The sequence below is a fragment of the Eulemur rufifrons genome, chromosome 16, assembly GCF_041146395.1.
Source record: "Eulemur rufifrons isolate Redbay chromosome 16, OSU_ERuf_1, whole genome shotgun sequence".
Lineage (NCBI taxonomy): Eukaryota > Metazoa > Chordata > Mammalia > Primates > Lemuridae > Eulemur > Eulemur rufifrons.
The window spans coordinates 5,289,346-5,361,237 of NC_090998.1; the positions used below are offsets into that span (position 1 = coordinate 5,289,346).

The 71,892-nt window shown below is 45.3% G+C and overlaps 1 protein-coding gene across 1 annotated transcript; it reads left to right on the forward strand.

The window, feature by feature from the left end:
• The first annotated feature begins 390 nt into the window (after positions 1–390).
• On the forward strand, positions 391–49,116 carry GALNT8 (polypeptide N-acetylgalactosaminyltransferase 8). Its single transcript, XM_069491191.1, has 11 exons — positions 391–601; positions 4,760–5,045; positions 27,642–27,808; positions 32,153–32,336; positions 33,047–33,244; positions 33,718–33,832; positions 38,875–39,060; positions 40,497–40,634; positions 41,184–41,279; positions 42,217–42,384; positions 48,964–49,116. The coding sequence occupies exons 1-11, from the start codon at positions 391–393 to the stop codon at positions 49,114–49,116; spliced, it is 1,902 nt and encodes a 633-aa protein (XP_069347292.1).
• Positions 49,117–71,892: the final 22,776 nt, after the last annotated feature.

The window sequence follows — 71,892 nt, forward strand, 5'->3', positions numbered from 1 at the left end:
TGCCCTAGCACAGTCTCCCAGGTGATTTTGCCAGGGAGAGAGAACATTAAAAGCCAAACACAGACAGACACAGAGAGAAAGGCGTCTCACCGGGGCAGCCGGCGCTGGCCGCAGGAGCGAGCACTCACCTGATTCTGAGACAGTGTGAAGTGTGTCCAGGTGACCTACCTGCTGCTGGACGGCCGGCAGGGCACACTCCCCAAGCTGACGCTGCTCAGGGAGAAGCCAGACAGCTATGACAGCGTTTCTGGTTGGAGAACCTTTGGCTCAGCGGGCAGGGTGTTGTCCACGCAGCTGGCCAGGGACCAAGCTTGGCTGGTTCTGATCCTTTGCTTGCCTGGACTGTGACACACTTGGCCCTGCAGGGAGTGGACGTGACACAGGCAGAAGATGATATTCGGGAGGAAATTCCGCAAAGTCCTCTGCATTGGGCTGACTCTGGTCATTGCTGTCAATCTCCTTTTGGCCTTTGATGCCAAGGGGACTTTACAAAACTTAATTCTGGGTGGTGTCCACAGGGAGCTCCATTCGCCTCTGTCTGAGTGGAACGGGGCAGTGCTAGAGAGACTCTCCCGCTTGGAGGTGGAATTGCAGCATCTGGGTAAGTTCACAGCATGAATTTAGAGGGGATGATAGTGTGTGTGTGTGTGTGTGTGTGTGTGCCCTTTTTTCTAAGGGCACTTAGAAAAAAGGGGCATGGAGAGAAACATGGGTGAGAGGTCACATTCTCCTCCCTCATTTGCTCATTTAAGCATCTTACATTGAATCCTACACCTCCAAATGGGAGGTAAGTGCTGACAATTGGGTGAGCAGAAGTGGGAATCAGGGCAAGCCGTTTGGGGGAGGACAGCAAGGTGTGCACGTGAGTGGTGTGTGTGCATGTGCATGCTTGTGCATGAGCACATCCACAGACATGCAGGCAGGAACTCCCGAGAGCCTCAGGAATGTCTAGGCACTGCCCTGTCCTCAGGTCTGTGTGCGGCGGGCGCTGTTGGAGAGAGGAGGCAACCTCTGGGGCAAAGGCCTCACTTCCATTTTGCTGTGTGCTCCTATCAAGAACAAACTTTGTTAGAGGACCTAAGGTAGAATCCCGATAAGGCCGTTATGGGTGTGTGACTTTGAGCAAGAGCTTAGCTCTCTCGGCCTCAGGTTCCTGGTCTGTAAATGGAGGGATGATAACCGTAATGGCAGATATCTACCTGACCTCACAGGGTTGTGTGAAATGCGTGCAGAAAGCAATCTGTAAACTGCTATGTGCCAAATCTTAACCTCTTCACTGAAAGTTCAGGGTAAGATTTCTGCAAATGCTGGGGCTGGTTTGTGATTCTGGCTCACCACGGAACTCTAGCTCCTCGAAATTTTATGAGCCTCTGCACCTGACTTTAGTGACGAAGGCAGCGATTTTGTCCTGCTCCCTGGGTGACAGTGGTCAAAGACTGAACCCCAAAAGGGGTGTTGCATGTGTGAGCAGGGCTGTGACTACTCAGATGTTCACACAAGGGGCTGGAGTTGCAGCAAGTGTCTTTTTAAATGAGAGCTGAGTGTTTTCAGGGTTTAGGGTGAGGCAGAGGAATGGATGGAAGGAAAGACAGGAAGAGAAAAAGGAAGAGGACGGGGATGGGAGAGAGAGAGAAGGGGAGTGAGGGAGGGCATAGGAGATGGGACAGAGCAGAGGGAGCAGAAGCGAGAGTCCAGGGAGAGAGAGTCAAAGAGTTTACATGGGGATAGTAAGGGGAGAAAAGAAGAAAATGAGGAGGCAGGGGGAGAATAAAAGGAGAGAGGAGGCAGAAAGCACCCAGAGCATCTTCTGTGTCCCCTCATAAGACTCACCATGTTTTATTGTGGTACAATTTTCTGGAGAGCAAATCTCACGAGGGCTGGTTCCATGAATGTCTCATTCAGCACTCATTTCCCTTTGCACGTGAAATCACATAGATGAATAAATGCATGAGTGAGTGCAGGAAAGAGAGAGGAGAGGACAGACAGGCAGGGATGGAGGGAAGAGTGACACTGGGCAAGAGGACGGATGAAGCAGAGGGTGGATGGTTAGCTCCGGAGGCTGGTCCAGACATGCTCAGTCTAGGAGGACGCCGTGGCCCCAGGCTGCTGATCCCAGCACCACCGTCACACCTTGGCAGGACACCCAGACCACACCTGGATTCTCACCCTCCCAAGGCTCATCACACGGGCTCAGCCCTCTTGCGCCGTAACATGGCAGGAGTTGTACCCAAAGCCCAGCTACTCTTTCCTTCATCTGGGACATGACGTGCCACTGGGAGCCCCCCGGAGCCATTGGTCTACTTCCTTTTCCTTCTTTGCAATGACTAGTTTTCCCTTTTCTTTTTAGTCTTGGTGTTCCCACATTGCATTCACTCTGAATTGATGCGGCTCCTGAGACTCACGACCGCCTGAGATAAACCTCAAATGTCTTCTGGGCCCTGTTTCCAGATCACCAGTGCTCTTCTTTCTTGCGGGGCTTCCTGCAACTGAACACCTGCTCGCTTGCCTGTCATCCTGTGCTCATTGCCTCCAGGGCTCCATAAGTCAATAAGGATACGCAGATAAATTATGTAAATAATCAAGAACAAAAGCAAACATGTATTGATAATTATATCCCTACTGAGGGAGGGGTCAGTGACTCGGAACCAGTTTGCTGGGGCTGCCCTCAGGTTCCCAAAAGCCCCACCAGAATGATGTCACTGGATGTGTCTCCTTTGGGGCTACAAGTCATAAGTGTAAGTGGTGGGGATGACCTAGTGACACTGTATTCATCCTGCCAGACTCTCTGAACGTCCTCAAATTGGCTTTAGTGCGTCCAGGTCCAAACCAGTTCCCATGGACAGCAGTGAGTGAAAGACAAAATCAGATCACCCCCAAAAAAGAAGGCAGAGGAGTTTAGAGGCATAGATAATCCAGTACCACCCTGTGGCCCCTGTATGCTTAGTACAGCAGGAATAATATTCAATTCAGAACACTGTAAACATTATGCTCTCACTTTTATTTTCTGAGCACATGTGCATGATGTTCACATGAGCCTTCTTCGATAGACCTGTCACTTACTTTTCTTTCCAAGTTTGTTTGGACCATCCTCTTTTTGTCTTAAGCAGTTCCAATCAGCAGTCCCAGGGCAGGGGGTCGGGGGGAGGGACAGTTTCGGGATGATTCAAGCGCATTACATTTATTGTGCACTTTATTTCTATGATTACATTGTGATATATAATGAACTAATGATACAACTCACCATAGGTTGGGGACCCCTGCATGGCATAGTTGATTCTCCTTCTTTTCCTTCTCCTTGGGCCAGTCTTATGTCACTTTCCAGACATGTTCTCCTACCAGTTACAGGACTTCCCTCCTTCTTTTGGGGGCTGTATGTGGACCTGAAATCCAGCCCACATTCTGCTCACAAAGCCATGTGCCAGGCATGGAGCTTCATCTGCTCCATGGGACTGTCCCCTCACCAAGTTGGTGACCCTGAGTTGCAATCATCTGGAAAAAAGGGGTGCCTTCCTCTAACTTGCAGAAAGATGCTGGATGGGCTAAAAGTGGTCCTGTCAGTCTGGTGGAATTCAGTGTGGATTTAGGGAAGGATTAGTGGAAACTAAGCGGATCCTATGTCAGAGTCCCTTGATCACCACTGGGGGGGTTAATGCCAAGGAGGGTCATAATCACTGAGCACTAAATGGTTACTTTTTCTCTCTTTTTGCTGAGTTCATAGATTGAGCTTGAGGGAGTGCTTATGCTCACGCCAAGACTCTCCGGCACAATCTTACAGGGCTATTGTAAAAGTGAAGCAGACAATGTGGGGGGAAAGAGTACTGAAATTTGTAGGCCATTTTCCAAATGCAAAACATCATTATTACTATTGATATCATGGATCCCAGAAGGCCTTCTCTGCATAAAATGTCCTTTTGCCTGGGTCTGTCACTACCTGTCCACTATTTTGAGTGAAGGTGTCTCTCAAATGAATGTGACCATTGGATTTACCTGGGGCAGTTGTTAAAAATACAGATTCCCAGACTCTACTCCAGACCTACCGAGTCAGTCTCCAGTGGAGGCCTGGGATTCTGCACTTTTAACAAGCTTTCGATGACATTCTTATAACCAAACAAGTTGGAAAATGCAGGACTAAGCAGGACTAAGACAGCTCCGATTTTAAAGTTCCTGGTAAATCAACTACATGGCAAGTGAAGGGGTGGGAGGATGGTGGTGGCCATGGTTAGGACAGATGTGCCTCTGTTAGCCACTAATAGTACAATACAGTGTTTCTCAAATTTTACCATACAAAAGAATTACTCCTTTGTTTTATTAAAAAAATGTAGATTCTTGTAACTTCCCCTACTCATATTCCCACCTGACCTGAGATTCTTGTTTAGTAGATTTGGGGGTAAGTCTGGAGATCTACATTTTTTAATAATCACAACTGAAGATTCCGATGTAAGTGATTTTCAGGTCTCATTCTGAAAAACAGGAGCTTTTTGTCAACCTATTTCTCAGACAACAGTAAGTCAGTTCCTAGAGGAGCCTTGGAGGTGCGGGACAGATAAGTTTTGTTGGAGCTGTATCTAGTGCGTGCCTTTGCATGACAGCCTTGCATGGCTCTGACGAGTACCTGTGACAGCACATCCTCTGGGACAAGAGCTTGTAAATTTTAGGATTTGAAGAGTAAACCATTTCAAGGAAATTAGGATGGAAAGCTGGTAACTGGTAACTGAGGATTGGCTGAAATGTTTTCTCCCCCATGCCCCTCCTCTTGCAGAAGAAAGTATGAAATTGGCTCTGAAGCAACAAGAAAGAGTGAACAACACACTAAAGAGGGTGACAGACATCCAAAAACCAGTGAGAGCAGAGCTGAGTGAACCAAGGAAGCACACGCCCCACACGAAGCTCTTCCCAGACTCGCCGCTTTTCAAGCAGTGGGGTGAGGATCTTTCTGAGGCCCAGCAGAGAAAGGCCCAGGACCTTTTCCAGAAGTTTGGTTACAATGTGTACCTCAGCAACCAGCTGCCCCTCAATCGCACCATCCCTGACACGCGAGATTCCAGGTAGGATGGACCAGGGGAGGGCTTCCAGGGACCTCAGTTTGATTTCGGGGTGAGCTCTGGGAGGAGTGGAAGTCAGGGCTTGGCCAGAAGGTTGGGGTAGTGGGGAGGCGGTGGGGAAAGGGTTCAGGCTGACTGAGCAGAGTTCTTGTTTTCAATCCATTTTACAGTGACAGCTCAGGGAAGGTAGCTGACTGACAAATATTCACAGCCCCCTGGAGAAGGGCAAAGAGGAACAGAGATAGTAGAGGAACAGATCCTTTGAAACTTTGATCTGGAGAAACAGAGATACAAGGTCAGATGAGAACAGTGAGGCTGAGGAAGGATGTATACAAGTCACACCAAAGTTAGCAGCTCTGCTTCCTCCCTAGGATTTTCCTTGATTCTCTGCTTGGATTCCTCTTTGCTGTTAAATCTGATTTGAAGTGTCTTCTCTCTCCTTCCCCTTCTGCTACCGTTCCCCATTGTTTTTTCTCTTTCTGACTCTCCACCTTCCTTCATCATTTTATTGTTGAGATATAATTTACACACCATACAATTACCCATTTAAAGTGTACAGTTTAATGGTTTTTGCTATATTCACAGAGTTGTTCACCATCCCCACAATCAATTTGAAAACATTTTCATCACTTTAAAAAGAAACCCCATTAGAGCCTCTCCCCATTCCCACAGCTCCCCCTCCGTGGGCAACCACTCATTGACTTTCTGTCCCTCTGGTTTGCCTATTCCAGACCTTTGACATAAATGGGATCCTATAATATGGGGTCTTTTGTGACTGTTTTTTCTCACGCATCATAATATTTTAAAGTACCATCTGTGTTATAACATGTTCGATGACTTCATTCCTTTTTATTGTCAAATAATATTCTATTGTATGGATTTACCACATTTTGTTTCCCATTAATCAGTTGATGGACATTTGGTTGTTGGTCTTAAATTTAGACCTTTGGTCCATTTTAAATTGATTTTTGTATGTGGTGTTACATAGGGATCCAACTTCATTCTTCTCTGTGTGGCCATTCAGTTGTCCTAGCACCCTTTGTTGAAGAGTGAATTTCCCACTTTCCACACTGAATTGTTTTGGCTCTATTGTTGAAGTAATTTGGCTATAAATATAAGGGTTTATTTCTGGATATTAATCCTATTCCATTGATCTATAGGTCTATCCTTATGCCAGTAACACATTGTCTTAATAACTGTAGTTTTGTAGTAAGTTTTGAAATTGAACAATATGAGTCTGCCAATGGTCTTCTTTGTCAAGATTGTTTTGTCTATTCTGGGACCTTGAATTTCCATATGAGTTTTAGGATTAGTTTTCAATTTCTGTAAAGAAACCAGGAGTATTTTGATAGGGATTTTATTGAATCTGTAGATCAGTTTGTGGAGGATTGCATTTCAACAATTGTCTTTTAATGCATGAACATGAGAAATATTTCCATTTATTTAGGTCTTCTTCAATTTCTTTCAACAATGTTTTGAGTTTTCAGAGCATAAGTTGTTCCCTTCTTCTGTTAAATTTATTCCTAAGTATTTGTCTTTTTGATGCTATTAAAAGTGGAATTGTTTTCTTTTTTAACATTTTATTTTATTTAAATTGACAAATAAAATTGTATATATTTATCTTGTACAACGTGATGTTTTGAAATATATATACATTGTGGAATGGCTAAGTTTAGCTAATTAACATATACATTACCTCACACAGTTATCATTTTTGTGGCGAGCACACAAAATATACTATCTTAGCAGTTTTTAAGCATCCTACATACTGCTATTAACTATAGTCACCATGTTGTACCATAGATCTCTTGAACTTACTCCTACCTAACTGAAATTTTGAATCCTTTAACCAACATCTCCTAACCCCTCCCCACCCACCACCCCATCTCTTGGTAACCACCATTCCACTCTCTACTTCTAAAAGTGCAACTTTTTTAGATTTCACATATAAGTGAGATCATGCAGTATTAGTCTTTCTGTGCCTGGATCATTTTACTTAACATAATGTCCTCCAGGCTCATCTATGTTGCCTCAAATGACAGGATTTTATTTTTTTAATCGCAGAATAGTATTCCATCATGTATCAATACCACATTTTCTTTATCCATTCATTCCATTGATGGACACTTAGGTTAATTCCATACCTTGGCTATTATGAAAATACTGCAATGAACATGGGAGTGGGAATGCAGCTATCTCTATGACATACTGATTCATTTCCTTTGGATATATACCCTGTAGTAAGATTGCTGGATCATACAATAGTTCTAATTTTAATTTTTGAGGAAATTCTATACCGTTTTCCATAATGGCTGTACTAATTTACATTCCCACCAACAGAGTGCAAAGGTTCTTTTTTTCCCCACATCTTCATCATCATTTGTCTTTTTGATAATAACCATTCTAACAAGTGTGAGGTGATAGCTCATAGTGGGTTTAATTTTCATTTCTCTGATGATTAGTGATGTAGAACATTTTTTTCATACACCAGTTGGCCATTTGTAGTCTTCTTTTGAGAAATGTTTATTTGCTTTTCCTCATTTTTCATTTGTTTTCTTGCTATTGAATTGTTTATGTTTCTTATATATTTTGGATACCTTTTACCCTATTTTATTTTTTAAATTTTTTAAATTTCAGAATATTATGGAGGTACGAGGTACAAATGCTTTGGTTACATATATTGTCTTTGTGCCAGCCAAGTCAGAGCTACAAGTGTGCCCAACCCCCAGGCATCATGCACAATAGTCATTAGGTGTGAATTTACCCATCTTCTTCTCCCACTCCCACCTGTCCGATGCCCTATGAATGTTACTTCCATATGCACATGTAAGTGTGTTGATCAATTAGTACCAATTTAATGGTGAGCACATGTGGTGTTTGCTTTTCTATTCTTGTGATACTTCACAGAGAAGAATGGGCTCCAGCTCTATCCAGGATAATATAAGAGGTGCTAGTTCATCACTTTTTTTATGGCTGAGTAGAACTCCATGGTATACATATACCACATTTTATTAATCCATTCATGTATTGATGCACACTTGGGTTGTTTCCACATCTTTGCAACTGTGAATCATGCTGCTATGAACATCTGAATGCAGATGTCTTTTTTATAGAATGTCTTTTTTTCCCTTTGGATAAATACCCAGTAGTGGAATTGCTGGATCAAATGGTAGTTCTACTTTGAGTTTTTTGAGGTATCTCCATGCTACTTTCCATAGAGGTTGTACTAGCTTGAAGTCCCACCAGCAGTGTGCCCAGTGCTCCCATCTCTCTGCATCCACACCAACTTTGTTGTTTTGGGACTTATTGATAAAATCCATTATCACTGGAGTTAAATGATATCTCATTGTGGTTTTGATTTGCATTTCCTTGATGATTAGAGATGTTGAGCATTTTTTCATGTTTTTTGACCATTTGTCTTCTTTTGAAAAATTTCTGTTCATGTCCTTTGCCTACTTTTTAATGGGGTTGTTTGACTTTTTCTTGTTGATTTTCCTGAGTTCTCTGTAGAGTCTAATTATCAACCCTTTATTGGATGTGTAGCATGTGAATATTTTCTCCCATTCTGCAGGTTGTCTGTTTGCTCTGATGATAGTTTCATTGGCTGTGCAGATGCTTTTCAATTTGATCAGGTTCCATTTATTTATTTTTGTTGTTGCTGTGATTGCCTTTGGGATTTTCATAAATTCTTTCCCTAGGATGATGTCTATAAGAGTTTTCCCAACATTTTCTTCTAGAATTCTTAGAGTTTCATACCTTAGGTTTAAGTCTGTTATCTATCATGAGTTGATTTCTGTGAGAGGTGAGAGGTGCAGATCCTGTTTCAGTCTTCTACATATGGCTATCCAATTTTCCCAGCACCATTTATTGAATAAGGATTTCTTTCCCCAGTGTATGTTTTTGTCTGCTTTGTCAAAGATCAGATGGCTATATGAGGATAGTTTTATATCTGCATTCTCAGTTCTGTTCCATTGGTCTGTGGCTCTGTTCTTATACCAGTACCATGCTGTTTTGACCACTATAGCCTTGTAGTATAGCTTGAAGTATGGTAAATTGATGCTTCCCAATTTGTTCTTTTTGCTTAATGTTGCTTTGACTATACAGGATCTTCTCTGGTTCCACAGGAAGCATAGAATTATTTTTTCTAGATCTTCAAAAAATAATGTTGGTATTTTAGTAGGGATTGTATTGAATCTGTAGATCACTTTGGGTAGTACAGACATTTTAACAATGTTGATTCTGCCAATCCATGAGCATGGTATGGTTTTCCATCTGTTTACATCCTCTGCTGTTCCTTCCTCAGTGTTTCACAGTTCTCCCTGTAGAGGTCTTTCACCTCTGTAGTTAAATATATTCCTATTTATTTTATTTACTTTGTTGCTATTGTGAAAGGTATTGAGTCTTTGATTGGTTCTCATTTGACTGTTGGTATATATGAATGCTACTGATTATTTTACGTTGATTTTGTAACCTGAGACTTTGAGGAATTTGTTTAAAAGTAGTCTCAAGGCAGAATCTTTGGGGTTTTCTAGATATAATATCATATCATCAGCAAAGAGCAATAGTTTGACCTCTTCAGCCCCCATTTGGATGCCCTTACTTTCCTTCTGTTATCTGATTGCTCTGGCTAGGACTTACAGCATTATGTTGAATAGAAGTGGTGATAGAGGGCAACCTTGTCTGCTTCCAGTTCTAAGAAGGAATGCTGGTATACACCCATCATGATAAGTGCAATGCGCACTGTCTGGGGAATGGGCACGATTGGAGCTCTGACTCGGGGGGATAGGCAGTACATGGGCAACGTATGTAACCTGAACTTTTGTACCCCCACTATAAGCTAAAAAAAAAAAAAAAAAAAAGAAGGAATGCTTTCAGTTTTTCCCTATTCAATATGATGTTGGCTGTGAGTTTGTTGTATATGGCTTTTATTATTTTGAGGTAAATTCCATCTATGCCTATTTTGTTATGTATTCTTATCATAAAAGGGTGCTGAATTTTGTCAAACACTTTTTCTGCATCTATTGAGAGGATCATATGGTCTTTGTTTTTACTTCTATTTGGTGCTGAATTACACTATAGATTTGCATATTTTGAACCATCCCTGCATCTCTGGGATGAAGCCCACTTAGTTGTGATGGATAATTTTTTTGATAAGCACCTGAATTTGGCTTGCTAGGATTTTATTGAGAATTTTTGCATCTATATTCATAAGGGATATTGGTCTGTAGTTTTCTTTTTTTGTTGAGTCCTTTCCTGGCTTTGGTATCAGGGTGACGTTGGCTTCATAAAACATGTTGGGAAGGATTCCTTCCTTCTCAGTGTTGTGGAATAATTCCTGCAGGATAGGCACCAGTTCTTCTTTGTAGGTCTGGTAAAATTTGGGTGTGAAACCATCTGGCCCAGGATCTTTTTTTTTTTTTTTTTTTTTTAGGAAGGTTTGTTACTGCTGGTTCAATTTTGATACTTCATATTGGTTTGTTCAGGAATTCTATTTCTTCCTAGTTGAGCCTAGGGAGGCTGTGTGTTTCTAAGAATGTGTCCATTTCCTCCACATTTTTAAGTTTATATACATAGGGATTTTTATAGTATTCATAGATGATATTTTGTATTTCCATGGTATTTCTCCTTTATTTATTCCTGATTGAGCTTATTAGAATCCCTTATTTCTGCTTCTTGTTAGTCTATTAAGAGGCATGTCAATTTTGTTTATCTTTTCAAAGAACTAACTTTTTGTTTTATTAATCATCTGTATAGTTTTTTGTTATCAATTTCATTCGGTTCTACTTAGATCTTTGTTATTTCTTTTATTCTTCTGGGTTTGGGATTGGTCTGCTCATCCTTTTCCAGTTCTTTGAGACAATTCATTAGATTGTTTATTTGTGATCTTTCTGTCTTTTGGATGGAGGCATTTATGGGTTTAAATTTTCCTCTCAGGACTGCTTTAGCTATGTCCCACAGATTTTTCATAATTTGTGTCCCCTTTTTCATTTAGTTCAAAGGATATTTTGATTTCCATCTTAATTTCCTCCTTGACCTGCCAATCCTTCAGCAGTAGGTTGTTTAGTTTCCATGACTTTCTGTAGAGATGAGTGTTTCTGTTGGAACTGATTTCCAATTTTATTCCACTGTGGTCTGAGAAGATGCATGGCATAATTTCTATTTTTGTAAATTTGTTGAAACATGTTTTGTGGCCTAGGATATGGCTGATATTAGAGAATGTCCCATGAGCTGATGAGAGTATATTTAGTGGTTTTTGGGTAGAATCTTCTGTAATTGTCTGTCAGGCCCATTTGTTCTAGAGTTCTGTTTAAGTCCATTGTTTCATTGTTTATTTTCTGTTTGGAGGATCTGTCTTGTTCTGTCAGAGGAGTGATGAAGTTCCAGCTATTACAGTGCTACTGTTTATCATTTTGTTTAGATCAAGTAGGATTTGCTTCATGAATCTGGGTGCACCTGAGTTAGGTGCATAAATATTTAGAATCGTTATTTCTTCTTGTTGAATTGCTCTCTTTACCATTATATAATGACCATCTTTGTTTTTCATTGCTTTTGTTGATTTAAAGACTAAGTTATCTGAAATGAGAACTGCTACAGCAGCTTTCTTTTGATTTCCGTTTGTGTGGAATATTGTTTCCCATCCCTTCACCCTGAGTCTGAATGAATCCTCGTGGGTTAGGTGTGTTTCCTGAAGACAGCAGATACTTGGTTTGTGTATATTTATCCATTTGGCCAGCCTATGTCTATTCAGTGGGAAGTTCAAACCATTCACATTTGTTGAAAGACTTGATAAGTAGGCGGATTTCTGTTCATTCTGTTGAGTTCAACATTGTTGCTTTGTTTTCTCTCTTGAGCCATTGTGGTATCTGTCCATTGATATTTAGTGTTTGGATGATTTTACACTGGTGAGTGTCTATTGTGCTGATCCATGTGTAACACTCTTCTGAGTACTTCCTAGAGGGCAGGTCTTGTCTTGAAAAATTCCTCAGTGTTTGCTTGTCTGAGAAGGTCTTTATTTCCCCTTCATATAAGAAACTTAGGCCGGGCACGGTGGCTCATGCCTGTAATCCTAGCATTCTGGGAGGCCAAGGTGGGAGGATCGCTCAAGGTCAGGAGTTTGAGACCAGCCTGAGCAAGAGCAAGACCCCATCTCTACTAAAAATAGAAAGAAATTAGGTGGACAACTAAAAATATATATAGAAAAAAAATTAGCCAGCCATGGTAGTGCACGCCTGTAGTCCCAGCTACTCAGGAGGCTGAGGCAGAAGGATTGCTTAAGCCCAGGAGTTTGAGGTTGCTGTGAGCTAGGCTGATGCCACAGCACTCTAGCCCAGGCAACAGAGTCAGACTCTGTCAAAAAAACAAACAAACAAACAAACAAAAAAAAAACAAATAAACACCAAACACAAACCAGAAAGAAAGAAAAGAAAGAAACTTAGTTTTGCAGGATACAGAATTATAGGCTGGGAATTATTCTGTTTGAGAAGACTGAGAATGGAGTCCCAGTCCTTTCTGGCTTTTAAGGTCTCAGTTGAGAAGTCTGCAATTAGTCTGATGGATTTTCCTTTGTAGGTTATCTGCTGCTTTCACCTTAAGGCACTTAGGAGTGCCTCTCATGTTTGTTTTGGCCAGTCTGATGACTATGTGTCACTGTTTTTTCCTCTTTGTGATGAATCTTCCGGAAGTCCTTTGAGCTTCTTGTACCTGAATATCTAGATTTCTAGAGAGGCCATGGAGATTTTCTTCCATTATTCCCTCAAATAGATTATCCAACCTTTGCATATTTTCTTCTTCACCCTCAGGAATGCCTATAATTCTTATGTTAGGTTTCTTCACATAATCCCGTATTTCTTGTAGGCTTTGCTCTTTCCTCTTATTTCTCTGCTCTATCTCTGTGAATGACTTGTTTAATTGAAAGGTGTTGTCTTCAGTCTCTGAGATTCTTTCTTCTGCTTGATCTAACCTATTCTTAAGTCTTTCCACTGTGTTTTGTAATTCCTTGAATAAAGGAGAGGGAGAGGGAGAGGGAGAGGGAGGGGAAGGGGGAGGAGAGGGAGAGGGAGGAGTTGTACGATTGTCTCTGTTTACTGTTAGAACTAATAAATGAGTTCAGTAAAGTTGCAAAATCAAGAGAAAAAAAATCAGTAGCCTTGCTATACACTAACAGCAAACTACCTAAAAAAAGAAATCAAGAAAACAAGCCCACTTACAATGACTACTAAAATACCTATGAATAAATTTAATTAAGAAGGTGAAGGAAGGTTGGGCACAGTGGCTGATGCCCGTAATCCTAGCACTCTGGGAGGCCAAGGCTGGTGGATCGTTTGAGCTCAGGAGTTCGAGACCAGCCTGAGCAAGAGCGAGACCCCGTCTCTACTAAAAATAGAAAGAAATTAACTGGACAACTAAAAATATATATAGAAAAAAAATTAGCCAGCCATGGTAGTGCACGCCTGTAGTCCCAGCTACTCAGGAGGCTGAGGCAGAAGAATTGCTGGAGCCCAGGAGTTTGAGGTTGCTGTGAGCTAGGCTGATGCCATGGCACTCTAGCCTGGGAAACAGAGTAAGACTCTGTCTCAAAAAAAAAAAAAAAAAAAAAAAGAAGGTGAAAGATTCCCTACACTGAAAACTATAAAATATTGATGCAAGAAATTAAAGAAGACATAAATAAGTGAAAATATATCCCATGTTCATGGATTGGAAGTATTAATACTATTAAAATATCCATACTATCCAAAGCAATCTACAGATTCAATGCAATCTCTATCAAAATTCCAAAGACATTTTTATAGAAATAGAAAAAAACAATTCTAAAATATCTAGGAAATCACAAAAGACCCTGAATAGCCAAAGAAATCTTAAGCAAAAAGAACAAAGCTGGAGACATCATACTACATGACTTCAAAATCTACTACAAAGTGATAGTAATGAAAACATCATGATGTGGGCATAATAACAGATGTAGACTAATGGAACAGAATAGAGAGCACAGACATAAACCCATGCACTTATAACTAACTGATTTTCAACAAACATGTCAAGAACACACAATGGGGAAAGGACCATCACTTCAATAAATGGTATTGGGAAAAGTGAATATCCACATGCAAAAAAATAATTTTGAACCCTTATCTCATACCATATAAAAATCAACTCAAAATAGATTAAAGACTTAAATGTTAATATAAAACTCAAAACTGTAAAACTACTAGAAGAAAGTAAAAGGGAAAAACTCCATGGCATTGGTCTGGGCAATGATTTTTTGGATAAGACACCAAAGGTACAGACAACAAAAGCAAACATAGACAAATGAAATTATATCAAACTAAAAAGCTTCTGCACAGCAAAGGAAACAATCAAAAAAGTGAACAGACAATGTGCAGAAGGGGATAAAATATTTGCAAATTGTACATCTGATAAGGAGTTAATATACAAAATATAGGGAGGCAAGATGGTGGATGAGAGACATCACCAGCCAGAGCGTCTCTGCAAGAAGGAAAAATTTTAGATGAACGAGATAAAAAAACAACAACAACAAAAAAAATACCAGACAGACAAACATAGTTTGAATGAAGGTCAGAAGGAAGGGTGTCTGAACCTACAGGAGACTCCACAGGAAGAGGTTGTGGAGCAGAACTGGAAGGAGAAAGGCATTGGTGGGGATTAAGCCCTGAGAAGCTTGGAGACCAGTGAGAATGGTAGGTGGAGTATTTAGAGTGTTTAAAATTCCCCTCCCTTGCATCTCAGACTGTTGGTAGGCTCCTGAGCTGCTGGAAAGATCTGCCAATACCAGCCCAGAGACTGCTTAAGCAAGTGAGCAGAGACCATCTTGCAGACAGGGCACCGGGCTCCCAGCACCCCCAAGGGCACCTCTTGCCCCAAAGACCTGAGCCAGTTGGCAGGCACCATATTGGTTCTCTACCCATCAGGTGCCTTTGTCCTCCCCAAGGGGCCTTTACTCCTCAGGTTCTGTCTTGCTCGTCCCTCCACAGACATTCCCCAACTTCAGCCCAGACTGCAGGAGCCACAAGGATCCAGTGGGTCCTGGGCAATCTGCATGACTTCAGAGCCCAGTCATTCTGGGTGGACTGCCTCCCAGAGAGAGGGTTGGAGATGACCAGTCTGCAGACCTTCCTCCACCCAGAACTTTATTCTCCCTTTCCCTTCCTCCACCCATGGCTGCTGAGAGAGACAATTTAGCCACCACACAGAGATATCCACAGGGAACAGGGCTTGGACCTTTTCTTTTGGGGTCCTACAGTGGACAGAGGGGTGCTCTGATGGTGAGCTCCCTACTTGCCGGCTCTTCCCGGTGGTGCTTGCCCAGTGACTCCAGCAGGGCAGGGCAAACCCTGTGGTGGAGGGACATTGAACCAGCTTGGGCACCCTGTGGGTGACTTGGAACCGGCATTCTTTTCCCTGGCATGGACAGGGATTGCTTGGGGCCCAGGGGATGGGCCTGCAGGCCAGATTCCACACACTCAGGTCTTGATCTCACTGCCCAGGGGCACAGAGGGGATATTTGTGAGTTAGTCTCATGAGGAGGGGATGCCTGGAGGGGAAGATCAGAGGGGAGAGTGCAGGGTGGGTCCTAGTGGCAGCACCCTCGTAGGGCACCCTTCTTCTGATGGGAGGGCTGCACTCCCAGCTCAGTCCAGGATCTTGGGGAGGTAACCTCACAGCCCACATCTCAGTCGTCGGGGAGCTTGGCTGGCTTGAGGTCCTGCCTGCTGGCAGAGGCCCAGGAGAAACTGCAGAATAGGGGAAGGTGGAAAGGAGCGAGGCCTGCTCCAGGCTGTCTGATTGAGGGTCTCAGAAAGCCCTGCCTCTACACCCAAACTTTCCAGTTGAGTGGGGCTACTTCAGCTCCTCCCTGGCAGCTTTGCCCATAGGCAGAGAACAGACCTTTGACCCCTGCTAAAAGCATCTGTGGAGCTTGAGGACAGGCTAACCCAACCCAGCTCTGCCCAGACTCACTCCCCCACCAGCCCCTGTTGAGGTGGAGAATAAGGACACACCTGCAATCCCCAGGGCCCCACCCACCACCCGAGGCACTAACTAGAGTGCCTCTCCAGAGGAAGAAGAGCTGGTTACAGGACCCAAAAACAACATTGCATCTTGCTCCTCCTAGCAAGCGCCCCCTACTGACAGAGAGGACAATTTGCATGCTCTTTTATTGCATTTACTGACTCAGCATATAGGATGCGGTCGATTCACACCCACATGCACCACCTGCTGGCTCAGAGATTAAACTGGGCATGTCACTATCTAAACAAAATAAAATCCAAAGGCTAAGAAGTCACAGCTGCTCCGGATGAGAAGGAATCAGGGAAAGAACTCTGGAAGTATGAAGAATCAACGTGAAAGGACACTCCCAAAAGGAAATACCAGCTCTCTAGCAATAGATACCAACCCAAATCAGGAAATTGAAACAACAGATGAAGAATTTTGAACCAGGATTGTAAGGAAACTCAATGATAAAATGAGAAGATAAAATGGAAGATAAAATGCAAGATAAAATGGAAACCCAACACAAGGAAACCACAAAAAGAAAGCAGGAAAAGATTGAAAAATTCACTACAGAAATTTAAATACTAAAGAAAAATCAAACAGACCATGAGGTCTGGCCTGCACCCTGGATCTGCAAGGGTTTTCCTGAAGCCTCAGTCTGCAGGGCCAGCCTGGCACTAAGGTCTACTGGGGCAGCCCTGAACCACCTAGACCCCAAGCCCACTAGAGCCTAAGGCCCTGGGGCTAGCTTAGAGCCTGGGGCTATGGGGATTGTCCTGGAGCCTGGGTCCACAAGGGCCAGTCTAAAGGTTGGATGTGTGGGTACTGCCCTGGAAGCTAGGCCTACAAGGACTGGCCTGGATCCTAGGGCCTTGAAGACTGATTTGACACTGGCCAGGCCTGGAGCCTATGTCTGTGGGTGTTTACCTGGTACTGGGTCAGGCCTGAATCCTAGGGCTGTGTGGGACAACTTGGGTCTGTACTGATCTAAAACCTAGGGTGAGCCTGGGACCTGGGGCAGCAGAGGCTGCTTTGGTGCTAGGCAGTCCTGGAACTTTATCTTCAGGGGTCAGCTTGGAGCCTGTGTCCATGGGTGCTGGCCTAATGACTAGGGCTGCAAGAGCTGGACTGATGCTGGAGCAGACCTAAAGCCTGGAGCCATGGGGGTCTACCCCAGTGCTGGAGGTAGTCTGCAGCCTGGGGCCCCTGGAGCTGGCCTGGTGCTGAGGGTGGCCTGGAGTCAGGAGCTGCTAAGGTCAGTTAAGTGGTGGGGTGGACCATAGATTGAGTTCACGGCATAGGTCTGGAGCTTGGGGCTGCAGATCCCAGCATGGTCCTGGGGTGGGCCTGGTGGCTCAGTCTATGTGTACTTGCTTGGAGTCTGGGACTATGGGGGCCTGCCTGGTGCTAGGTTTTACTGTGGTGGGCCTAGTGTTAACGTCCAAGGCAAAGTTTGGTGTTCACATTCCTCTCTTTCCCTCAACTGTAGAGTATCTCTGTGCTGTGCTACCTGAGGCTGGGGGAGGGGAAACATGGGTAATATAAAAAACAGTTCTTCCTACCTTTTTTAATGCATCTTTTCTTATGGTGCTGCAACCAGGTACTATAATCTCTCACCTGGTTTTATTAGCTGTTGTGAAGGTATTTTTGCATGTGAATAGTTGTCAAATTGATGTTTTATGGGGGGATGATTAGTAGAAGGTCCTATTCTGCCATCTTGTCTTTGTCTGGAACTATTTTCTTAATTTCATTTTTAAATTGTTCAGTGCACATTGATAGAAACAGAATTGATTTTTCTAGGTTGATCTTGTATCTTGCAACCTTGCTATGCTCATTCTTTTAGTTATAATAGCTTTTCTTGAGGATTTTAAAGGATTTTTTAATGCAAGATGTCATCTGTAAATAGAGATAGTTATACTTCTTCCTTTCTAATACAATGCCTTTTATTTCTTTTTTTGTCTAATTACTTGGCTAGACTTTCTAGTGTAATGTTGAATAGGAGTAGTGAGAGATGATATCCTTGTCTTGTTCTTTATGATAGGAAGAAATTTAATGTTTCATTATTAAGTGTGATGTTAGCTGTGGGTTTTTGTAAATGCTCTTCATCAGAAATTCCATTATATTCCTAGTTTGTTTAGTGTTTCTCTCTCTCTCTCTAACAGTAAGAGGTGTCAAATTTTGTCAAATGCTTTTTCTATGTCTATCGAGATGATCATGTAGGTTTTGTTCATTATTTATTGATATGGCCTATTACATAATTGGTTTTAGGATATCAAACCAACCTCAAATTTTTAGCATAAATCCCACTTGATCATGGTGTATAATTCTTTCTGTATAGTTTGCTAGTATTTTCTTGAGGATTTTTGTGCCTCTGTTCATAAGAGATATTGGTTTTTAGTTTTCTTTTCTTGTGATATTTTTGTCTGGTTTTGGTATCCAAGTAATATCGGCCTCATAGAATGAGTTGGGAAGTGTTTCCCCCTCTTCTATGTTTTTGAAGAGTTTGTGAGGATTGGAATTAATTCCTCTTTAAATATTTGGTAGAATTCACCAGCGAAGCTATCTGGGCATGATCCTCTCTCTGTTGGGTAATTTTTTGATTACTAAGTCAATTTCTTTGCTTAATGTAGGTCTATGCAGATTTTTATTTCTTCTGCCTAATTCTCTGAGTTAGAAGGTAGTAGGTGAGCCTTAGATAGAGAGGAGAAAGTTATTTCTCTATTGAGGCTCACTCATTTCATCATGTAGATTGCTTTACCTGGATGGTCTGCCCTAAGGAATTTGGCGAAATATTTGACCTAATAAGTCTGTGCAAGGATGGTTAAAGTTTCATCTTTCATGCAAGTTCCAAATGACTGGTAGTGACTACCTGGAGTATTGTGGTGGGAAGAATTTTAAGTCCATACGGTCAAAGGCATGAGTGCCATGATCTGTTAGCAATGCCTGCCACGGACAAGGAAGGAGGGGATGGTGGCATTTGTGTCAATATTTGCCACTTGTGACCTGGGAGGCAAGTAGGACCTAGACCTAATATGTTTTCTCCTGGGTTTATTGTATAATTTAGGTCTCTAGGTATGAGGATAATATGCTGAGATCAATTGGTCATTGAAGCTGCCTTGTCCTTATTTAATTTTGGAGCATTCAGGTTTAATTCCACAGGGATTAACTCATGAAACTACTTGTCAGAAAGCATTACTGTGATGAAACACATGTGTGAATCAACTATCCCTATATACTTGGATAACATCTGAGTCATAGCTGATATTTATAAACCAAGTGAGGACCCTTCTCCTCTGCTGCCCATAAAAAATCTACGTGGCTCAGACACATATAGATTTTAGAACTAAAGCATTCTGGTAACCTCCATGGTTTGAGAACTAGAGGTAGACCACTCCATTGACTTTCTTTGAGAAGGAAATCAATTAGTGAATGAGAGCTGTCACATAGAATCTTGAATTTAACAGAGGCATCACACGCTGTTTAGTTTAGCCTCCTGCTAAGCGAGATGCCAAAGCAATTGCAGTGGCTAGATTCCCCCAGCTTTCTGGACAGCTGTCTGACACCAGAAAGATGCCAGCTCCCAACAGTTCTCATGCTGTCATGTCCTTTCTTTAACTTTCAGAGACCAGAGAAAGGCTGCTCTGGAGAGTGTCACGTGGAATTGGAGAATCAATCACTTTATTGAATTTGGGTAGATATGAAATACCAACAAACAATTAAACACATGAAAAAGCAGTGTCAATAATTAATGTCTAATAGGGAGCCCACTGAAATGCTATTGGCAGGACCAGCTACATAATTTGCAGTACCCAATGCAAAAGGAAAATGCAGGCCCTTTGCGGAAAAATAATTAAGAACTTCAAGATGGTGATAGTATAGCGTTAAACCAAGTGAGGAGACCCTCTAAACGTGGGATCCTGTGTGACTGCACAGGTTGCATGCCCACGACGCTGGCCCTGCTGCTGGCATAATTTGCCTTAGGAAATCTCAGTGTAACAATATATTGTACAATTGGTTAAAGTCTGTTTGCATGTATACAAATAAGTTTATTTGTTCTGTACAACAGTAGTTTTGGGCAAAATTGTGATAGGCATAATGTTTATCTTTCCAACTTTAATTCATAGAACTTACCTTATCTACTTCTGTCATCGTCCTTTACTGTTGCTTGGGGGGGTGGTGGTTACAACTGTGATTCTCTGCAGGGGGGAGTTGCTAGAGGTCAGTTCCTCTAGACGTCATCCAACCAACAAATATAGTTTCAATGTCTTCTGCTGCACTAACCAATATGTTAGTGACTAGTCACATATGGCTATTTAAATTTAAAAAATTAAAATTAAATTAAATTAAATTAAAAATATAGGTTTTTGTCATATTAGCCACATAAGTGCTTGATTGCCACATACGGCTAGCGGCTATCATAATGTATAGCACAGATACAGACATTTCTGTCATTGCCGAAAATTCTATCTATAAAAATGAAAAATGGCTACACTAACAAAAGTCCAGACTTGACCACTACACAATATATCCGTGTAACAAAACTGCACTTGTACCTTATTAATCTATAAAAATAAAAAATAAAGTATTTTAATAGGAACAAAAAGGAAATTCTACCGGACAGTGCGGGCCTACGCACTCCAGGTCCGGCGCTGGGGAGAGGGAGCGAGGGAGCTCGCTCTCTTTGCAAACACAGGAGCCACGTTTCCTGCCCTATATGGGGGGAAGGGAACGTGGGGTGTGGATGAGACAAGTGCTGTAAAAGCCTTTAGAATACATCCAAGAAAATATTCGGAAGGATGCGTGGGAGACGGGAGAGGAAAGAAAGTCTGAGCGTCGCTGATGTGACTACGTGGATTAGAAAGAAGAACTCGGTTTTAAAGAATTTGATGTACATCTTTATCAGGCTCCTCTGCCTCTGCTTAAAATACTGATGCTTCTCAGGTTTTGGCTCAAGGCTCCTATCTGCTTGCAGCGGAGGTGATTTTATCCACTTATGAATTCAACCACCCCTTCCATGGAGTTGACGCCCAAATCCACACGTGCCTAATCCAGGCTGCTGGGCTGAGGCCTTGGGGCCATCTATGCAGTGACCTGCTCGGGGATTCCGGGCTGTGGCTCAGAGGCACCTCAGACTCCACGTGGCCAGACCTAAATGCATGAATTTCTTTGTCTCCTCTTATTGCTTCTGTCGCAGTAAATGGTGCCATTGTCCACGTCATAATTACAACAGGAACAACAACAACCAAAGTAGTAAGAATAGCAGCTTAAATTTATTGAGCTGCGTTTATTTTGAGCACCGCTTACAAATCACTGCATTTGAATCTCATAATAATACTATGATATAAGTATTGTTATTATTACTACTACTATCATTTTACAGATAAGGCAAAGGAAGCACAAAAAGGTCACACAGAACGTGACAGAGCTGCGGCTCGAGTGAATGCAGATCTTTCTGGAGACTGCTCGCTCTTACTGTACCACACACACAGCACAGCATCGCCTGGGAGCCTGGTGGAACTGCAGGCTCCCAGAGCCCACCAGACCCGCTGAACCAGACTCTGCATTTTAACAAGATCTGATTTGTGTGCAGGTGGCTCTCAGCATTTGAGGAGCATCGTGATCTAGTATCCTCCCTCCAACTCCCCACCTGGCCACCACATTCGAGTGACAGTGGTGTGGAAATCAGACTGAAATCATCTTCCTTTCACTCCTTTTTTTCTCCAGGCCATGCATCAGGGGAGGTTTTTCACACCTTCCCATCTGTTGTCCTCATGGCAGCCAGAATAATTTTTTAAAACGTTAATTTACTTAAAGTCCTTTAGTACCTCTAGGAAAGAGTCCAATCTCGTTAGCTTTCATTGTCCAGTTCCTACGGGTCTGTCCAGCCTCATCTCTTGCTGCTGCTGCCAGGCAGGGCAGTGGTGCTAACAGAGTGTGCTCTCTGCGTCCCCGCGCACTCACCTGTACTGCGGCCTTGGCCTGAAATCTCAGGGCTGCTGCTCAGATGCCTGCCGACATCCATGATTGAGGACAGGTGTGGGAGGGGACCCTGGGGAACAGGGAGCTGTGCTGTGAGCAGTCACAGCACCCCCCGGCTCTGGGCAGAGGAGGGGCTGTGGCCTGGGAAAGTGGTTGCAGGAGACAAACGTCTGCCCTATCAGAGAGACCAGAAACCTGGGTTCATATTTTGGCAACCACTTTACATATTTTTGAAAATGTGTGGATTGAGGCTTCCTTCCACAATGGCAGAGTGTTTAGTGCACATTTTCCCTCCCTGAAAACAACTATTTGACTGGAGAAAATTACTAAAGATTATCTTTCAAAGTTTTTAGAAATTGCCCTGAGGGCATATGGCAAACTGAGAAACATTCTTTCAAGAAAATCTCCTACATCTCAGTGAGAACAATGGGAGTCTGTGGCATTTGAGCCATGACTTGCTCCCCACCCAGCTCTGTCTTAGGAAAACCGCACTCAAAGTTCCCTACTCTGGGTGGGTGTGGTCAACAAGGGGGCTCCCTGTCCCTGCAGCTTCCAGCATAGGGCTATGGTTTCACCCTGGGCAAAGCAGGCCACCTGCATGCCACACATTCCCCAGCCTAGTGACACAAAAGCGTCACTAGTGGAGGTGACTGAGAGAGCGAGCTTCCCCCACCTAACCGCTACTCATAGAGTGTGATTTCAACTCCAGATGCGTCAGGCCAAAAATACTGGGCTCTAGTTGCCTCTCCCCCAACTTTCTGTCAGAGTGGAAGTTCCACACCAGAACGGACAAGTAAGAAACCCAGGGGCTGCCACCTCCTTCCCCACCCGACCATGTCTGCCTGTACAGCAGGTGTCAGGCCAGGAGAAGTGGGCTGCTGCCTCCACCCTCAGCCCCTGTGCCGTGGTACAGAAGCTCTGTTTAGGAGGAGAGGCAGGATGAAAACCTCCCCAGCACTGTTTAAGGGACTGACCTTATTTAGAAGAGAGCATAGAGAATTCCGTGTTCAATGGTGTTGTCTGAAACAGTAGAGATCTCGGTGGAGAACAATTAAGAGTGTGCTCATAGCTCCATGATACCAGCAGCAGCAAGCAACATGGCAGAGCAACCAGGAATTTAACAGAAAGAACCAGGGAAAGAGACAGCCAAGAAGAGCCCTCCTGGGGTCACACTCCTGGGTGCTCTAGAAGGTTGGGTGCAAGCCCTAGGTTGAACCTGCTTAGGAACAAGCAGAATAGGATGAGGGGAAGACTTAAAATCATTCCCTAACAGGCATACAGATCCATCAACAGTCAGAGCCTCTGGCATGGGGGGGCTTAAGCCCAAACCTCTGAACAAACACTGTGTGAACAATAAACTACTCTGACCCAGGGCAACTGCTAGGAAGCCAGGCTTAAAAAGAAAATTGTGAACATCACAGGTAGTCTGGAAGACTATGTGCAGATCCAAGGCTGTGCTCTCCCAGGAGCAATCAGAAAAAAAAAGACCCAGCAACCAGCGTGTGGGTCAGAATGTAGACTTCCTGAACTGGGACAGCAGCCGCCACGCCACACATGCCAAAAATCTAACCAGCCAAGGGGGTTAGATTAGATTGGATACAACCTCTGATGACTAAGTGGCTTATGATAACCCAGGGGCAAGCCCTAGGTAGCCAGGCTAAAAGAGAAAAACAGAAAAAAAAGAAAAAAGCAAGATCAGGGGCATTAAAGGCTGAATACTACCAGGAGAAATGAACTTTGCATATTCGTTCAGCCAAGTCACTAAGCAAGTGAAAAAACAACCAAGCAAATGACAATGACATCAACCCCTGGGTTGATATACAGAGTTGCTAGACTACATTGTCTAACATGAAAAGTTTCCCGAAAGAAATTATGAGACATACAAAGATACAGGAAAGTTTAACTCGTGCACAAGAGAAAATAAGACAACAGAAACTGCATTAGAAGGGGCCCAGATATTGGGCTTAGCAGATACAGACTTCAAAGCCACTATTATATAAAAAATATATCCAAAGAACTAAAGGAAGCCGTGTCTAAAGGATTAAAGGAGGGTTATAATGACACTGTCTCATCAAATAGACACTATCAATAAAGAGATATAATTTATAAACAGGAGCCAAATGCTAATTCTGAAATTGAAAAGTACAAAAATAAAAATTGAGAGTTTGACTTTCATTTTCTGTTCTGGCATGTAAGGAGCTTGGAAGTTGCCTTTCTGTCCTAACAAGAAGTAAAAAGCAAACTGAAAACTTAATAGCTCTACTTAGATCTGTCTGAGAAGTGAGGTTACAGGGCAAACTGATGCTCACCGAATTGGAGAGACAGTCAGATGAATACAGAGAATACAGAGGACAGCAGCTTCCCAGAGCAGAAACCTCCATGGGAACCAGTGCTGGGATAGGAAAGCCCAAACTGTAAGTTGCTGAACTGCGGAAGCTCAGTGTGGGCAACTCTGAGAATTGTCTGCAGGGAGCCCCAGTCATAGGGGCCCCTACACTCTGGTCAGTTTTACCTCCAGGATCTCTACCACACCCTGACAGTGAATATCAGAGAAAAATCCCCTCCTGCCCCTGGTGTGGAGAAGGGGAAAGGAGCTATTTTGAAGTATTCCAGACCATTCTGTCCTTCTTAACAAGGCCTGCTTGCAAGAGAAACCATTTTATCGGAGCCTGACCTATGAGGATTTTATAATAGCCTGACTCACGTGGTTTGAATGTTTTCCTCTCCAAAACTCATGTTGAAATTTACTTGCCATTGTGATGATATTGGGAGGTGAGACCGTTAAGAGGTATTTAGATGATGGGGGCTCCACTCTCATAATGAGCTAATGCCATGATTGCGCTGTTATTGTGGGAGTGGGTTCGTTTCTGTGGGAGTGGTTTGCCTCTTCTTGCTCTCTTTCTCTCTCTCGCCCTCTCTTTGCCCCTTCTGGCCATGTGATGCCTTCTGGCATGTAATGATGCAGTAAGAAGGCCCTCGTGAGATGTCAGCACCTTGATATTGGATTTCCCAGCCTCCAGAACTAGGATCCAATAATTTCTGTTCATTATAAGTTACCCAGTCTCAGATATACTGTTATTGCAGTACAAAATGGACTAAGACACTAATCTACATGGGGGAAGAGAAATACTCAACTTCAGCTCACTCTGGCCTTTGACATGGGGGAAAAGAAATAAACACTTATATTTATGGTCAATGGATTCTTGACAAGAGTGCCAAGATAATTCAGTGAGGGAGAGAATAGTCTCTTCAACAAATGGTGCCGGGACATCCGGATATCTAGATGCAAACGAATGAAGTTGTATCCCTCATCACACCACACATAAATATTAACACACAATGGTCATATGTAAATATAAGAGATAAAACTATAAAACTAAGGCTCAGTGGCTCATCCCTGTAATCCTAGCACTTTGGGAGGCCAAGGTAGGAGGATCACTTGAGGCCAGGAGTTTGAGATCAGCCAGAGCAAGAGCAGGACCCTGTCTCCACAAAAAAATAGAAAAATTAGCTAGATGTGATGGTGCATACCTGTAGTCCCAGCTACTCAGGAGGCTGAGGCAGAAGGATCACTTGAGCCCAGGAGTTGGAGGTTGTAGTAAGCTATATGATGCCACTGCACTCCAGCCTGGGTGACAGAGTGAGATCCTGTCTCAAAAATAAACAAACAAACAAACGAACAAAAAACCCCAAACCCCTAAAAAACTCTTAGAAGGAAACATAAGAGTAAATCTTGGAGATAATGGGTTAGTAACAGTTTCTTAGATATGACACCAAAAACAGTGATAAAAGAGAAGATTGGAAAGTTGGACTTGATCAAAACTGAATTGTTTTTGTTTCAAATTATATTATCAAGAAAGTGAAAAGACTACTCACAGAATGGGAGAAAGTGTTTGCAAACCATTATATTTGATAAGGTACTTGTATCTAGAATTTAAAAAGAATTCTTACAATTCAATAATAAAAAGACAAATTGCTAAATTAAAAATAGGCAAAGGACTTAGATATTTCTCCAAAAAAGATATACAAATGGCCAAAAAGCACATGAAAGGATGCTCAACATTTTTAGTTAGTAGGGGAATGGAAACCAAAACCCCCATGAGATACCATTTCACACCCACTAGGATGGCTATTATCAAAATAGCAAATAATTACAAGTGTTGTTGAAAATGTGAAGAAATTGAAACCCTCGTTCATTGCTGGTGGTAATGTAAAATGGTGCAGTCATTTTGGAAAACAGTATGGCAGTTCATTACATTGTTAAACATAGAGTTATCATGTGACTTAACAATTAAACTCTTAGGTGTGTATATAAGAGAAATGAAAACATATACAATGCAAAAACTTGTTTGAGAATGTTCATAGCAGCATTATTCATAATACCTGAAAAATTGGAACATCCTAAATGTTCAACAACTGATGAATGGATAAACAATATATGGTATATCCATACAATGGAACATTATTTCACAATAAAAAGGAATGAAGTACTGACACATGTTATAACATTAATGAACCTCGAAAACATGCTAAGTGAAAGAAGCCAGTCCTAGAAACCATATTTTATATGTTTCTATTTACATGAAAAGTCCAGAATAAATAATTCTCTAGAAATAGAAGGTAGATTAGTGGTTGCCTGTGGCTGAGGGGGGCAGGTGTGGATTGGGTTGGGGAAGAACAGAAAGTGGCTGGCAATGGGTATGAGGTTTCTTTTTTATGTGATGAAAATGCTCTGAAAGATAGTGGTAATGGTTACTCAGCTTTGTGAGTCTCATAAAAACATATATAATATTTATCAAATGGGTGAATTTTATTGTATGTACAGCACAGTGCCCGTGGTTAACAACACAGTGTTGTGCACTTAAATATTTGTTAAGAGGGTAGATCCCATGTCAAGTGTCCCTATCTCTCACTTTCTTTCCCTCTCTCTCTCACACACACCTCTTCCAAACAAATACAAGGAAATGTTTGGAGTTGATGGATATGTTTACTACTTTGATTATGGTAATGATATCATGGGTTATGTATATGTCCAAATTTATCAAATTAATATGTGCATTAAATGTGTGCACTGTCTAGTAAATCAGTTATAGCTCAACAAAGCTGTAAAAATAAAATGGTAAACCAGTGCCTAGCATATGGTAAGCATGTAATAAATGTAGGATAGGACCTTAAAAAAATATGTCAAGCACAATTCTCTGGAGAGTTTGCCACCTGTCTCTAGTGGTGAAGTAGAGGGTTGTGCCAAGGGTGACTGAGGGTCTGAGAACTTGGGAAAAGGCAGAGGTAATGGCAGAAACCAGGCTGCTGGCAAGGAAGCTAATGTGGGGTTGGAGGAGGAATGGGAATGCCTTCTGCAGTATGTTGAGTGTTCAAGTGGAAATATCTACTGAAGATTAATAAAAAAGAAATGGTTTTATCCCCATAGCAGAAGAATTTTGTATAAACAAATATAAAATCTCCTTGCTATTGTGATAAGCCACTGAGGGTCTCCCTTTCCAATGAGTGTGGGATGTTGGTGAGTTGTTTAACATTATGCACAGTGAATGGGAAGATTGGATAGCAATGTTGAAGTAATTAAAAAATATGATTATAAAAAGTGGTCTCTTGTAGGTGTCTTCAGAAGACATATTCTTCACAACTCCCTTCCCTCAGTGTCATTCTCATATTCGTGGATGAAGCCCTGTCCATTATCCAACGGGCCATCACCAGTGTCATCACCCGGACCCCCTCTCCATTATTGAAGGAGATCATCTTGGTGGATGATTTTAGCTCAAATGGTGAGCAACCTGATCAAAGAATCATTGTAAAAATGATCACTTATCACCTGTGCTTGGCTGGCAAGAGGTTTTAGCTTAGCTTAGGCCACCTTGGTTTCTCATGTAGGGAAAAGAGAAAAATCATTTGTTGAGGGTCCCTGTCTGCTGGCCCCATGTAATCTCCACAATGTCAAGGTGGAGGATTATTATCTCGATATGAAAATGAGGAAACTAAGACACAGAGAGATCACAGAGTGTGCCCAAATCTCATGGCGAGTCAGTGGTGGAGCTGGGAGGTAGGCCCAGTCCGAGTGACTCCAAAATCCCCTGTGCCCTTCCCATGCACCACGAAGGAGACCTGAGGACCTCAGATACCGGGAAGGATTTATAGTTGCTTCTCATGAAGAAAAGACCAATCTCCCCAGCTCATTAAGCTTGGGAAAAAGAGAGCTTTGGGTGCTGGGCCCCTTCACAGTGGCAGCGTCTCTTGCTCACAGGATGCCCCTGGCCCCAGGCTAGCCTAGCCACGGAGGACACACGGGGAAGTGGGAGACAGTGGACTTACGTTCTCACTTTGAGTTTATAATCCCAGCTCCTCCCTTGTAAGTGCAACATCCTTGGGTAACTTAACTTCTCCATGCCCTGGTTTCCTTATATGCAAAACATCACTGTTGAAAATAAGAACTATCTCATGAACTATAGTAAGAATCAAATGAAACAATAAAGGCTATGGACATTATTTGTTCTAAGCACCTTATATGTGTTAACTATTTTAATCATTACACCAACCCTATGAGGAAGGAATCACTTTTTTTGCCCATTACCAGATGCACAAAACTAAGGCACAGATTGGTCAAGGAACTCACTCAACATCACCCAGCTGGTAAGTGAGAGAACTGACATTTGACCGTGAACTTCAGAGTCCGGAGCTGTGGCTCAAACCACTGTGTTCAGTGATACATCACATGGATTATACATAGGCTTTAGCACACGGTAGCCTCTCAGCAAGTGTTAGCTCTTAGTTTTATTAACTTTGTTCACCAGATAAACGAAACTAGAATGAAGTTACAAAGCATTAGCGATTCGGGCTAACAGTAAGGAAGAATTTTCTGACTGTAAGGGCTGTGAAGTGGTGGCTTGTCGGAGGCAGGATTTGTTCTTTCTCTGGGGATTGTTAAGCACCAGACAAGATATTGTAGCTTCACGTTCTCTCTGAGGAGAGAGAGACAGAAAAATGATGACTTAAGCTCTCCTTTTTGGATTTTCAGGCACTAAAGCTATTTCTCTTCATCCTTTCCGTACTCTGCTCTCTTCTCCTTCCAATGTAGCTAAAGAAAGAAGAAGGTGCAATGACGAGAGCAACATTCCACTGAAAACCAAGGAAAAGAGAATGCTCGTTTCCTTTGCTTCTGGGCTTGGAGACTGATTCCAAGTTGTACACCTGGTTTTGTGAGCAAAAAATAGGTGCTTGATTAGAAAGACCTCTGTCCTGGGCATCTGAAGATGCCCTAGCTCTGCTCCCTGGCTCTCCGAGACACCCCCGGGCAAATCTTCCTGCCTCCCTGGGACTCAGCTGCTTCCTGGGGCAAATGCAAGGGCTGAGCTGGAAGACCACTAAAGGTTTCTTTTTCTATGAAAAAAAAAAAAATCAATTAGTCTCTAACTCCATATTCCCTGGGGGGGCAGATAAGACTAAATTCAAGACTTTTCCCTCTGTAACAATGAAATAAAAAGATACAGGATACAAACGTAGGGTAGACAGATAAGGAGAAGCCGAATGAAGCTCTCTGTTGTTCTAATCTGCACTCCTGTCAGAACACATCCCTCTCGCTTGGGTCTGGAACCCTTTTTTTTTGTTTTCCGTAGAGATGATTTGTTTGGATGGGCACAGAAGAAGGAACAGTTAGCCATTCTTTGGTGTCCCACGGACAGGAATTAGCTTCTCTCCCACTAACTGTGGAAATCTCAGCCCGAATGGGCCTACACTGAGCATAAATCACAAATGCACTCTGTGTTGAAATGAGGAAGATAAGTGGACGTCTCTACAATGCATGCCGTAAGAAAAACTTACCACCCATGTGACTTTGGGGGCAAGTCACTCAACTACTTCATGCCTCAGTTTCCACATTTGTAATCTGGGGGGAAATAATGGTGCCCACCTGATAGGACCATTCCAGGGTTTAAATCAGATGTGCAAAGTCCTCAGGACGGGGCTTGCTCCCGGCAAATGCTGGCTGGCTTTACTGCTCCATGCAAGGAGCCATTTGCAGCACTGTTGAAATGCCACAGCCTGGTATTAGAGGTCTGCCCCTTTCTTCCTTTCCCTAGATGTAAAGCTTGGTTCATATCAGTCAAATGTTTTGAGCACCAACAGAACTATTCTAAACTTTTTAGAAATTATATCAATGTAAGTGGGATGCTGTATCTCCTCCCCAATTTTAGGCAAATTCCACAATCAACAACTATTGAGTTTCTACCACGTGCCAGACACTGTGCGGGGAAGAGGATGTCAGAGATTTCAAGATGTTTCCATCTTAATAGACGAGGCAAGACATACCTATGGAAGAACTTTGTGTCGAATTGAGTGAGCCGTCAGTGATTGCAAGAAAGCCCAGAGAGGGAACTGGGGTGATGTAGGGAGGCTTCCAGGACTAGGGGGCTTGAATTGAGGCTTGAAGGCTAGGTAGGATTTGAAAAGGCAGAGAAAACAAGAGAAGACTCGGAAACTGGAGTAGGGGCTGGGGATAGGGAGTGGGAAAAAGAATGGTGTGAGCAAAGATGCAGAAGCCAGAAGCATCCTGAGCTGGCCAGCCTAGAATAAAGAGTCTGGGGAGGGAACCAGTAGGAGGGCCATGCTGGGAAAGGAACGCAGGTTTACTTTAGAAGATTCATTGAAACGTCTTTAATTCTTGTGCTGGACCATCGGCATTATTTCTAAAGGGTGACTTGGAATCTGTGGCTCATAGGATTTCGGAGTTGGAAGGATCCTGACAGATTACCTGGTACTTCTCTCTAAGTTGAGGAAATAGACACCCCTGAATGGGAAGTGACACAGAGTTAGGTAGTAACCATATTAGAGTCTAGATATCCAGGTTTTATAGCAACTCCTGCTGATTACTCTTTAAAATCAGTGCTAAGTGGGTGCAGGGACTGGCCACGTGGCTACTCCCAGCTCACTCCCAGTGGGTAGGAGCAAACAGTCTCAGATCCTCTGGCTTAGCACCTTCAGTAATTGAGTCACTCACTCTCAAGTGCAGCTGGGAAAGTTCTAAAACGGGGGAAATTTTGGTGCCATAGTCATGTAGGTATTGATTCCAGGTCCTGAACACTGTAGGTCTCACAAATATGCTCCTCTTTTGAGAGAGGAACCAGCAAGAACCTCATCCTTTGGCCATGGGGAGAAAGCACCTGGAGGGAGGGCTCTATTAACCCAAACAGGTATGCACAGAGTTCTTGAGGCAGAGTGACGTGGTGGTTAAAGACAGCACGAGTTCACACCCAGGGCTGCCACCTACTGGATGTGTGACTTGGAAAAGTTTCTTAACCTCTCTGTGCCTCGGTTTCTTCATCTGTAAAGTGGGGATACTATAACGCCTACCTCATAGGATTCTTTCAGAATCAAATGAATTAATATTATCAATAAATAACTCAGAGTCATTTGGTTAGATATCTGCATACTGCGAAGTGATTTGCATGCAAGTTTTTTTCATACATGTGGGGAATTCTGCCGGCAGGCTGAGTCAAAGAACAAAGGCACAGAGAGGCTTTATTGAAAGAAAGAGGGAAGAAAAACCCTGTAAACGATATGGAAATAGTGAATCTTGTTTGCATAATTTTGGGGGTAAACTCATTAGCAAGAAGCTGGCAAAGAGATTAGTCTGTGAATTCTGTCCCGGTGGATCCTTGAGTAGCTCAACTAGGAATACCTAAAACAAAACTACGTTAGTTGTTTATGGATTCTCCAGAAGGCTTCAGAGTTTAGCTGTGAGGACGTTCCTGGCTTTCCTGCAATGCTGTCCATTGGCATTTCTACCTTAGTTACACCAGGTCTGTTCTGCTCATTCTCGTAAGAATTTGCATGTTAAAAGCACTTATAACTGCCTGGCACATGGCAAGCAGTATTATCATTCTAAGATAGTGTAACTGTGAGAGAAAGGAAGTTAGGAATGGAAATGTTAAACCTCAGGTGGAAGGGAGAAGAGAGGTAGGTGCAGGGGAAGTGCTACCTATCATCTCACCTGAGGCTGTGGAATTGCTCATTCCGTGCCAGAAGTAGTCCAGCTACTGTTCTATAGTAGTATGACACTTCTGCACCGCATTGATTACGGTACTCAGAATTTCTACAGGTGTGCATTTGGTTGGCAGGAGAACTAAAGGTAAACTTGGATGAGAAGATTAAGATTTACAACCAGAAGTATCCAGGACTACTGAAAATAATACGGCATGCTGAGAGGAAAGGCCTGGCTCAAGCACGCAACACTGGCTGGAAAGCGGCCACGGGGGACGTGGTCGCCATATTGGATGCTCATATTGAAGTGAACGCCGGGTGGTAAGGTGCCAGGAGGCTTCTTCTTCTGGGAAAGGGCACAAAAGAGATACCGTACATGTGCTGAATACAAGAGAGGGTATTATGGAAATGGGAGTGTCAACACCAGACCTTAAACAAAGGGAAGCTCCAAAGAGACCATGCTTTTCCTCAGGGATTTTGGTTGGCTGAGAGAAGTAGTGTAGATTAGAGAAAACAACAATGGGCTGGGAGTGTTGACAGCTGCATCCTGACTCTGATGTTGCCAAATACTCTGTGACTCTGAATAAGTCCCTTCACTTAACTAGACATTTGTGCCTTTAACTGTAAAATGAAGAAATGACCCTTCGGTAATTCCTAAGGTTTTTCCCAGCCATAAAATTGCATGATATAAAGAGAGCTGTGATCTTTAGAGAATATGGAAAATCACACAGGAAAGAGGCATAATTTGGGAAACAGGAGACCCAAGAGGTCATGTAAATTCAGGCAGAGTACTGGTTCACAATGGCCTGGGGGGTGGTACTTGGGCACCAATTTTAAATCTGCTCTTGACGTGGGTCTGTTGCCAGCGACCCCAGCTATCCCGGAAGCTACAGAGATTCCCTGGACTCTGCAGAGTCCTCTCCTACCTGGTGTAGCCTCAGTGGGGAGGGTTCTCGGTGTCGGGCAAGGTGCGTGGGCAGACTCACTGCTGGTCCGCATGCTCCAGCTGGGCTTGCTGCACGCTCTTCCAGGGCAGAGCCCATCCTGGCTCGGATTCAGGACGACCGCACTGTGATTGTGTCGCCCGTGTTTGACAACATTCATTTTGACACCTTTCAACTGAGAAGGTATGAATTGGCAGTTGATGGATTTAACTGGGAACTGTGGTGCCGCTACGATCCACTGCCAAAAGCCTGGTTTGATCTGCACGATGTCACGGCTCCGGTGAAGTAAGTCTGGTGGGCTCAGGGACCTTGAGTAGCCCGTGGGAGTGAGCTGCGGGGGTTTTGTTTATCTCTGGTGGCAGTGATGGGGGGTGGGAGGAGTGGAGGGCATGAGGTGAAGAAGGTCAAGGGATGGGGGAAAAACCCAACGAGCTGGCCGCAGATAAGAAATCACAGACACTTTGCACTATATAGGGGCTTTCAGGCAAAAATAAAGCAAAGCATTTAACATTTTAGAAAATATTTGGGCCGTTTCAAACATTATCAGGCTATGAAGTTGAAATGCCTAGATAAAAAACATGTAATTCGAGAGGGTTACATACACTTAGTCCAGCCGGAGGGGTTAGGGAAGGCCTGGTAAGAAGAGACTTAGGTAGAGTTTTGAAGGGCAAAGCGTCATTGGTTGGCTTCCCGCCCCATCTCCCTTCTGACCCCTGCCTCCTGGAGAAGGTGGTGACTCCCTGCCGTGTGCTCTGCAGGAGTCCTTCCATCATGGGCATCCTGGCTGCCGACAGGCTCTTCCTGGGAGAGATCGGGTCTCTGGATGGTGGGATGCTGGTCTACGGAGGAGAGAACGTGGAACTCAGCCTAAGGGTAAGTACATTTCCCTTCTCTTTATGGGACAAAGCAGAAGAAAAACACTAGGAAGGTGGTAGGATCTCTGGAATCCTAGGACACGGCTGAATGTCATTAGCTCAGGAGGCCGGCAAGTGCTCATGTTTCCAGGTCACTGGGCTAAGGAGGAGTAGGCAATAGGGCCTCTGGCATGCAGCTCCCTGGTGCAGGCCTGTGGAATCTGGGAAGGGGTGGAGCTGAGGCTGAGCAGATGTTGTCTCTATTTTGCTTGAGGACTCTGGGCATTTTCCAACCAATCCCTGGAATAAACCAACTTTGGCAGACAGCTCTCTATAAAACCAAAGACAGAGAGAACCAGAGTGTGCAGAGGGACCAGGAAATGCAGGCATGTGGGCAGCCAGTCTGCTTTTGGACAGACAGCTAGAGCAGTGGGCACAGTGGCCTGAGTTTGTGCTGAGACATGGTCTACCCTAGGACAAATAGCCGGAGGTGGGCAGCACAGCACGGAAATCCTCAAACCACTTCCAGCTCTGACCATTGCCATGTGTCTGCAACAACGCCGGCTTCACGCTCCAGCAGCCATGCCTCTCCCTTGCCCCGACAGCTTCCTTTGCTTGTTTAGGTCAAATGAACAACCTGAATTTTTGTGCTGTATAAGGGAATTCAGGTGTAAACCAAGACAGCTAGAGAAATTCCAAGTGCAGGTTCACATTACATCAGTGTATCAGTTAGCTATTGACGAAAAAAATGCTGTACAACAAACCACCCCAAACTCGGTGGCTTAAATCAACAATAATAGATTCTCATGGATCTACAGGTCCAGGGATTGGATAGGGTAGCTCTGTTCCACACATATTCATTCTGGGACTCAGCTTGATGGGGCAGCAGCTACCTCGGGAAAGACATCTCTTCTTGTGGTGCACAAGAGGACAAGTGGGACCACAGGAGGTCTCTCAAGGCCTAACTTTGGAAGTAGCATGCTATTTCAGAGAAAGTCACACCACCACGCCCAAAGTGGTGTGAAGACGTAGGGCCAATAAATTCAATTTAGAACAGGTTTCATGCATAAGATATCCCTTTCCCAGTATTCCTTTTACCTCTTCAGTATAATCTATAGTGCCTTGTTATAATAGAAGGTGCTGATCCTTGGGTTTGTGATTATTCTTGTTAGTTCATTTTCTCTCATCTTTCGGCCTAAGGCTGAACTCTTAAAAGAGGCAATATAAAGTAGTGGAAATTGCACAGGAATTGGAGACAGACAGACTTAAGTCCAAATCCTGCCTGCCTGTTCCATCCTGGTTGTGCAACATACAAGCTCTCTAAGCCACACCTACTACATCAAGCACCTAACATGGTGAGTGACACATGGCTCACACTCAATAAATGGTTAATGGTAAAAATTTGTAAGAAGAATGTCAGAGAGCATTGTAAAAAATGCTGGACCTGAGTTCTAGTGCTGGCTCTGACTGTGGACTGAGCTGTGACATGGATTTCTCCCCGCTCAGCTCTGCAATTCTGTGCCTGACACTCGGTGATCTTTGGTCCATTGTGGTGTCTAGAGGCACAAGCTACTTTCCTCGCTAGAGTTTGTTCAGTTCCACTCTCTTCAGTTTCTTTCTAAATGAGACTGATGTCCATATAGCCATATATTGTACCCAATTAGGATCCACTCAAGGCCCCACATTTGTGTTAACAAATGAACATCGATTCTTGTCTGGGTTACACTTTAAGCCACAATCATTCAGTCTTGACCAGTTTTCCCATTTGCAAGTGAAGAGAAGCATTCTTGTTTAATGTATCGCGTAAGGATGACGGTGCAATCAAAACATGATAATGAATTTGAAATGATTTTATAAAGATATTAATTAGAATGCTCGTTTAGCTTCTGTGACAGAGGCCAAAATAACAGAGGCTTAAACAAGATAGAAATTAATTTTTCCTCCTTGTAACAGTTTGAACACAAGCAGTTCAGGATTGCTGTGGAAACACTATGGTGAGGACCAAGATTCTTTTACTCTGTGGTTCTGCTACACTGGACACCGCATCTGTGTTTTAGCCAGGAGCAAGAAAAAGAGCATGCCCCCCTTTGAAAGGGCACTACCTGAAAGTTGTGCATGTCGATTCTTCTCACTGCCTAGTCACTGGCCGCACCTGTGTGCGAAGGCGTGTGGGAAATGCAGACTCCAACTGGCCGGTTGTGTGCCTGTTCCTCCCGCTGTAGCTGTAGGTGTCCAGGAGAGTAGATATTGAGGAGGGCAGTACAATTAATCTCTAGTACAAGAATATAAATGCAAAAATAATCATCTTAGGCATGGTACTTAGCAAAGTGCTGAAGATGGCCCTAGTTATGCTGTGGCTGGGTGTTTTCTACCTACCAGAGCTTTGGATGAATTTGGCTGGAACCCCAATTCCTCAACTTGGGACTCAAATCTCTCATTATTTCTGAGTTCCTCATGCTTTGCTCTCCCCTTTTGCATCTAGATGGCTCTCTGTTTTTATTCTCCCAAACACATGTAGAATCCTGCCATTTCAGTTTCCACAAGAAATCCTATTTCTTTTAACATGTTGTGAGTTTTAAAAAGAAATGGACTTTGTTTAAAATGTAGGTAGTGTCAGGGGAAGGGTCATTCTTTCCCTTTTCTTGGATCCAATAGTTCTGCCAACATCCAGGTTTCTTGTTTTGTGTGTGACTATCTCCCTTTTAAAACTTCTAAGGGCTTTCTAGGATCTTTCTCCAGGAACAGATCTTGGAGAGCGTCAGAGCTGCATGGAGGGCTTTGCTCTGACACCTAGTGGCCGCAGCAGGGAGGGTGCTCGTGGGTGTGTGCACATGGAGATGACGGGCAGGAAAGCAAAACGGCGTTTGTCAAGCACCACCTTCTGTATTCCTGACACTGCGCAAAGCTTAACATGTGACCTGCCTGGGTTCAGAATCCAGCCCTGTCATTTAGCTGATAAACATGGGCAAGTTACTTAAAGGGTGATAACCACAATACCTGCCCGGTGAGGGTTAAATTCATGCAAAGTATTAGGAGAATGTGCGACACAAAGTTATGCATTATTATTTCCAGAAGCTTCATGTCTCTGTGTGTATGTCAGGGAGAGAGAGAGAGAGGGAGGGAGAGAGAGGGTGAGAGGAAGGGAGAGGTGATGGAAGGAGTTTGGCAAATGTAAATAAATTGGAAGAGCAGAGTTTGAAAACCACCGGGCAAGGATAATCATTAACAATTACATCACAAATGGCAATCCTGGCTTTCAACTCAAATTTAAGGTTTCTTGTGCCAACAGTTAATTTTTCTCCCCTAAATTCCTGTGGGTTGAAAACCTCCATCAACTAGGAAAATTGAAGTAAAGTTGTATTTGGATTTTTGAATATTTGACTGGATAGGGTAATAATATCTGAAAACAAACTGGATGTAACCTCCCCATGATTATGGGGACCAACGAGGAGACGCAGAGAAGGATAATGGAAGAAAAGACGTGTCTCAGGTTGACCTTAGAGGCTGCCGCGACTGAGTACTTGTGAAGCCATTTAATCCCGCTCACAGCCCAAATGGTGGATGTGCCCTTTTAGCAGATGAGTAAGTTGAGGCTCGGCGAGAGTGAGTGTTTTACCTCTAGCTGCCAGCTGTGCAGTGAGGGAGTCAGGATTTAAACACAGCCAGTCTGACTTCACAGCCTGGCTTTTTCCCATTCTACTGTTCTGGGTTGTGGGGTGCTGAGGAAGGGGAACCTGTGGGTTAACAAATGGAGGAAAGGATGAAGAAATGACTTTTCAGGGGGACACTCTTTTGATAATGTCAACTGAACCAGCAGGGTCCCAACCACTCGCCCTCGTCTCAGGGGCTCCCCCTGGCGTGAATACGGGAGGTTGCTGACCACTGCTAGGTGGGCTAATTATCTCCCAGAAACTGCAGCTCACGCAGGCAGCCAGGAAGAGAAGACACAGGAGACATGTTATCAATCCAATATTATTAGATAGTTCCATTATCTATTGGGATGAAGACCATATTAAGCTACGTATTAGTTCTGACAAGTGTATTTTTATGCATCAGGATAGTAAGGAAGAATATTTATAATTGGATCATAAGCCTTAGTGTCTCTTGATCAAGAATTACTTATATTAGCCATACATTGCTGTGCAACAATGTTATACAAACTTAGTGTCTTAAACCAAGAGTTACTCATCATCTCACAGTTTCTGTGGGTCAGAAGTCCATGCACAGCTTAGCTGGGTCCTCTGCAAGGCTGCAAAGTGTTGGCCAGGGATGGGTTCTCATCTAGGCCCAACAGTGGATAGATCTGCTTTCAAGCTCACTCAGTTTCTGGAAGTCTTCCAGACTGAGGAAGCGTTCAGTTTTTCACTGGCTATCAGTCGGAAGCCACTCTTAGTCTCTTGCCCCATGGCCCTCTCCTTATGCTAGCTCACTGTGTGGGAGCTTGCTTCTTCAAAACCAGCGGGAGAGCATCTCCTAGCAAGATGGACACTACGGTCTTATCTTATGTAGTACAGTCACATACATGTGATCGAGTATACCCTGTCATCTTTGCCATATTCTGCTGGTTAGAAGCAGTCACTGGCCAGACTCGAGGGAAGCAATTAGGCAAGGATGTGGACACAGGACGAGGGCTCACGGGGCCACCTTAGAGCCTGTTTGCCTCGCTGCCCTCTCTCTGGCATGAAGACAGAGAAAGTCATGGGAAGCTAAGTCCTGCAAGAGTGGCTCAGGGCATGGCGCCTCCTAGGACTGGGCACTTCCCTTGGGGGTAGGTAGCCAGCCGAGGTGGCCTCTCCTTTTGTCCTTTAGGAGGACTTCCTGAAGGAGGTAAGATTTCAGGAACTGTTTGAATGACAAAAAAGAAGCAGTTTGGTAGAATTCTAAGGAAGGATGATTTAGATAAATAGGTTGGAAGGGAATATAAAAGTGGAAGTAGAAGGACTGAACTTACATGCCTTAAAAAATGGTTCCAAAACGCATTCTCCTTGTGTCAATGCTTATAGGCCACTCATTGACCGTGAAGCCCAGCCTGCACAAATGACTTTTTCTCTCCTCTTGCAGGTGTGGCAGTGTGGAGGGAAGATTGAGATCTTACCCTGCTCCCGGATTGCTCACCTGGAGAGAAGCCACAAGCCCTACGCCTCGGATCTGAACTCTGCCTTGAAGCGCAATGCTCTGCGAGTGGCCGAAGTCTGGATGGATGAGTACAAAGACATGGTCTACTTGGCCTGGAACATACCGCTCCAGGTTTGCCATGGAACTGAGCAGGAGTAGGGAAGACTGGAAGGGGGGGAGGTGGTGATTATGGGGGGGGCGGGGGATGGAAAAGCATAGAGTAAAAGTGCCATTTCAGCCTTAAAGAATTAGGGTAAAGTCCCATGGTGTGATCGTAATGGCACTTAACATTTATGTAACAGTATAGTACTATGGTCCAGGCACTGTTTTATATATTAACTCATTAACCATCTCAACATACCTATGGGGCAGGTTTCATTTTTATATTCTAAGTTTTACAGATGAGGAAACGGAGGCCCAGAGGGTTGGAAGGAACTTGTTTAAGGTAATACAGGGAGTAAGATTTAAACCAAGGAAGTCTGGCTTCTAAATTCCATGTTCCATTCTTAGCAAAGCCACGTCTTCTGCCCCAGCTGCCTGAGATCGACGTGCTGTGCCGTCTTCCATTCCCGAGTTCTGCCCCTGGGCTCGGGCCTGCTGAGCTGTGACGGGGCAGTCACCTCATTGGCAGACTGTTCCCCTCCATCACAGTGGGTCCTAGAGTAGCCCCAGGAAGGCAGGATGGTGGGTAGCTGAGGAAGGGATCTAGGAAGGAAAGTCTGGAAATGAGACAGGGCCGGGAGCTGCTTAACACTGGGAGCACTAGGTCTGGAGAATGTGAGAACATGCAGCAATGCCTGAGCCTTCTGAGTAGTTCAAAGTCACCAAAATCCTTCCTCGAACAACCCAAGGTGCCAGTAATCTAGAGTTAGCTCATTGTTTGATGAGACGGATAGGGATTCATGCTGGGGCCCCAGTATACCCAGGTATGATGGAAAGCAAGACCCCTCCAGGACACCCTTAGCTTTTTATCTCTACAGAGTCATATTGTGACTGTCCCAAACTGTAAAGAGAATTGGCCCTCAATCCGTGAACTTCTACAAGGGATGATCTAAACTGCTACAAGGGATGATCTGAAACAAACCACAAAGGAACGTTCTGGAAAGTGGGCAGATACACAAGTGATGTCTGCATTTCCTTTTCAGTGTTGCCATTTTAGTATTCTTTCACTTTGATTCCCCACAAATATTACTTCTAAAAAGTCTCTTTTAACCTCCAAATCTTGGTGCTAGAATATTCCCTTTTGAAGGACTTTTTTGGTCACCATGAGAGAGTTTTGTGCCTTATTGATTTAAATATCTCAAATAGGGACAGTCTGCATCGACTTGCTATGATGAGAAACAAACCCTAGCGGCCCCACTATGCTGTCCTTGCCAATGTCTTTGAAACCAGCAGAGGTTTCTAAGGCTCAAGGCTTCTCCACTATCCCTGGAAATATGAAATATCCAGCCTACCTCACAGGCTCCAAGGAAGATACTCAGTCCCCTTGTGTGCGGTCCATACCCATTGGCGGAGTTGCGGAGGCTTCATGGCTCAAGGCACAGAAATGCCTGGTATTTCATTTACAGGACTCCGGAATCGATTATGGAGACATTTCTTCCAGAGTGGCCCTCCGGGAGAAACTGAAATGTAAAACTTTTGACTGGTACCTGAAAAATGTTTATCCAGTCCTGAAGCCAATCCGCAGCATCGTGGGCTACGGGACAGTATGTATTACGAAATTGCATTTTAGATTTTGAATGTCTGACTGCAAAAGACAACAGGACTGCCCAGCGGAGGGTTTCCAAAACCCATTCCGCCCACGACTCCTCTCCCAGCCGCCTTCCTAGGCCCTTTGCCCTGGGACCCTTTGTTTCCTTTCATCTCTTGCTCACCAGTCCTCATCTCTTTTCCTTCTCTCTGCTTCTAGTCCCTTTGCAAACTGCAGCCCTTGCCCTGACCCTCTCGGTCTCCCAGCCAACCAGAGTGTCTGGCCTTGCCCACAGGAATTCCACAGGGACACCCCTTCCCTGTATGCGAGGTGATGGGCTGAAGCATGGGTGTTCCCAGGAGGTGGGCACCGAAGCGGCCCCCCCTTGGCATGTGTCTGTTTCCCAGTGTGCAGAAAACGGCTGTCAGGCCCCGCCCTCTGCTCCTTTGGGCTGGTAGCTGCTGGCGCCCTTGGTGCATTGGGGAAAATGCAGGCCCTGGGGCGGCGGGGGGCCCTCTTTCTCTGGCGCTGCCCAACAGCGTTGTCCTGTGTTTTGCCCCTTCAGCTGAGAAACCTGCTGGATGAAAATGTCTGCCTGGATCAGGGCCCTGTCCCGGGCAACACCCCCATCATGCATCTCTGCCATGGATTCAGTCCACAGGTATCTCCACAGTCCTCCCTGTCTGCCAGGCTGTGTCTGTGGAGGCTCAGTCCCTGGCAACCTTTGCCAGACTCAGACTCCATGTTAGAGGACGGGGAGGCGGGAGCTGAGCAGCCCGGGGAGTGGGAAGGGTGAAACCCAGACCCGCGTTATAACAGAGCACTTCCTAGTTCACTCTGAAAGTCTTGGCGACACAGCTCTGTTTCACGCATGGGGAGGATAGGTAGAAAGGTCCTGCTTTCCGAATTTATCCTCCGTGGTAACGTTTTTATTGACAATCACCTCCCATCCCTTCTGCTGCCCCCTGCGTGCCTCGCAAAGTGGACAGGTGAAGCCACCTGTGCTGCTCCTATGGGGAAGGAAACAGAGGGCAGAGAAGAGAGAGACGAATCGAAGTTTCTCCAAGGGGTGGAAGAGCTCTGGCACCAAGTGGAGGCTACAGCCCTGGGAATTATTTTTTACAGAGAATATTCCTACCTAGTGCCCTACCTTGCATGTTCCCTCACAGGAACCTTTTGAGGTATACACAATAGATATCATTTCCACGTAGGTGAAAAAAACGGTGACATATATACGAGCTACTTGTCCGAGCTCTCTGAGCAAGGTTGTGGCAGGCCGGGACTGCAGAGAAGGTTTCCTGACGAGCCCATAGCTGGGGCTCACAGTTCTGAAGTCCAGTTGTGTTTTTTTCTTTGAAGACAAGCTCCCTCACCTGTGCGAGCTATGATGCTGTTGCAGCCCCTGTGGGGAAGGAAACAGGCCAAGTGTCCCCTGCCCTCCTCCCTGGAATCAACGGGGGGTGGGGGGTAGGAAGCAGAGGCGGCTCCTTGCTCCCTGTGCGACTGAGTGTCTAGGGACCCAAGAGCAGGCTTCATCCCTCTGTAAGGCGAGGGCTTTCCCTGCACCCCCGCCCCTCCCACGCCTTGGTCTCGTTTAGCACGTCTTCTACCACCTGACCGGGGAGCTGTACGTGGGACACCTGGTTGCAGAGGCAAATGCTGACGACCGCTGCCTGACAGACCCTGGCGACGGGGAGAAGCCCACTTTGGAGCCATGTTCCAAGGCCGCTGCAAAGGGACTGCACCTATATTGGGATTTTAAACCGGTGAGTTGCATGTTTTTTTTAAAGGATAAAGTATATTCAGATATAGTATGAGAGGTTCAGACTTGATTTGATAGTTTTAGGGAAATTAATTTTGGTGGCAGCGTGTAGGGAAAAAAGACCGCAGACAGGGAACTGGGCGTGAAACCGAGTCTCTGGACTGAGGCAGGGTGGTTAAAAAGGAGAAATACTAGAGTTGTTATAGTTCGACAGCTGAGATTTTGTGCTTGTTAACTTCAATAATAAGTGCCTGAAAATGAGAGTTACACTCAACTGAGGCTTATCAAGCCAAGACTTGGAGGATGTGTCCGGGAAAAGCACAGTTCACCAAGTATGTAGTATGGAGTTGGCTCTCTGTAGACAAGGTTGGGAACTTTGCATTTAAAGGAAAAAGGGGTGCACAAGCAAAGGGGAGGGTGAGGGAGGTGAGCAGTGAGACAGCTGATGGTTTCCTTGTGAAGTTCTATGTGGTGCTCAGTAAGTCTACATGAGATAAGGTGAACATTCATGAAAAGGGGTAGAGGAGATAGTCAATGTTGGGGGCTTCCCAGGGTGGGTAGATGAGTGATCATGTCCCTTCCTTGGTTTGCATCTGTGGAGATAAACTTGTAATCAATATTTAAGAGATATTTAGGCTGGAGTCCTAAGGTTATAATTGACATACACTCATTTTATGGGGACTGTGTATCTTGAAGGGTTTTCTTAAGGGCTGACGGAAATAAGATATATTTTACCCCAGAAAACATTTCTTTGACATATTTTGAGATGGCTGTGGGCAAACAGGAATGTGCTGTCCGGCTGTCTAGGTGGGGCCTGGGGGAGAGATCTGCAGGGAATCTCTGCTAAACACAGCCAGGCCTGACCTATTGGGTCGGGACAGGGTGCTGAGTCTGACACCCTGAAGGGGCTTAATGAAAACATTTCCCCAGGGCTGTTATTTTGAGGTGTGTCTGCATAACAAGACCACCTTGCCATGGGAATGGGCTTCCTTTCTCCCTCCCACAACCTGTCCACCAAAAAACCCCGTTCAGTCATTTTCTACGCCCCTTCACTTCTTAAAAGACGACCCCTGTGCCTCCCTGGGGAGAGGATGGCAGTGCTCGTGTGACTCAGTTCTCAGGCTCAGTTCTCCATTTTGGAATCATGAATTTTGGGGGGCCCTGAGATTTTTATTTTTCCTTTACATTCTCAGATCCTAGCTTAGTCACCTTTAGCAAGCTCCTTGCTCTCTCTCTGAAGCTCAGTTTGCTCCTCTAGAAAATGGAGATAGTATCTCCTGTATGGGCCTGCTGGGGTATGCAGTGGGTAGAGTGTGCTGGCAGTTAGCACGGCACCTGGCAACGGGAGTGTTCAACACATGTCAGCCATTGCAATTCGCTTTACTATTAATGATCACCAGAGACTGGAGCAATGGGATGACATTTGACAGGGACTAACGTAAAAGCCCTGCCTTTAACTTCAACAAGAAATGACCAAGAACAGGGTGGAGGGCATTGGGCAGAATGCACGTGATAATGACACGAGGGACTTGGCTGACCACAGCCTACGTGTGAATTTACTCCAAAAGCTTGTGTGTTCTTAGGCTACGTTGGTAGGCCTGGGATGTCCTGATGGAGGTAGGGTGGTACTGCTCTGTCTGTGACCGTGTCCCTGAACACTTTGGTACCGTGTTAGGTTCAGGTGCCACATTTTAAGAGACAAGGACATTCTAGCTCAACGATTCCTAACTTTTTTAAGAGCATTCGCTGCTAGCTGTGGACTCTTTCTCCAAGAAAACATACATATGCACCTATGTGCAAAATTTTGCTTATAATTTTAGAAGGTTCTTGCATCCTAGATTAAGCCTCCCAGAACTGGACAATAATGATTAAAAGAAGGAGGAGGGTAATGTTTTCCTAGTCCTTGTCTTCTTGCTTTAAGCTCCAGTTATATGAGCTACATGTAATTCAATGAAAGGCCATCCCCTCTTACCTGAGGCACCTTTGCAGGGAGGTGCTATTCCCCTCCTCCCACCTCTTCACCAGGCCAACTACAAAGTGTTCCTCTGGCCCTAGACATTGTCTCCTTCAGGAAGCCTTCCATGACCCCACAGGAGTAGGATGAGTGGTTCTCCCAGGTGCTCTCAGGGTCCCACTTGAAGCCCTTTTCTCAGCAACTCTTGCAGTTGCCTGCTCACTACTGGGCTGCCAAATGCAGGGCAGGGCCTGGGTTTTGCGTGTTGTTTTCTCTAACACTATACCTGGAACACACAACAAATGGTTGCAGAACAAAGGAAGATTGGCAGACCCAGAGGTATTAGCTTGGAGAGGTGAACCTAGAGATAGTGTCCCAGGAGAGCAGAATGGAGACCAGTGGCTGAAGACTAAGGAGGCAGATTTTGACTTAATGCAAGGAGCAGGGGGAGGACTTTCTACCAGCCTCCCAGTGTCAGCTGTCCTGCAGGAGAGTGGGCTGCATGGCATGGTAGTGAGTTCTCTGCTGACAGGAGTCACCACACAGAGCACGTCCGGGCATCTGGCAGGCCCAGTGTGGTAGATGTGAGTTTGTGATGTCCTTAATGGTATCTTTCATGTGAAGAAAATACTACTAAAAATTTACTTTGTTTTAAAAAATTAATATTCACTTTATGCCAGTTATATACAAATCTGATTATTTTATCTCTAAGCCTAGCAAGTTTTAACAATCACTTTTATAGGGGATTTTTACAATTTAATAAATTAAATTCCCTTAAACATTATGGACTGTATTTATAAATTTAATACATTAAATATCCTTTCTTAAGAATTTCAACTGGCTGACTTTAAATTTAGTAATTCTTAAGTTCTCTTAAATATTTCAAAGTGTTTACAAAGTCAGTAAAATTTCCACAGTGTCACAAATTCAATTATTCAATTACACATTTTAAAACTGGTATCATAAGGTTAATCTATAAGATGCTGATTTTTCTTAAACACAGCATGTACTTAAAAATAGTAAATATACACAGAATCTTTAGCAAATACCATGTGTTTGATTCCCTTAACATCTATATGTCATACTAAATCTCCTAGGAATTAAAGATTCTACTTATTCTAAAGCAATAGTTATGCATTCCAGACATGTTGAAGGTTGCCTTGCCAACAGAATCTTGGAAGATTGCCTTCTCAGCTGACAGTCTGCTGCTGGAACAGAGATTTTGGCTGGGTGTGAGTTCTGGACCGCAGGACATCCAGGGAAATCCCCCTGCCACTCTGATGTCCAGGCGAGTCCCTTCTATGGCCACTATGTCAAAAACTCTTAAAGTTAAAAAGGGAGGTCATCATGTAGTTCCTGGTGTATCACCTGATTTTAAGTTAGTCATGAGTTAATTCATTCTACCTAACCCTTTCCTTTCCATCTCATCTCTTAGGACCAAAATTCTTTCAGATGAAAATGCTATTTGATCAAACACTGGGCCCCTCTTGTGCTCCATCTACTTTGTAGACACAGCTCACGAAGTCGTTCTACTAAAAAATTATGAAAGATATTTTTTGGAACTGAGAGGGAGATGACACTAGATAATCCCTTTGTTTTCTTGCAATCTCACGATTCTGTGTTTTGAGTGAACCATGGGAGGTTAGGACCTCCGGGGACCGCAAGAGAGCCAGCGCCAGTCACTGAGAGGGAATCCGGTTCAGAGAGGAGGCCTTTTGAGACGTGTGGACTCTGAAACGAGGAGCACAGTGTTGAGGGTAGTGATGCCACAGACATAAAAGGGAATTTGGGGAAGGTCATCCGTCTTCCGGGTGGAATGATAGCTCACAAGACAAAGAGGCTCTCTGGACGAAGTAGAAGCAGGAGAACACGTGTGGTCAGCCTTCTAACGTTCAAAGGAAGAGGCAGGAAGAGGTGCTCACATGCGTTGCTGGGGAGCACAGAAATTGGCACAGTTTCAGAAACAACTTGCTCACATGCAGGAAAAGGCTGACACTAATCAGAACTCCAAAATAAATATGACCCTCCTTAAGACACTGATTCTCTTTTAGGACAATGTCTTAACTTAAGGAATAGTATAGAATGTAAGCCAAGATTAATATAGGAATATCTTAATATTTATCACAGCAAAACATTGGGAAACGTTAGATATCCAATGGTAAAGGAGATTTTTCTCATCCCTTGAACTGAATATTATAGAGCCATTCAAATGACATTATGAAAAAATGTATTTCAAAAGATTAAAATGGGAAAATATGCATGTATAGAATGTTAAATTTATATAAAGGAAGCAAGATATAAAAACCATATATACAATGTTATCCCATTATGAGTGCTTTTAATTTTTAAAAATATATTTTCCAACTTAGAAAAACAAGCATATCCTTCTGTAAAAGTGAAAAAGAAACAAAAACAAAAATCCTTTAATAACTCTGACAGGCAACTCCCCAAAATAAAACCAAAAGCAAACGTGTAAGATCCAAGTGAACACAATGGAAAATAAAGAGGGGGTCTGAGAAACACTGTCAAAGCACACGTCACATGGAAGTTGGGAGAAAATAGAAAATAGGCCATTGGCTTTGTGTAAAAGGTCACAGTGAATTATAATAACCAAGAGTTACTGAGCACGTATTATGTAGCAGGCCTTGGGGTGAACGTTATCTAACTTAGTCCTTGTAAGACTTGGTCTTATGAAAGAAGTATTATCATTGGCTCGATCTCACCTAGGCAGTAACTAAGGCGCTGAGAAGTCAAAATAACTTGCCAAGCTCACACAGAAGAGTAAATGTCCAGGACTCAAGCACGGAACAGTAACCATTGTGTGTCACTGCCTCGCTACTTGGAAATTTGAAAGGGAGAAAAGCCCTGAATCTTGGTTGAAAAGGGTAGTACAGTAAGGTCTGGGTTGGGTTTTTTGTCCCTCTAAGATTGTGACATTTGGATGTATCTAAAGGCAGTAGAAAAGGAATCTGCAAAGAGAGAGAGATAAAAGAAGGGTATTAGACAGGAAGAGTGTCCCCCAGCACCCAGGACGGCCAGGACTCAGGGCACAGAGGGGGCTGCTGGCCGCTGCAACGGGGGAGGGGCAGCTCCTTTGAGCCGGTTCATGAGGCGGTGTCCTGAGGACACTGACAGATTGGCAGCAAGTGTGGTCCTCTTACATGGAGTTAAAGTGAGCGTCAAGGGGTGGAGACCGAGAGACAAGATATGCTGAGAAAGCCTGGAAGTGGAACCCTGAGGAGTAAGCCAGGCCCTGAGGCCAGGCTGCTGGTCTGGGAGCCAGGCCTGCAGCAGGGACGCCGTTCAGGAGTGCCCTGTGGTCTGGAGGCAGGGCCCAAGCAGCGGTGGTGGCGAAATTCCGGAATCTGGAGAGTCGCCCTGAGTGAAGCAGTGGAGGTGTGGGGATGGGGGGAGCAGGGGCAGGCACATTTCGGGGAGCAGGGCTTGTTGGGAGCAATTTGTGATTAGAAAAAGTGAGAGGCAGGGAGGTGACGGTGAGAGGGGAGCAGGGACTTGGAGGTGTCAGAGCTGCAGTCCTCCCTGGTGGCAGTCTGTCCGAGGGGACAGTGAGATCAGGGCTTCTCACCAGGCATCAGGACGGATGCTATGCATGAGTGTGAGAGCAGAGGGCTGCGGATGACGGGGACACAACCTGACCCAGGCACTCACGTAGATCACGTGAGCGATTCCTGCACAGGGGTGGGGTGGGGTGTGGGGAGGGAGAGGGCTGGGAGTGGAGGGCAGGCCAGGGAGGTGGCAGTTTGGACAGATGGCAGAACGTCCGTTGTTGAGACGTGGAGCTAAGGAGGAAGGCGCCTGGCGGGGCTGGGAGGAGCACACGGGAACAAGAAGGATGACCCTTCCTCCCTGTGCCCCGCTCAGACTGGCTAGTGGCGGAGATGAACTTAGATTTATTGCACACATTGCACGTGTCAGGTACAAGATGCTCTATCAATAGTAATCCCCTTTAACCTTAATATTAGCCCTAAACCCATTTTATAGATGAGGAAATTGAGACTTGGAGAGGTTAGGTTAGTTGACAGAGGCCACACAGTTTGTATGTGGTGAGCAAGGATTCAACCCTGACTCTTCTAGCACTAAGGCCCAAAAATGTTCCCAGACATAAACCTTGGTGCAGCCCCCAGGACAGGGAAGTCAGGAAGCTGCCCCAGAGCGGGGGAGAAAATAGATCTTGAACGTCACTCAGCTTCAGGCCCACAGCGCGGGCTCGCCGAGGAGGAAGAGGAACACACGGTGAGGGTGACCTGATGGGTTCATGGGCTCAGGTGAGGACGTGGGTAGGAGGGCCTAGTTGAGAGGCCCACACCTCTCCAAGATGCCACTGTGTCACCCTGGTCACCACTGACCTGACACTGCTGTCTCGGGAGAGGCTGAGGACGTCACTTGAAGCCGTTCAGCGTTGCGGAGCTGGTTCGTGAGCCCGTGGCTGGCCGAGGAAGCACCGGGTGGTCTAATCCTACACTCAGCTTCCTTTTCTCCCCTGGATGACTTGCAGCAGGTCGAGGGACCCCTCGGGCACTCGGGAAACCACAGCAGGGAGCGCAAGTGTAGGGAGTGATGTGCTATAGGGCGTTTCAACACCTTGACTCCGTCTCTCCGTCCGTCCAGGGAAAAGCTGTCACAAACAGGGACACCAGGCGGTGTCTGGAGATCAAGAAGGACCCTTCCGGCGGCCACGTGCCCGTGCTGCAGAGCTGCACCGGGCAAGTGTGGGGCATACAGCACACCGTGGGAAACTGGGGCCGGACTGACAGCCAGTGATCCCCAGACGGCCTGCGTGTGGCCCCCGGTTCTTGCACCTGGAATGGCTTCTACCCCCAACACTGCTCAGAGTGGGACAGGGTGAGAGAAAGAAAGTGTGTGTGTGTGTGTGTGTGTGGTGACTTGGGCGTGTGGTTCACAGGACGTGGGGAGGCGAGGCCTGTGCGTGTGTCACGGTGCGTCTGCTGGGGAAAGGGAAGGAAACTGGGATGCCTTGTCCCCAGCTTCCCGGGGAAGGTCGTGATGCGTGTCAAGTGCCATTCTTGGAACCTCCTTGCAATAACCAGCACTGTCTGCTACGTGGGGAGGGAATGAGGAGGATGAAAGTTTGTCTTTGATTTCTGCCCACGCTGTTTAGCCTGCCTTCCCCACAGCTGCTGTCACCATCTGCCCCACACCTCCTCCCCAGCTCGTCTGCTCAGGGACTCCCTGGCCTGCCAGGGGCCGTTGCACGCGAGGGACTGTGTGTCCTCGGCCGGCGTGTGACAACTCTTCGGGTGGCTCACACTCTCCCTCCTTTCTGCACTGTCCTGAAAGATGCCGCAAATAGACAAGTTACTTGAAAAAAATTCCTCTATTCACCCCCCGCAGCAGTTTTATTTGGATTTCCAGCCTCTCCCATACCAAAGAGATCTCCGAGGCTGAGGAGAGGGCAGAAGGCACCTCAAGGCATTTCTGCTCTTCAAGGCACAGTGCACCGGGAATGGTGGGGGAGTCCAGGCCGTCGCAGTCCTTCTCTTGGCACTTAATGACTTGATGACCTGTGTCCTCCTACTACTCTGCAAAGCATGGCGGAAATGTGACTTGAAACAGAGGGGCATCACTTATTGGGCACTTATTGGGCATCACTTATTGGGAGGTGGTTGCAGCAAGAATTTAAAACCAGGGTCCTGCCCACTGGATCAATCCTTCCCGCTGCTTGGTGAGTTGGGAAGATACTTCTCGGGCTGCCAACTTTTGATAAGGTCTTGGAGGCTGGTGGCAGTGGGTGCCGTGGTGGGACAGGAGGTAAGATGACTGACCCTGTGTGTGTGTCGTGTTGTGCTCACCCTTTAAGAATGCGCTTCCAGGGCCCCTTCCTCAAAGGGCCACTTTTTCTTGTTAGTCCCATGTCAGGGCTACTTGGGAATGATTCTGGGAATCATTAGGTTTCCTGAGGTGTTAGGCAGGCAAGACTGATAATTTAGCACAGAATTAAATTGACTAAGACTTTTTTTTACAAAAAGCTTTTGAAAGTATGGAAGTCATAAATGTACACACAGCTTGATAAAAATTTCACAATGAACACATCCATATCAAAAACTAAAACGTTACTGCGGGTAAGATTTTGTTATGAAAGAATAAAGGAACAGGATAAATGTATAACTTCTAGCTTCTGCCTGGAAAATTGAAGGGGAAATGCAATTCATAGCAAAGTTTTAAAGAAGTATGTACCCAATAGAAAAATGGACAAAAGACACAATGTCCTTAAACATATGAAAAGATTTTAACCTCACTCATAGTTAGAGAAATGCAAATTAAAACCGTACTGAGATAACTTTTCACTTAAATTGGTGAAAATTACAAAGTAGGATGGCACATTCTGTGGGCAGGGCTCTGGGAACAGGCAATCTCATACACTGATGGCAGAGATGCAAAGTGGTACATCCTCTTGGAGGAATATTTAGCAATATCTAAAAATACCATATGTGCATTTTCTATTTGTGCCAGTAATTCCACCTCTAGAGATTTAGCTCTAAAAATAACAGAATACTTATGTACAAAGTAATTCTTTGCAATATTGATTGTAACTGAAAAATGTTGGGGGGAAAAAAAAACCCAAATGGCTAAACATCAAAGAATGGTTGAAATACATCCACACAATGGAGTATTATGCATCCATAAAAAAGAACAAGGACTACCTCTCTGAACTGACATGGGGTGATTTCCAGTATATTCTAAGTGGAAAAAGGAAAATAGCATCTATAGTATGTACATTTTAGATAACAAGTGAGGGAAAAATATATATGTATCTGTTCATTTCTGCACAATGAAGCATAAGAAGGATAAACCAGAAACTAATGAGATTGGTTACAATGGGTGGCGGTGGTTGGGAATAATAGGGCAGAAGAGATTAAGGGTAGGAAAAGGTAGAAGGGATGTGGGGGAGAGACACTTCTCTAAACATACATTTTTTCCCTATAGTTTTGACTTCTAGAGTCATGTTAAATGCTTAGAACATACATAAAATCAATAAAGATTGAAACCCAAAATGGAACATAAACAAAAATAAGTGAATTTAGCTATATTTCTATATTTTAAACCAATACACAGACATTCATTCGTGCGTGCATACACACACACCACACACACACTGAGCATACCTAGCACTCAGCCTCTAGATCTTCTTTCCAAATATCTTCCAGTCAAAGGAATTAGGGCTCTTTGGAGAAATAGCCGATTTTAGGGCTGGGGCTGGGACATACTCCTATTTTAATAAGTAAGGAACTGCTCAAAGATTGATGGGGACATGTCAAAAACCATACCAGCCAGGTTGAAGGGGCTTCCACTGGCCAAATATGGGACAATTTGAGCAGTAAAATAAATAAGGATCATTTTAAGTGAGCCATCCACGTCACCGTCACAGTGTACGAATGGATGTAACGTGTCTCCGGACAGGATGCACTGAGAAGGACACACTCCACTTCTGCGGTTTTCCTGCCCAATACGCAGAACCTGAACCTGTAATCTTGAGGACACCTTAAACCCAAACTGAGGGGCATTCTTCAAAGGATACAGTCTGTATGCTTCAAAAACTGTCCAGTCATGAAAGACAAAGAAGGACTGAGGAATTGTTCCAGATTAAAGGAGACTGAAGAGACAGGATGACTAATTGTACTGTGTGATCCTGGACCAGAGGGGATTTTTTTCCCCTCTATTCATAAAGGACAGTGTAGACAATGGATGAAATTTGCATAGGTTTTGTTGATTAGACAACAGTGCTGTATTGGTGTCATCTTCCTGATTTTGATCATTGCACTCTGGCAGTATAAGAAGCTGTATACAAAATAGCCATTGGATGGAGTGGGGGAAGGGGCATTATCTCTGAGATTTTTAGGTAGATGAATAGACAGACAGACAGATGGAGCAGGGTATGTGAATCTGGATCAATGGTAAAGGGTGTGTAAGAATTCTTTGTGCTATGTCTGCAACTTTTCTGTAAGTCCAGAATTGTTTCAAATAAAAAGATATAAAATAAACTCAAACAAAAAGTGCCTATCTACATATACATCTCTTCTTCATAAACCACCACTGTAAGCGATAGCAGCTTAATCCAAATTTGCTGTGCTTTATTAAGGGCAATCTTTAATTCTCTCACACTCACAGCAAGGATGACATAAAGCTCCTTGGGCTCCTCCATCCTCCCAGAGGTTCTGCGCTTCCTCCAGCAACGCCGTTCTGCAGGGCAGCCTGTCAGTTATGACAAGGAGGGTGTTGCTTTGCTTCCTTGGCCCTAAAACCACCTACCCATTACATGGAATTCTGCTCCTCCGGTCACTGTCTGCCTCCAGCCTTCACTGGTCAGGACATGTGGAGGTCGTCCCCGTGACTGTCTTTAGTCCACTCAAGAAACTGTACCATTGGCAACCAAGTTAATTATTCACTGACGCCTTTCTCTGATTGTGGGGAATGTTGGAGCTCCACTGTAAGTTAATATTATCTTGTCAGCAATAGTAAATATGTCAGATATTAGCTAGTTGATGACCTAGGAGTATGAAGGTCCCCAGAACCCAGGAGAGAAGAAATTGCTTGCTCCCAGGAGTTGAATCTCTGGAACCGTGATCCACCCATTCCTCTTCCCTCTGCCTCAGAGTGCAAATCCCTGGGAAGTATGGCAATGGCCATTTTTTCCCCGTCATACATTACCTCTGTGTTTCCTGACGGCTGTAGCTGGTTTGTACCCTTGTGGGCTAAGCCACGCGTACAGCAGCGTTAAGGAACTGCACTTCACCGTTAGAAAATGCTCCTCCGTTGGTGGCCTGAAGTGGCAGGCTTGTTTCCTCTTTTCATTCCACCTATCCCAAACTAAAATTACAAAGCAGCTCTGTTTCTCCCCCTCCTCCTCCCCACAACTGCGAACAGAAATCCCAGGGATGCAGCTTGTGTCTGGCCCTCTCTTTAGTGCAGCCTCCACTTCCCTAGGATTCTGGCACTTTTTCAAAGGGAACAGGGCCCGGAGACTCAGGGGTGACTGCCATCATGTGCCTGCTTGTCCTTCTCTAGGCCCTAAGTGCCATCCACACCAGTCTTGAGCACCCCAGTTCTCTCTTCAGGGGAGCGACTCCTTCATTTGTTGGGGACCTACGGGGTACAGGGCTCAGGGCTGTGCTGTTAACCCACTGAGGTTCCAGCATTGCAAAGGTGATCTCTTGCAGAGTTCTTTTATTTTACTTATTATACATTTTCACAATAGGAAATGTGGTTTTAGCTAATTTCCTAAATTTAAGGAAATTTGTAAAGTCCTTTCACAGAGATTCAGTGAAATAGAGTTACGTCTGTAATGTCATGCAGAGTTAATTTTCACCAGGATTGGTGAGTAAAATCAACTGTTCATGACTTTAAGTTGTTAAGTTGTAATTTTAACAAACACAGTTTTCTCCCACAAACATTTTAACAGATGTAGTTTCAAGGAACAAACTTGTATCAAGATTATAAGTCTACCATCCTTGGAACTATAAAAACCAAGTCTCTCAGTATTACCAGAAAGCCGTATGACAGAAACCTAGGCAGAAACTCAGCTTTATGACAAGAAATAGGTATCGTTTTAACTTCAATGAATGAAAACAGATATGTCAGTATCCCCTAATATTTTCCTTCTCTCTCTAACAAAACATAATGGCTAGGTCAGGACTTGTCCTTTCAAAGTAACTCGTCAACCTTTTTTCTATGCTTTAAAGGTTCTTTTTAAAGTACTCAATGAGGCTGTTGGTTCTGCTTCTGATACATTTTTCTAGCCAAGGCTAAACTGAAGAAGAGGGGCTTACGCTTTCCTGTTTTCACAGGGGGTTTGTCCCGGGAGCTGGCTGCAGTCCCCGAGTCCCAGCTATCCCCCCTCACCAAGCTGCCTACTCCCCTCCCAGAGAGCCCGCTGGTGGGCCTTCCCATGGTCCTGGAGCACAGCTTGACCAGTTTTCTATATGGGAATTCCTTCCCAGCATTGCTCAGAAATACCCATTTTTTCCAATCCCAAATTCCAAGAAAATTCCAAGAAAAATCAGTTGAAAAATTGGGAAAATGGGAAAGAGCTTTATGAATTCTCCTGTGAGAATTAAAGCTTTGCAAGTGACATAGAGCTGTTGCTGGTTTGAAGGATTCCATTCATGTCAAAGGAAATGCAAGAGCAGGAAACACCGACACAATCCAAGATTAAGGTTGATATTTCCAGAGACCAGGACAGGGCTATGAAGAAAAAAAATAAAAGAAGAAGCAGTCATGATCTAATCAGTTGGTCGTCCTTATATACAACAGTAGCCACGTTATAAATGTGTGTTTGTGATCTGTCTTTAACAGTGAGTAATTGTTGCAAATAAGATACATATTAGTAAATTTTTATACATAATATTAATATATCTTATACAAATATTCATACAAATCTTATGAATGGTGTTCCAAGAAATAACAAGTTTTGAAAGTAAAATATGTTCCTCAACTGGTAATTTCAACCTTGACTTTTCTGACTGCTGCTCTAATCTTACTAGGCTATGTGAATGTTACATTATGAATAGATACAATAATGTTTGTTGGCATTTCCCAGAATTTGAATATTTGCTACAGACCACAGTTTTTGTAAATATTACCAAACTTAATATTTCTTATTTATGAAACCACTTTTTAGATATCCTTAATAATGAGTAAAGAATATAATTAATTTTAAAAATACTTAAAGAATAACTTATGATTTGGGAAATTCCTGAGAGTTCTGATTTTTTTCTTCCCTGCATCTCAAAAATAATATCTGTTGGGAGTCTGTTGGAATTCCTAACATTGCTTGAACCTATCGGGCTGTCTCCCTCAAATTACTGCTCTGGGTTCTCCATTAAACAAGCAATCAAACAGGAATCTTCCAGGTATCTTTTATAAAAATGTACTTTTTCTGTTTTTTAAACCAAGTGTTTTTAAATGCTTTTGGAAAAATTAGTTTCCCTGCAGTGGTCTTCTCATGCCGTGGTCTTCTCATGCCGTGTGTGCAGGTGCTGTGCTTGGCTGGCAGAGGTGTGGCCGGGTAGACAGTGGCCCACACCAGTGACTGCAGGGCCCCTCCTGGAGTCACAGTGGCTCTCATGGCAGTAGCAATCTCCAGCAATTAGTTTCCAGTGATTTCTTGGTCTCCAAGAGCTTCCCTCCGGGGCAGGAGAGTTCGGTTGAAGAGGGCATTCACCCAAGATGGAGTAGAGCGACATTCCTTCCCCCAGCTTCCTCTGACCCGTGGGGACAGGAGAAAATCTAAGAATGCAGTTGCAGTAACAGTGGGAACAAAGGGAATCCAAGAGTAGCTCAAACTCTAGCATCATAGCCTGTGAAACCCCTTTCTTCCAAAAGCCCCCACCCCAGCCTTTATCATGGGGTCTCTTCCCTGCTTCCTAGAACCCCTTCCCTGCAGGCTGGCACACGAGGGGCAGAGTGGGCGCCACAGGCTGGTGCTGGGTGGGTGCTACAGATTCCGTGGTGCAGACAGTCGAGGCGCACTTGCTCTGCTTTCTAAGCCCGGGGCTCTGCCAATCTCCTGTGGGCTTCTCTCGCCCAGAGCCACAGGCCAGGTCACATGCAGAAGAGAGGGACGGCACCCTGGTCCCAGGCAGGATGGCTGCCCTGGGGACTGGCCACGGGCTAGGCCTGGCTCCCTCTCCTGGGCTGGAACACATTGCTCAGCATGGCATAGGGGACAGTGGAGATGGACTGAGGGGACAGAAAAGCATTGGCTTGGGGCCACAGGGTAGCAACGGCAATGCTGGTTTGGGGACCGCAGGACATTGCAGGACGGGCATGGCTGGAGGTGGGCTGTGACAGGATCAGCAGGCAGTAGGGACTACAGGTGAGCAAAGGAGCTGGTGGGCAGGGGCCACACGCGCCTCCAGTAGCTGCTGCAGCAGGCCCAGGGGCCCGGGTAGCCCTCAAGGACCTCTGGCAATGGCAGGGCATGGATCAACGTGAAAACATCCGTAGCTCAGCTTGGGGATTGGCTGGGCGGGGGTGGCTGTGATGGAGCCAGGGGAAGAGGCCCTGTCTGTGGCTGCCACTGCCCTTACTCCCCTCCTGCAGGAGGGCTCCAGTGCCTTTCCCACTGGGCCCGAGGGTCTCCTCGCCTCTACCCAGCCTCCGATGCGAGGGCCTTTGTACCTGGGCTGAACCCAGCCCCGCGGAGCAGGCACTGGCTGCCTGTTCCATGGCATAATCTGCGCTGTGCAGCTTTCTGTTCGGTCAGGGGTGCAATAGGAGGTCTTTACTCACGAATACTTTGCCTGGTGGACCTTTAATCACGGACAGGTTTTCCATAGAGGATTCTTCCTTGGAGTCCTACCCCAGCCCTTAGGCCCTTGGGAGGAGCACCGTAAAAGGAGTGAGATCCCCACCTATGGGACTTGCCTTTCTTCCTGGAGCCCTTTGGGAACAGGGAGGGCTCCTTAAGACCCCGGTAGGAAGCACCCTTAGAAAGTGAAGGCATCTCACCTACCTCACCCCTGCCAGTCTGAGCTCTCTGCAGCCAAGTTCTCTTAAAAAGACAGAGGGGCTGTGTGGGATGGGGAGCCCGGCAGAAGCACTTCCCCGGATGTCGCCCCACGCTGCTCTCCACGTGCGAACCCACGGCAGACACACAGACCCCTGGCCACTTTGGGCTTTTCCAAACATCCTGTTTGTGCACCGAGGAGTTTGGAAAAATAAAAGCGAGCCAGGGCCACTGTCGTCCAAAAGGCAAGGAAGGGAGGTTCTCAAGAGAGCAGCCAAGATGCCTGCGGATGGGTGGCTGGGCTCGGGCTGGGCCTCTCCAGGCAAACAGACCAGTTGGCCATTCGCTCCCTGAGTGCAGGGTGGTACAATAAACATGCGACGGCTTTGAGAGCCAGCTTCCCTGTGACCCGCAAATCCAATAATGAAGAGACTTCACCTCTGACGTGCACAGCGCCACCTCCCTTGCCCGCGTCTTGCCTGTCCCCACCCCAGCCTCAGATCCTCCTAGCTCCAGACGAGATCAAACATCCCCACTCCTCTTGGCCAGAGGCCTCAGGGAGAGATATTTGTAGGAGTCTTTTCCTTGCGGGCTCCGGGTTACCGGAATTTGAAACTCTGGCTGTGAACCCTCACTCCAGGCCTGCTGTTGGCACCAACGTTGTAACCAGGATCAGCTTCTCCCCGCTCCGCGCCCCCTTTCGAGTCAAACGTGGAAAAACCCCATTTGGCAGTTCTTTTCCCTGAAATAGCCACAGGAAGACAGACAAACATCCTGAGTTTTAAAAAATAAAACTTCATAGAGAATTAGGATTCTCTTACAATGTTATTTTAATAAGTAATACCTTTAACTCTGTCATCATACCCCTGATATTTGTGATTATAAATGGGCCTTTAGACTGGGTGTGGAAGTCAGTTTTAAAGCCGCAGCTGGGGTTTAAAAATAAAAGTGTAGTAAAAGACAGAGCCAGATAGAAAGTTTAATTAAAACTGTGAGTCAGAGAACAACAAGGCCAAGGTAAATACGCTGTCCGCAGGTGTGGCTCTGGGGACGGGAAGGGGAATTACTGTCGCCTTGAGTAGGGTGTTCTTGCTGCCGTCTGGAGGGGACCTTGCAACGTGGTGTTTCCTCCAGAGAGTGTGTGTCCTCGCAGAAGGGACGGCTACTCTTTCAGGCGCATGTTCCCCTGCCTCCTACTGCCGGGGTCAAAGGAAAGAGAAGGACCGTTGGAATCCCTTTCTGTTGTCTGTTGAGACTTCATAGCTGCTGGATGTGTGGCCTAGATACACCAAGGCTCGAATTTAGCCACGCCGCCTTTACATGTTATGGGTTTCTTCTCTCTCTTTCCCCCCCTCCTTCCCACCTACAGTCCTAATTTTCATTGTTTCTTATCTCACGCTTGGCAGAATGAAGTGGAACGGTGCAGAAGGGAAGCAGGACCCCTGGGAAGGAAGGGTGGGCTGGGAGCGTGGGCAGCTGTGAGGCGTCGGATGAGCATGGACGCTGCCTGCTCCCGAGGCCTGAGCTGATGGGCGGGCGCGCCTACCAGTGAGTGAACGAGATGCGGAACTGGGAGCAGAGGAGGCGGGAACGAGTGGCCTGGATGGGATGAACCGGCAGGGAGGAGAGGGGCGGGGGCCTGGGAGGAACCGTGCTGGGCCCACGAGGAAACACCGCAGCCACTGCCTCCTCTCTGAGGGCTACACAGAGAAACAGATGAATAAATAATCCTTATGTTTTATTTCTCATTGTACATACCCCTGCACATTGTAGCAATGCTCAACACACAAAATAGATAAATAAAAAATAAAAACCATGCATAATCTTACCACTGTGAGGTAATAACAATACATTTCTCTTTATTTCCTTGCCATCTTTTTTCTTTGTACCTGTGTGTCTTGAATATATTAATATATTTTCTAAAATCGTGCCCATGCTTTATATACAGTTATAGCTTGATTTTTAAAATTTAGTATCTATTGTAGAAATGCAACATGATTCACTAGTGTCTTGTTTTTGGCTATAAGCGAAGACACAAGTTTCTAGGGCAGGCTTTAGAGGAGGACTCTGCAGAACACTCAGTGGGGGTGAACCTCTGTCCAGCACAGGTGCTGTGGGGAGCAGAGGGCTCCCTCAGCTTGTCAGCACAGCAGAGGGGTCAGCAGACCCTAGAAGATAAAAGGTAGGTGGAGGCATGTTAGAAAAAAAGAGTTCTGTTCTTCCTGGGTGCTGTGGGAGGGAACCCAGAGGGCTGGAACCGCTCTGTAACGGTGGCGTCAGATTTTTGGCTGTTCAGTGCAAAGAGAAGCACCTTGACCTGGAAGGAAGGACGCCATGAGAGCTATCATTTATTGAGCATCTACTATGTGCTGGGCATTGGGGAGCTATGGAAGCACTATTTGTCATCCTCCAGACAATTTAACAAAATAGGTGTTATTACTCACACTTTGCAGATGAGGAAACTGAGGCTCTCAGTGATTCATTTACAAGTTCAAGGTCACACAACTGGTAAGTCCCTAAATGAGGACTACAACTTGGGTTTCCGAGAGAAATATAGGCTTTGAAATACACAAAAAACATGCATTTGAATAGTTTTCATGAGAGCATAACTTTCTTTTAGATGATAAAATAATTAATATTTATTGAAGAAAAATTGCTACTAATCTCTTTTCCCTGGCACCATGAGTTAGGAAGTCTCTGCTTTTCTGATTTTTCTTGTCTGGATCTTACATTAATTCATTCAATAACCACTTAAATTTTCCAATTACCGTGTATTAGTCACTGTTAAGGGGAATTTAAAAAATGGGTGAGAGCCTCTGCCTCAAGGAATAGTACAATGGGGCTAGGTGGCCACCTGCACTCTAACTACGACACCTGTAATGATTGCTGTCGTAGAGCTTGAATCAAGGGCTGGGACATATGACTGTGTGAGGATTGAGGCTTCAAAATAAAGGTGGTATTCCTCTCCTTGAGTCTTGACCCTTTCATCTGTACAATGAGGGTGTTGGACAGGATTGACTTCTGGCTTTAGCAGTCTATAATTTTCACTCCTTGTCTCCTATAGGTTCATCACCGGGAAGGTAGACAGTTCAGGGCTCCCAAGATAGCCTGATCCAGAGCCCACACTGGGCGGCTGCTTTCAAAGGCCTCTTCTACTTCCAGAGGCAATTGGCCTACTTAGAAATTCAGCTCCTATTTTCTTTCTACTGTTTGCTCCCTTCTTCTTTCAATGCTTTCTAATCTCTTTTAGTGGCAGATCATTACCTGCTCCCCCCTCCCCCCCAAATTTCCTGGAAGGATAGACTTCGAGGTCAGGATTTGCTCTGATTCAGCTCTGTACCCCTGCAGGTCCTTGCATAGCTCTTTGCACATAGAAGATACTCAATTACCGTGGACGAATGTCTAGTAGTTTTCTCCTTTGGAATTTCTTTGTATGCAATGTAAAAGTATCTGTATTAGTTTCTTGTTGGTGGAGTAACAAATTAACCACAAACAGTGGCTCAAAACAAATTTATTATCTTACAGTTAAATTTATTTATTAAATTTTTCATCTTACAGTTCTGGAGGTCAGAAGTCTGAAACGGGTCTCACTGGGCTAAAATCAAGGAGTAGATAGGGCTGTGTTTCATTCTGGAAGTCCTAGGTGAGAATTAGGTTTTTGTTTTGTTTGTTCGTTTTTGCCTTTTGCGGTTTCTAGAGGCTGCCTGCATTCCTGCTCTTGGCCCCTTCCATCTTTGAAGTCAGCAATTACTTGTCAAATCTTTCTCATGTTTCATTATTCTGACACTAATTGTTTGGTCTCCCTCTTCCATCTTTTATCAACCCATTTGCTTACATTGGGTCCACCTGAATAATCCAGGATCATCTCCCTATCTTTTTTGTTTGTTTGTTTTTTCCTTTTTTAAGAGACAGGGTCTTGCTCTGCTGCCCAGGCTGGAGTGCAGTGGCCCGATCATAGTTCACTGTAACCTTGAACTCCTGGGCTCAAGTGATCCTGCCTCAGCCTCCTGAATAGCTGGGACTATAGGCACACGCCACCATGCCTGGCTAATGTTTTTATTTTTTTTTAGAGACAGGTCTTGCTATATTGCCCAGGCTGGTCTCAAACCCCTGGCCTCAGGCGATCCTCCTGCCTTGATGCCCCAAAGTGCTGGGATTACAAGTGTGAGCCACCGTGCACAGCCCCATCTCCCTATCTTAAAGTCAGTAGTAGGTCAGCAACTTTAATTCCATTTTTTCCATGTAACATAACTTAGTTCCAGGGATTAAAACAAGGACAGTTTTTGGAAGTCCATTACTGGATTCTGCCTACCACAGTGCCAAGTAATTTTTCTTCAGAACTCTGTTTAGTCAACCATCTACCTATACACTCATACCACATTTATTGAGCTTCTACTGTGTTCCATGTGCTTGCTAGGTGCTGGGAAGTCAAAGATGCACAGTACATTGCATGGCAGGAGGCAAGAATGAACAATTGCAATGCAGTCTGACCGTCACTATAATGCACATGTGCAGAGGGGACTATGAGGGCACAGAGGAGGGGCATCGGACCCAGAGTAGAGAACAAGATGGCATCTGCCCTGAGCTTTATGGAGGAGGGGACTGGGGATGAAGGACTAGACAGAGAAAATAACATTTGCAAAGACCTGGGCAGCATGCCATGGTGTGCTATGGAAGTTAAGATAGTCCCAATTGCTGGAGCATAACATGCTCTCCCCACACTCTACCTGTGCTCCTCTTAAGGGAGAGAGTTAAGCCTGGGTAGGGGTTGATGGAGCTGTGTTTCTTTCTGGAAGTCCCAGGGAAGAAGTAGGTTGTTGTTTTGTTTTTTTTGTTTTGCCTTTTCCAGCTTCTAGATGCTGCCTGTATTCCTGCTCCTGACCTCTTCCATCTTTGGGAGATGATATTGGTCCTTGTGTGCAAGTTACAGAGCTGGATTTTATGCTCTAGCCACTGGGAAGTGACTGAAAAATTCCAAACAAAGGAGTGACAGTGGGCTGCTCTGCTGGCTATGCACAAAGACCTCCCAAGGAGTCTACCTTGCATGTCCATGGCTTCCTTCCTTCCAGGGGCACACGTGGTCTACCTGTTTCTAACGTGAGCACAGCGCAGCCATTTTCTGCCCTTGTTGCCAACCTCCCGAAGCTTGCGTTGCCCCTGTTGGCTAAGGCTGCTCCGAGGTCCTCTGAGGTCACTTGGCAGCATCGCCTCCCATGCCCAGGATCTGGCCCTGATTACCTCCCTGCTTTAGATCTCTTTTCCCCAGAGCCATCTTCATTAAAGTCCTAATTAGGACAGCATCAATGATCTGTAAATGCGTTTGTATGAAATGACGCTTATCTCAGCAGATTTTTAGCTTCCTTGAAAGCAGTTATGAAACAGCTGTGGGATGGTGGCAAAAGCTATGGTTTTAGTCAGAACATCTGATTGTGAATCCCAGTTCTGTGACTTAACAGCATCTGACCTGGGGGAAGTTGCATAAATTCTTTGAGTCTCAATTTCATAATCGATAGAATGGGGGTTGAATTAGTCAAGACAGGCTAACTGCTGTAACCAAAATTTTAGTGTTTAACACAGCAAAAATTTAGGTCTTGTTTCCTAACAGTCCGGCATGGATGTTCCTGGTCTTCTGCGTAGCTGTCTTCCAGCCGTGGCCAGGGACTCAGGACCCTCCACACTGTGGCTCTCTCAACCCCGCTGCCCGCCCCCCCCCCACCCCCCCGCCTCAGTCCCCGATGTCCTCCCCATTTGAACAAAAGAAGAGGAAAGGAGAGAAAATGTTAGGATTTGCATAGTTTTATGGGCCAGGCCAGAAAGTGACTCATATCCCTTTTGCCCACAATCCAGTGTGCAGAACTCAGTCACATGACTGCGCCTAATTAATTGCAAGGGAAGCTGGGGAATGGAGTCCGGCTGTGTGGCCAGGAGGAAAGGGAAATGGTTTAGGTTAGGTACAACTGGTCAGCCTACACAGCTATGCAACTGTGAAAATAAACTTGTTCCTAGAATTCAATTAGATAAGTAAGTGCTAATGCTTAGAGCAGTACCTAGTATGCAGTAAGTGTTCATGAGTGTTTTGTTGGGTTTTTTTTTTTTTTTTTTTTTTAACCTTGCAAAGTGTGCCTCAGAGAACAGCAGACGCTTCAGGGAGGAAATGGAAATTGTGGGTTGTGAGAGCAGTCCTCCTCAATGTTTTCTTTTAGAGTGTATCAGGAAAAATACTCAGTAAGAAATGGTCCATTAGTATCAGTTAAAAAAAAATACTTCAAAAGAAAATATGGCCCATTAGCCCTTGGCACCCCTGGAAAGAGCTCTTTGTCTGCCTCCTGGCTCCGCTGGTGGGGTCCTCCGCCTTCCTTATCTTCCTTTGCTGCCTCTTTTCCAACTAATTGCTGCCCCCCATCTCCAGCTCACATATACGAATTCCTCTCATTGAGGATTACAATGGGAACCGATAAAGGGGAAGAGGGGTGGATTAAATGAGACGGGGTAATTTAGAGGAATAAACAGGGTAACATTAGGTCTTCTAAAAGAGAATTAAGTTCTGTATTTCCATGGGATGTTTAAAAACACACAAATAAATAAAATAAAAGAGAATTAAGTGAAATTTGGCCCAAGAGAAAGAGCGAGACTAATTCAAATGCTTGTGCAACCGAATATGCAAATCAGTCGAACGGAGAGTAGAGGGAAGGCTAAGGCCAGTGTTTTGTAAGCAAGCAAGACTTTGCCCACCCCAAATGTCAAGGCCGTTCAGCTTCTCCATCCTCTGAGTTCCCTGTCTCCCAACCCCCAGCCATGAGATCCTAAATAGGAATGGCAGAAATTCTACCTCCCTTCCTGCATGTTTCAGGGATGGTAATTTTATTAGAACAAGTATTTATCCTTTAAAGACATATCAGGGAAATTCGTTCTTCTCCCTTTCACCAGTCCAATCCCTACCTTGGACAAAACAGCAGGAAGAAACTATTAACTGGTGTGTGCTGCTTTTAGAGCCATCCCGGGGGACAGATCTGTCTCCATTAAGCGGCCAGTTGTTGAGAGCTGCAATAGGCTTCCTCACGAACTCTGCGAGCAGGAGGCTGGGGGCTGGCAGGGAGGGGGCTCCAAGAGTGGCCTAGGAGGCATGTCCCTCTCTGAAGATGTCCAGGAAGGGGTTTTTAGAGGGAAGCTGCTGCCACGCGTGTGAAGGCCGAGGGGCAGGCTGCAGTGAGTGATGAATAGGGGTCATTTGGAAGAAGGGACGTGACAAGTTAAAGTGAAATAATGACAGTGGCTTCAGGCTGCCTCTGATTCAGAGTGAGGACATGAGAATGAAAAGGGGGTGGTCTTGGCATGGGTAGGTGGGAAGGGAAGGGGAGGCTGGGGCCTGTGCAGGAGCTGGAGGAAAGCAGAAGGGGGCCTGTGCTGGAGGAGGGAGCCAGAAAACTCAGGACTCAGGATTCCAGTGCGGAGCCACTCAAGGTCCCTGTTTCAGAAAGGGGAAGGGGAAGGACCAACACATGGACTTCTTCACCACTGGGGCAAAGAAGAACTTTACAGACATTTTTTCTTTGATCAGTTTTGCTTTACCTTGTGGAAAAAGGAAGCGATAAAGTAGATCTCCTTACGGGAGGCAGTTGCAATTGGGTGGCTACTAGCTGGGTGACCTCGAGGAAGCTGAGGAAGTTCATGAACCTCTCTGAGCCTCAGAGATCAGCGAGGATTAGAAGAAAAATGTATGTAAAACAGCACAGAGTCTGGCACATAGCAGCCATTCATCAAGAATTAACTGATATTGTAAAAAATGCTTAGTTTGACCCAAGAGATGACTGGAAATGTGGGAGGCCATTGCAGAGAGTATGACAGAGTTGTCCCCATGCAAACAGAAGTCCCTTTGTTCATGGGTGTTGCCTCCACTTGGAGTCAGAAGACCTGGGTCTTTGTCACAGTGCCACCACTAACAGGCTATGGGCCTGCGGGCAGCCTGAGCCAGCCTGTCGGGATGCAGGTCCTCGTTTCAGAATCGGGAGGATACTGAGCAGTGGATGTGCCTTGGCGGGGTCTCCTGGGATCTCTGCGGCACACCCGAGAGCACCTTGTGAAAGGGGAGGGTCTAGGCAAACACTGCGGTGTCACTGAGGTGGGTGACTGCTCCCTGAGCAGGATGGTGGTCCCTGGAGGGCAGAGGGCAGAGGCCAGGAAGGCTCAGGGAGTGGGCAGCTCCAGAAAGAGAAGAGGAAGGTAGGAGGGAGCAGGGAGTGGGCAGGTGGGAGCTTGGAAGCCCTCAGACAGCAGGCGGGGGACCCAGACGACACTTAGGTTGGTTGGAGGACCAAGGCTAGAACCAGAGATAGGAGGCATGCGAGAGAGACTGGTTAGTCTGAGGAATTCCGAGCTGCAGGGCTGACGGCTAGAGGAGCTGAAAGTGCAAAACAACGATAATGATAATAACTAACATTTATTGAGTTGATTCGTACTCAATTTATTCAACAGATATTGAATGCCGCTCTGTGCCAGGCAGTTAATGTTTTAGATGCTGGATGTAGACACTTCAGAGAACACAACAGCAAAGAGTCCTGTCCTTGTGGAGCCCATGGCCTGAGCAGGAAGATAGATGTGTTTTTAAAAATAATTGTATATCCTGGGACAACTGGATGTCCACGGTTGCACCTTTACTCTGTACCATATATAAAAATTGACTCAAAATGGACCAAAGACCTAAGTGTAAGAGCCAAGACTATAAAATTCTTAGAAGAAACAGGCATAATCTTTGAGACCTTGGAGTTGGCAATGGATTCTTAGCTATAACCTCAAAAACAAAGCAACAAAAGAATAAAACAGATAAATTTGACTTCATCAAACTAAAAACTTTTGTGCTTCAAATGACACTATCAAGAAAGTGAAAAGACAACACATAATTTTTCTGTAAACTTAAAACTGCTCTTGAAAAATAGTATTAATGTTAAAACCCCCACAAGGTGGGATAAAATACTGCCAATCATGTATCTGATTAGGGACATGTATCTAGAATATGTAAATAATGATTTAAAAATGGTCAAAAGATCTGAATAGGTGTTTCTCAAAAGAAGGTAAAGAAATGGCCCACAGATATATTAAAGATGCTCGACATCATTAAACATCAAGCAAATGCAAAGCAAAACCACAATGAGATTCCACTTTATACTTACTAGGATAAACAGTAATTTTTTAAAAAAAAGAATATAGAAAAATTAGAACCCCCATACCCTGCTGAGAATGTAAAATGGTACAGCCGCTTTGGCAAATGTTCTGGGGGTTCCTCACAAAGTTAAAAAGGATGGGGTCACTGTATGATCCAGCACTTCCCCTTGTAGGGAAATGAGAACATACCCAGACAAAAGCTTGCATAGGAATGCTCACGGCAGCATTATTCATAATGGCCAAAAGGTAGGAACAGCACGATTTTCCATCAGCTGACGAATGGATAAACAGCATGTGGTATATCCATACAATGGGATATTATTTGACAACAAAAGAATGGAATATTGATACATGCTATCATATGAATAACAGTGAAGATATTATGACAAGTGCAAAAAGGCCAGTCACAGAGGGCCCGTATTGTATGATTCCATTCATAGAAAACGTAGAACAGGCAAATATGCAGAGACAGGAAGTAGTATTTACTCAGGGTTGGTGGGACGTAGAGGGGAACTGGCGGAGCTTGGGGGGTGATGGCTAAAGCAGTTTCTTTTGCAGGTGATGAAAATGTTCTAAAACTGTGGTGGTGGTTGCCCAACTCTGCGTGTACTCAAAACCACTGCCTCGCACACTTGGGCGAATTGTATGGTGTGAGGCTTATATCTCAGCAAGGCTCTTAACAAATATATATATACATATATATGTCCGTGGTGACAGGCGCTCTGAGGAGGAATAACACAGCAGCAAAGGATAGGTGGAGTGTGCTGTTCAGACTGTGTGGCCGGGAGGCCTCTCCAGGGAGATGCTGTTTAAGTGGGGACAAGAGAGAGGTGAAAGGGCGCACAGTGCAAATGTGCTGGGAGCAGAAGGGTCCGGGCTGAAGCCACAGCGAGTGTAAAAGTGCTGAAGCCCCAGGGAGCTCTCAGCACCCAGGACCCGCCAGGGGCCGGTGCGGAAGAAGCTGGGCAGGGGAGAGGAGGGACACCGGCCAGCCAGGTCTCAGGCACCGGCCAGATTGCACGGGGCAATACGGATGGGGTTGTGAGTTTGGACTTTATACTTAGTGCCACGGGAAGCTATGGAGGCTTTGAAGCAGGCAAATGACACACATGGATTTCTGTTTTTTAAAAAATCACTCTGCTTGTGGGTGGAGAATAGTCTGCCGAGGGTGGCAGTGAGCTGTTCGCTGGTGTAAACCAGCCCTCTGGGGTGGGGCGGAAAGGCCCCTGTTTGCAACTCTGCTAATTTCTGTGGTGTAAATGCTCCCCCCATGGCCATTTCCAGCTACCAACAGTTTGACAACTGGCTCTTACAATTCCTGAAAATGTAAACACTCAGCTCCTGTGAGCCATGATGAGTCAGCTCCAGCGGCCACTGGCAGGAGGCTAATCAAGAGGCTTCTAGAGCAGCAGTAAAGTGGTGAGGAAAAGTAATCCGATTTGGGGTATAATTTTTAAAGCTTCCTCCTATTACGAATGAGGGAAGTGCTGTTCTTGCTGTATCTCCTTTCATCCTCATACCAACCCAGGGCCACGTTTAGCCCATAGAGCACTTTTGTGCAACTTAGAGAAAGGCCCTTGTTCCTCTGGGAGCCAGCACCTCGCACCAGGACGCGTGGGGCAGGGTGGGCAGCGCAGGCTCATTGCAGCCTCACGCCTGCCGCCTGCCCTGTGCAGGGCGCAACCTGCCGGTTCGTAGCGTGGCAGCCCTGTAGCAAAGATACTCCTGTAGCTCCCTTTTTTATAGATGGGAAATGGGAAGCCCACACTAGTTAAGTAACTTGCCTGAGTGGGGGAGATGGGATTTGAACCCAAGCTGCCCTATCTTAAAGTCTCTAACAGTTTTCCTTAAAATCCTTTTGGGATTATTTCTCATCAGTACCTCAGTGCACTCCAGGTTAGCCTCAGATCCCAAAGTGTATCTGTGAGCCGGGGCTGTCGGCTGTGCCTCACTGCAATTGCAAGCACGTGGGAAGGACAGAAAGGACAGAGGGATGAAGGGTTACAGATTTTTATCCCTGGAGTTGCAGCAACCCAAGGTGAAGAGAAAGCAATGAACAGTTATTAAGTATCTTCTTAATGTGAAGCCTCCCCACTATCTTTATGTTCCCTTGGAAAGAAGAAAAATTTTAGCTTCATTTTAAAACGAGATCCAGAGAGGTTAAGCAACATGCCTAGGGTAACACAGCTGGTGGGCAGCATCTGTGGCAATGGCCTGTCTCCTTTCCACACAATCTCCCAGCAGCTTGAGCTCTACTAGTGGGCAAGGGAACGCCACCCCTTCGGTGTGTCCACTCTTCCACAGGAGATCGTGGTCATGATTCTGCAGAGGGAGCAATCAGGCTACTCCCAGAAATATTTTAGGAACTTGTCATCAAGCCATTTGCATGGAGGTCATTTTTTCATTCATTCAACAAGCACTGAGTGTCTATTATTTACCAGGCATCCCAGGGGCTGCAGTGATGAATACAACATTGTCGCTAACCTTGTAAGTTACACAGCATGCCCCCTTATGTGACCTTTTACAATCTGGGGCTCAGGTCCCCTTGGCTCACTCCCATCTATTCACGGCTTTCAGGGAACCTGGGATGCTCACATGGTTTGCCATTTCCCTAAGCAGCTGTGGGAAATGGAACTGGGACACATGGAAGGAGCAAAAACTACAGGTTCCCTTTCCTGTGCCCTAAATGTGGCTCTGCTTCTTCCTTTGCCCATTCTGAACTGACAGCATTGGGAATGCCCACGGCAGAATTTCTGGACAGCATTGGGTCAGTCCCCACCTTGCACCACTCCTGCATTCTCGGTCTCCCTGCTTTTGATAAGGGAGTGAGAACCTGTCTTGTGGGGATGTGGGGCACTTCCTAGAGCGGGGCCCCTTCTTGGCTTCGGGAAGGAGCAGAGGATTAGGCTGGATGTTTTTTTCATAGAAATGGAATTCAAATTGGAACCGTATGTCCGGTTGCTCTGGGCTGCTGAGCGTGGCTAGAGCATGGTCTACGTCCACCAGATCTGGCCGTCTAAAGGGCTGCTGGCTTTGATTAGACAAGCATGCACTTTCCCTCTAAATTACAGGGCTGTGTGCATATCCTTTTCCTGGAAGAACTCCCTTCAAGTGATGAGATAGGGTAACATAATGCCCCCCAGGTATATCTGTGTGAATATATGTGTGTGTGTGCGTGTGTGTGCATGGGTGTGCACATGTACATGTGTGCATGTGTATAAAAAGGAAGCTGCGGAGGGTTAGTTCCACGCTTAGGGAAGCAGATGGGCAGATTGAACACTGGGCCCCTGTGACGGCCCCTCTAACATCTTATTCGCTATCCAGGAGGCGGCTCGTTATAGCAGCTGAGCTGGGTTTTAAGCTCCACTTCATAACTTACTGGCTAAGAGACTTTCTGCAGTTATCCACTGCTGCATAGCAAGGTACCCGACACCTACTGGCTTAAAACAACAACTTGTTACCTTTATGTCTTGCAATTCTGTGATTCAGGAATTCAGACAAGTCATAGCAGGAATGGTCTATATCTGCTTAATAATGTCTGAGGCCTCGGCTGGAGTGACCTGAATGGCTGAAGGCTGACTGCAACAGCTGGGGGCTGCTCTCCCTCTATCTCCACATGTATATATAAGGAGGACAATACGTGTGTGTGTGTGTGTGTGTGTGTGTGCGCGCACAGGTGTCTGTATATGTGTTTGTGTATATATATATGACTGGACAGACTATCTTGGGGCCAGGGCCCAAGACTATTTTGTTCACCACTCAATTAATATAAATGGTCCTTAACACAGTACTTAGTACACAGAAGTTGCTCAAAAAATATTTGTCAAATAAAGGAATGAATTGCCGTTGAGTCTCCGGTGTGTATGGCAGAAGGTAGGAGGCAAGGATAACAAGAAAGAGGGTAAGGGACAGAGCCCCTCGAGGAGTCTTCTTTTTGTTCAGCTCAAGTCATCTCTGAAATGGGTGGAGAAGTCTATGGATTTCGCAGTTAATAAAACTTGAGGAGCTCGGGTTCATGGCTTCCTACCTATACAGGATAATAGAAAATGCCTGCATTCATTGACTTGAGCTGTTCTGATTAATAGGTTCTGGGAATAAATGGGAGGCACAGAGTACTTAGAGGTTTTGAGATGACAAATCAGTTGGAAACGTCCTCTACTGTAATTTTCGCCTCTCCATATTTTGGCTGTTGGTATAAGATCCTTCAGCTTCTGCCATCCTTCATCTTATCCTCAGAAATGGCACTTCCCAATATAGAACGGCACAGGAATACTTTAGAATAGAGGGAAATGAGAGGAAACAGCAGCAGGGTGATGAGTGTGCTGCGTCTCCTCTCTGTGCCTCCGTGCTGTGTGGCATGCAGCTGGTGGCCCAGGTCCTCCCCCGCGCCCCCTGCGAGGATCAGCCTGGACGTGCTGGAAGGGGCGCCTGAAGCCCACTCCTGGCCCAGAGGAGGGACCTGGCTGGTGATGTCTGGCGCCGCAGTGTCAGGCCAGGCAGGAGCTGGGGTGTGACTGCTCTCACCAGGGAGGTGCCGCCATGGTTGCTCTTCGGAAAATACGGCTCTTTCTACATGTCAGCAGGCAGGGCCCAGGGACCCTTTGAAACAGTGTAAGCCTAGAATTAGGAATGAACATCCACACTCGAGGGTTATAGAACTAGGATTATAACGTACACTGGACCTCAGGACTCTCATCCAAGCCCCTTGCTAGGCAGGAGGGGAAACTGAGGCCCAGAAAAATGAGGTAACAGGGGAATCATGGCTGATCCAGGCCTGGAAGCCAGGCTCTGACCCCAACTTTAGTGCGTGAGGCTCCAGATGTGAATGTCCCTTATAAACTGTAAAGCAACCAAAAAAGGAAGGCCATTACCCATGTCATATTCGTGTGTCCCTCTGTCACTTGGGTGGGCAGTGTAAATGGACAGGAAGTGGGAGTGCACTTGGAATCTCCGCTCTCCCCAGAGCAGCCATCACCTGGCCCTCCTCTCCCTGCAGCCCTCCCACCCCAGCCTCCACAAACTGACCCTCCCCTTTCTGGCCACTGCGCGGTTGCCCTGGACCTGGGTTGGGCTGGAAACAGCACACCAATGTCAGAGAAGAAGGTGCAGAGAAGAAGGTGGACTGTGGCGCGTGCTTAGGCAAGGCTTTCCTCTGGAAGAGGTGGACGGAGTAACAGAGCTCCAAAGATGTGCGACCGGTCCCTCCACTGTCCCTTGCATCTTCCCTGGCCCCGGTCTCCAAGCGTCCTGCGGGCCGAGGTCTAGGAGGAGTCCTTCCTCTCAGCTCACTCCGGCATCACCGCCCCTCTCTGCTGTCGAGAGCCTGGCAGAGCTCTGCAAATTGTATCTGGGAGGAAATGAGATCCTCCGTGCACCAGGCCATTTCCAGGCTTCCCGAACCACTGAGAGCGCCGGGGGAGGAGGGGATGAATATTTTATAAAAGGCCATAAAATATAATTTGTTCCTTTGAGTGAATTAGAGACTGTAGTTAAAAAAAGAGAGAAGTTAGCATCAGTGGACCAGGAGTTTTGCATTATTTAGCCCCAGCGATTTCATTACATCAGTAAAGTAGGAGAAGCAGAACATTAAAATCACACCCTTTGCTTCTCAGGAAGGGAAACAGAATCTTAAAGGCTCAAATGTACACGACTTAGACTCCCAGGCCCAGGGAGCAGTGGCCCTCGGACTGGAGCGCACTCCCAGGGACGACACGAATGCTTCACACGGAAACAGGCTGCTGGCCCGCGCAGCCTCACCACCCTGCTCCCATTGACCCATGTGCATCACGGGGGGAGGCGAGGGAGTGGTCCCAGTGGAGTCTCCTCCTTCTGTTGGAATCATCCCTAACCTCCTCCTACCTCCTCTCCCGAAGCAGCTCCCTTTCCTTCTCTAAGACTGGAAGGGAGTTTGA

Coding starts and splice junctions, on each gene's coding strand:
- GALNT8 (XM_069491191.1), top strand. CDS start 391: ATGATATTCGGGAGGAAATTCCGCAAAGTCCTCTGCATTGGGCTGACT. Junction 33,245..33,717: donor GATGTCACGGCTCCGGTGAA/GTAAGTCTGGTG, acceptor TGTGCTCTGCAG/GAGTCCTTCCATCATGGGCA. Junction 41,280..42,216: donor GCCATGGATTCAGTCCACAG/GTATCTCCACAG, acceptor GGTCTCGTTTAG/CACGTCTTCTACCACCTGAC.